A 60,948-nucleotide genomic window follows, 5' to 3' on the forward strand; every position below is an offset into this window, starting at 1 on the left:
AACAAATGTTTTTGTAGTTAGTATAGTAACAATTGTGAGATGTAAAATGAAAAAATATCTACAAAGCAATTACAATGGGCAGATAAGAGGTCCTGGGACACTATCAACAGTTGGTCAGAGGAAATAATCCCACAATTTGACGACTTTGAATGGAAACTATAGATTTCTTCTACCAGTCACATATTGAGGGTACATTTCAATATGAAGTTCTGTAAACAGTGTAAGGCCCAAGGTAAAATAAAGTGTGGACATGGAATAACTGAAGCAAGTGGCTTTTCCAGGTCTGTATCATCATCATCATCATCATCACTGAATGGCAACTATACAGCAACCATATAAGAACAAACAGAAATGAGTGATCATTGTTTTCCATATTTTTTTTTTACTGAGAACCCCAGAAGAGATAACTATAATAATGTAAAAAAAATATTTTTATAAACCGTAAACAAAACACTGTTGGAAATGGCATGTGAATTAGGGTGGCTTAGACAAGTATCAAACAGGCTCAAATACTGCAGGTCTACCTACCGGCTATCTTTACAGGCAGCAGACGTTACTGTGTAGTGATTGACACCGTTCTCAAACACTTGGTCTATGTAAAGTGACAAGGGCAAAACACTAAAAAAAGAGGAGCATTTTTTTTCCCAATGTGAATTCATTGATCATAGTCCTAAGGCTTAATATTACATCTTAGTATACTTTTGCACAGATAAAAACTATCATCTACTCTTTGATGAGTATGTCTCGCATCAGAGTATAAAAATAATAAGGCTTGACCATAAAAATTAGCTGCCACATGTCAGAAGGAACACCTTGTCAATAGATATATTTTTTCCAAGATTTGACAGAATAAACATACAAAGGTTATAATACAGGAGCATGTCAATGAAGTGTTCTTTGGTCTAAACTTAAAGAGTACTGTTCCTTTCCTCCAGCATTTACCCTCATGAAAGACCAGAGCTGAACTGTTTATATTGCAAGTTTGACAATGTGTTCAAGTAAACCAGCTGAGGACAACTGTGTCATTGTTCCCACTTTTTAGCAGGCAGTATGGTACAAGTTTTTTGTGTGACAGAAAATGAACTGTAAAACACATCATTAGACCATGTTTATCTCCCTACAGGCTGCAGTTGACATCTGAGGCATTCACTTGTAATAGCTGCAATTTAGGAGTTAAAGCTTAATCTACTGATACACCTGTGGTAAGCCACAGTAGATGAATGTGTCTGCTAAATTTCCATGAATGATGAATGCAAAACGAGGTGGCAACAAGGACAAAAAACTACTGCATTCTATTTTTGAGTGGCATACAGTATGTTTCTGACAATGCATGTGACCAAATTGGACATAAAGAAATGAAATTGCTCTGTGATCACGCATGTTGTCATCCAACTTCAACTTTTTGGAAAATAATACATTAATGCATCAAAAATAGATGAAAACATATAATGACAATTTAGTGCTTTGTCAACTGGGTGCTTTACATTTAAAGGTGTGTGGTGCTCTGAGTCTTTTCAGAAGTACTGTCTGTCTGCACACTCAATGGGGCCTCAATGGCAAGAGTATGTTGTATTGTGTCTCTGAGGCATGTTTCTCCATCTGCTGCTAGCGAGACAGCTTCCTCTGGCTCACTATCTTCTTCTACCCCATCTGCACTGCATTCTGACTCCTCACTGTCACTCCCGCAGGAGCTCGACGTCTCATCTTCAGAGTCGGAGTAAACCTCAGCCCCATGGAAGATGTAGAAATTTGGTGCTTGAAACAGGTATTGGCCTGCTGCAGAAAAAGAACAAATTAGAATGTTTAGCCACCACACTTACATGTCAGCAATGCTCTGACAATTCTTACTAGCAAATACAATACTGCAGTAAAGCACAGGCAACTTTTGCAATTTTTGTAAGTCGCTTTGGATAAAAGCGTCTGCTAAATGACTGTAATGTAATGTAACATAAATGAATCAAAGTGGGTATAAACAGAGTATGTGTGAATTAGAGTATCACAAATAAAGTACATTTCAGAAAAGGTTAAAAGGGATCTAACGCTTACTCTCAAGGCGTTTACTGATTGGACTTCTATTGATTCGACTCATCCAGCATCGCCTGCGAAATTCAAGGTTGCAGCTTTGGGTCTTTTCTTCAGCTGCCTCTTCTTTCAGCGTGCGTTCTACTGGTAAATCTGAACGCTCCACTGTCTCCTCACTGGGACACTGAGCATTTGGACAAGGCTCTGCAGGTGTCATGTTATTTTCAGCAGTTTCTGTAACATTCAAACATTGTTTCTCTTCTAAAGGCTTTGCCGCAGAGTCTGTGCTGTGCTGTTTTTGCTCCTCCTGTGCTCCATCACTGGAGGTAGAAAAGGCCTCGCAGGGTGGCTGCTCTGGTAACCGAGGGGGCTTCTCTGTGATCTCGGTAAGTCTTACAGTGTTGTAGCAGAGCTGCTCAAAGTCCCCACCCAGTCGATGACACAGCTCATTGACAATGACATCACAGTCACCTAGTAGCTCCACATCAAAGTTGAGGTGTGGCAGCTGCTCCCTATTAATCAAGACCTGAGGCACTTCATGAGGAATGGAATCTGATGGGAATAGGATAAAGGCTGTTGCTCAACAGGTGTTCATTGAAGGCAAAAAGCCCAAGCAATTATTGCATGCATATCACACAAAAAGAAATCAAACTGGAACAGTACATACTTGGGATGAGGGCAACTGGTCGGACTTTAAGTGAAGAGCCAATAACAATCAAGAGGTCCACCTCATCTTTATCCTGCTTCATGGCTCTATGGAACATTTCTGGAAGATTCTCTCCAAAGAAGACAATGTCAGGCTTCATGATTGCCAATGGAATATCAGGGCATCGTGGACAGTGTGGGACAAACTGTAAGATGAATTTATTTCATTAGCATGAGATCAAACTATTGTGTCTAGGTAGCATAACGACTACTAAATAAGTTTTTATGTGCTCTATAAAAAATAAAAATAAAAAAAATCACACTCACTTCATAGTAATTTTCACAGCTAGCAGTTTCAGAGGTCAAGTAAGAAGTTCATAGCCAAACAATCTAACCATGGACTGCGACTCAGTGCAGTCAATGGTCATATTAAATGTCTGTTTGACACGTCTGCTGTGTTTATAAGATCTGCGTTTTGATTCTGCTACATAGAAAACAGGATTCTAATAGCTCAATTAATTGAGAACTTTTGGTCAGCTGATTTTATCTGCCACTACCAGCCTCAGAGATCGATATTTTATATTTATATACTATTTCTTATTCTTATTCTTATAGACAAGAACTTATCAGTTTGTTTTACATTCATTCCCAGCAGACAGAACAGATTACATTGACAGATTACATTGAAGAAGACACTGATAAGATATTTCAGTGTATGCTGCGACATCAGTAGATCAGTAGACATCAGTAGTTATTCGAGTTAGGTACGAAGGATGGCCGTCATCAGCTTCGTGTGGCAAACTAACAGTTAATCCAATGTTGTCCAGATGTCTACATCCTTCCACTAATGTGACACAATCACACCTTTTGTGTTTATATACTTAAACATAAGGTCTGTCTATCACTTATAACAACTTTATCAAGCTAAAAGTCTGCCAATTTATCGGTAAGAATTTTTTCACCAAAACATTGTACTGGCTCCAAAAATCCAACATGCACAAACATTTGCAGGTGTCCAATTTAAAATGTTTTTATTTTACATGGCCAATAAATTTCTTAAGAATAAATACCTGGTTAAAAATGTCATCCCTTATAGCCTCACAATCCACCTTATATTTACATACAAGACAGGAAGCGGTGGCAAATGACCCTGAAATAAAAGAAATTTCATGAATAAGTTATATGAATTACAACAATGACAATGATCTTATTTTTCTTTTAAGCCATACCACTTACCATGGCACTGGATAATTCTCTGAACTCCAGCCACTTGTTCTAACGTGTCAATGTTTTGTGTGTAATTGCGCAGCAAATTCCCCTGTTTATCCAGCATCGATATGAATTTGTGACAGGGGGAAGGCTGGAACTGACCAGGGTAGATCTCCTGTAATAAAGAGGGGCAATTAGGTGGTTTGTCTCTAATCCTCCACCACAACCTCTATAACCTCTATCTGTACAGCACAATTTCAAGTAACACCAGATTGTTTTTGGAGAATCTTTCATTGGAAGGATGCTCATTGATTCGCAATGTATCATTATGAAGTATTGAATGAGAGGTACAAAATGGAAACTACTGTACACAATGAACATTATATTAACATTTTTCAGTCCAAGATCATAAACCTGCATTAAAAAGGTATGCAATTTTGGCCTTGATGTATCGGTATTTTATTTTCTCCAGAGTAACCTGTGCATGACCAAAGCCCTTCTAAACAATTCAATGTAACTTGCAGATCCAGCTGGAAGGAAGCTTTTGTATACATGTTACATGGTTCAGATTATAATCCAGCAATTAATTAGCAACTTTTTTTTGTTGGTCTTCTATGACTGTAATCTCAGAATCTAGAATTAATTAATATATGCTTTTATTATTTCACTGTGTCCTAGTCTTATGTCTTGTTTGTACATCACTTTGATGGAGGGCACTTTATAAATACATATGAATGAATAAATACATATTGTTGATATTGTTAGTATTATCTTGAATACAAAGTGATTGTCAAAATATGAAAAGTTTTAATGACCCGATGTACAATTTAGATTAAACAAACCTTAGCAAACTTGAAAAATGGCCTTGGGTCCCGTCGAAAGTACTCAATGTCAAACATAGCTTGAGGGTCTGGAAGATCAGGAAAATCCACAGCCAGTCGTGCATAAATTCCATCTCTGGAGCGGAAGTCTGGTATCCCACATGAAACAGATACCTGGAAAAAGACATAAAAAGCTTAACAGTCTGTTCAAATTAACATACTACTTATGAATCACAGCATGTGATAGAAGTCGACATTGGACAAAACACTGAAATAAATCAAATATCATATGTAAAATTTCAAGTCTTTAACATCTAAAATGTGATACATAATTGTACTGTCCACCTGTAAATATTTTGTCTGATAAAAATCTTTTTTTAAGTTACTTGTTTTGACTTCAGTAATAATAATTTCAATACCTTGACATGTTTAATATTTGGTAGAAATGCCTCGGAAGTACCAGAGAATCAATTGGACAACAATATATGAAAAGTAACAAGTTTTTAAGTAACATATCAAAAGATTAGACTCACTGTGCTGTTGAAAAGCCACTGAATTTTGTGTTCAATAGAATTAAACTACGCAATACTGTGGTGGGGACATATTTCATTTGTCATCGTTATTTATCTGACGCATGATTTTCTATGCCGAGAGAGACACTTGGTCATATATGGATATTTGAAAATCAGGTCTTCAGAGTCTGTAATCATTCCCTCCATACTGTGCAGTCCCAATGCTACAGCATTATACTTACCCCAGCACCAGTAAGCACAAGAATCCTTTTACTTTCATGAAGAAGCCTGACCACATCTTCCAAGGTGTTAATATCCTTCCGCTTCTTTCTTTTGGGTGGTTCTGAGATGTTGATGATGATCTGCCACAATGTCATGTCATCTAAATCCGGTGGCAGCACAGTCTCAGGCAGCAACTCCCTCAGAATGGTTCTTGGGTCCGTCTCTCTGATGTGTTGTTGGATGAAACTGTAGGAACCTAGGCAATAATACAACACATTAGTATGACTTTTCCCCAAGGGTTAAATAATATAAATTGTTCGAGATTAAAAATACCTATTTGGGGTTGAGGGGTCCAATCGCTGGAGCTTGCGTGAGAGGATCTATCATCCTCTTCGTTGATATGTTCCGGTGTGACAGCCAGACCATTTGAGGTGAAATCACCATGCCCAAGAAAATCTAGAGACCGGTAAATGTAGAAAGTTAACAAATTTAAATCTCAAAATATTATGGTCCAATGGCTTGCAGCCTCTATGAGACTGCATGATGAATTAAGGAAGATGAAATGACAGCTACTTAAGATGTTTATGATACTGATAAATTCTACCAATAAATACTAAAACATGCAATTTTCTCACATTAGGACTGATAAAATCTTATCTTATCATTCATATTTAACTGTCAAGGTGTTAAAACGAAATTTTGCAGAAAAAAAAATCTAAGACATTACTGTAATAGGAAAGAATGGATGAATAAATTCAATTAAAATAGAAATGATCTAATAATCTACAAAAGGATTATCTCAAATTTAGCCAAGAAATGACTTATATTTTGTAAGAAAACATACAATTAGCATCTCATCAATATGTAATGATAATTTTCAGGTGAATCACGAAAATTTGTTTGATAGGCGATAAGATGCAACGTAATTCTTTATTATAAAAATTCATATTTCAAACGTCTGTTGAAGGCTGAGAGCAACTGGCATTCGATCCATCAGTAGACTCCGTGAAGAGGGGGGGATTTATCGATTAATACGTCCTTCGTATTTGGCGTGATTTTACACACCCACACCAATCGGTTATTATGTATGATAAGGATCGATATAGGAGGACTTATGAATATCATTTCGCCTCACTGCTGCGATTCTTGACAAAACCAGTCTTCACTTTTGTACTTGTTCTGTCAAAGTTAATGTGATAAGATGGAAGTTTTAAGCTAAAATGCTATGTAGCCACAGAAGTTTCTGTACCTTGAAGGGAGACGCCAGTTCATGACTTCTCCATATTAAGAACCCGCATCTCTTTTAGCTTCACACTTTTGCGTTAAAAATTCAAGTCGTCGTTTGCTAATTCACATTTGGACTCGAAAAACTCACAAACAACACCAATTTTCTGACACGAACCGTACTCGCCGGTCAAGTTGGGATAACATGCCGTGGCCACTGCAAGGCGCGATAAGACTGATGGCATTGTTAAATTATTCTCTCTTACCAATGCCTTCCTCTAATGTCCCAAGTGCAGCGCCGTCATCCAGTCTCTCAACCGCTTTAAACGACTCCGAAACAGGCAGTCCAAGTCCATTGTTGTCTCTGCCAAGCGCTCCTGGGGCCTGCTCTACCGCCATCACCGGCTTTGGTTCCTTCTCCGCTGGCTGCGCACAATTAAACGCCGCCTCCCAACGCCCGGGGGGTCCCGGGACGAATGAAATTTGATTTGCTTCGGTAACTTGGAAATCGTAGTTGGTCTTCGGACTGATTTTGGATCTTTTCGCGGCAGGCTCGTCCATATTGGAGGTGCCAGAATAGGCCATTCCGAGACTGTTCTCTCCGTCCGCCATCTTCAGCCCGCAGAGCCTTCCTCTCGGACAGCTGGCTCATTTGCATGGACCACGTGACTCGTCCTCCACCAGTCGTCACGACTAGACCCCCCCCCCCAACTTGACGTCATGACATAGAACCATAACAAAATATTGCTGGCTTCACATACTGTCAGGCCAGTTTGAGCGCAATGCAAGCGTTGGGCCCTGACAGTAAAAATTCGCGTTCTGTATGAATTTGAACTGAAGCCTACAGCTTGTACTTACACTCAAATCTTAAAAGGGCAACGCAGTTTGCGTTTTCACACTAACTCGTAGTATTGCATGCTATTTCGCTAGGCTAACCAAATGCAGCGCTGTCACTTTCTGCGTTCAAATGTACATTCAATCCATTAAATGTCGAACTGTCCGGAAGACACTTGAATGCGGCATACGTCACACGTTGCAAATTTGCTGCCATTTACCGTGAAGCTGAGATCTTATCCATTGAAGCCTTTAGCTGTTCCACCGGCTGTGTGGATTCCCCAAAGCCAAAGTTCGACAATAACCACGGAAAATCTAAGCTAGTCACCTGAGGCGACCCTCGGCCTGGACAGCTGTTTCTTCTCTGTCCGATGGTCCAAGCCAGCAAACATTAGAAGAAACAACAATCAGTTACAAGTCTGATTTTTGTATGGAGGCCGTTTTGAACTGCAAACCAGGAGATTTGGAGGATTATTACGGGTTTTTGGGATGTGATGAATTATCATCGGTAAGTTGCGGATGTAATGCTCTGCATAATGGATAATCTTAAAACATTTATTTAGGTGGCAAGATGTACGGTATGACACTGAGCCTCCAATGTTAAGCGGACATTGTGCAATATTTGAGTTTATCCAGTGGATCATATTGAGCAGTAAGCAATTGTCTGCTAGAGAACCAAAAAAGAACTGTTAATTCCTCAATGAGGTTGACATCTACTAAAAGAAACGTACAAGGAAAGGTACAAGAAACCTTCAAAGGAAAATATCAATTCCTAATCTATTATTTTATTAATACCATAATTTCATATCTATTGGAATTACGGACAAGAAATGAACATATACGCTTCGGCATAATGAAATCCACGCCAGAGCGGTGACGCCACAAGGTCTGCAGCAATGTTGTCAATACACGCACACAAACATACGAACATAGATGTATTTTCAGTTTCATATTAAACGCATGTTTCAGAATGTTATTGATGGTTGTAGGTGCTTTTTTGATTAACAGATGTAAAACGTTTGTTGGTTAGTCTGGTATCTGTCCTGTAGATATATTTAAAACAGAAGGAAAAATACTGTTCTATCATTGGTGCATTTATTGTCGGGGTTTTTTCTTATCCTCAAGAAAGCTGATCAGCAACCAAGCTAACTGTTAAAGTATGTTACACCCTGCGTGATGGATACGCATTATAGAAAATGAAGGATTTAATGCATTTCTGTGAAAGCGTATTTAATTGGATTTCCTAATTGAGGCCCTGCTCAATAAGGATACTGAGAATAAATAGAGGTTTAATTCAGTGGATGTAAAGGTCTCAGAATGCACTCATTTGTACCTTTAATTCTAAATTAGTGAAATGTATTTCCCCTCTGTAGACTGAGCAGATTCTCAATGAATACAAGATCAGAGCTTTGGCTTGTCACCCAGACAAACATCTAGACAACCCACAAGCAGGTGAGAATGGGGGACTCCTCTGATGATGCTTGGAATTATTTTACAAAGGGCAGTTTAAAGCAAAAGCTGTTCATCAGTTCACTCACTAGAATTATTTTAACTAGATGGGTGGAAGTTTTGAGAAATCTCTTGCAGGGATCTAACTGAACAATCAAAGTTGTAACATTTTCCTTAGCAAAGGTTTAAGTTCAATTTTATTGTTCACCTTTATTGGGGATGTCATGTCATTTTTATGAAATTCACAATATATGAAATTTCCTGAATTTCTTCTCTTTTCTTGCTGTTTGTAAACCTTCAAACCTAGATTTCCAGATAATTTGGGTTCATCTTGTTTTGCTATTTGTACTTCTGGCCACTAGGAGGTTATTGAGCCCCCTGAACGCTGCAAACTGCTCTGATCAGCTCTGACCATATTGATTTTAAATATTTGACCCGAAATTACAGTCACAATTTCCTATCGTGCTTTGTAATTGTGTCTATATGTTATGACTATTCCCTTATTTTTTCCAGCAGTGGCTGAATTTCAAAAGTTGCAGAAGGCCAAAGAGGTTTTGTGCAATGAAACTAAAAGAAAAAACTATGACCTTTGGAAAAGAAGTGGAGTAGCAATTCCATTTAATGACTGGCAAGCCTTGAATGACTCTGTAAAAACGGTCAGAGCCTCTTGTTTTTCCCCATAATGTGCTCACTGTTATATCTTTTCTTGATATATATAAAAATTTTCTTGACAGATCACATGTTACATTTTTGCAGACCATGCACTGGGCTGTGCGAAATAAGAAAGAACCAATGTTGGAGGCTGCAAAACCAGGAACCCCCATCTCTTCTCAAGCAGAGGGTCTTCACTGTGAGCAGGAGGCACCAGAGATCCCATCATATGAAGCCACACCTTCCTCAAGTAAGTTTTTTTCAAACTGTTTTAGTGTACAGACACGAAACTAATGACCAAAAACAAATAAATGCACTAAAACAACCTCTTCGCTATCCTTCACAGGTGATTACTGCCATCTACATTTCCGTTGGGCTGGCGACTCACCATCGTGTCTCCTGCAGAAGTTCAGGAATTATGAAATTTAAAGATACAGCCATTGCATTTAGTTTGTCTGTTGAACATGTACATTGTCGATAAACTTAAGAGTAGTGAACGCATTGTGAATGCAGTTCAGCTGTGAATCAGTTTCTACTGTATGCCACAAACATGAGTTTTCTGTTGTCTTGTTTTCAATGCAAAGCCTAAAGATTTAAAATGGCAAGAAATTCCATCTGGTGTATGACATAATTGATTAGTCAGAAATAAATATTAATTCAAAAGGAATGAATATAGATAGTGTGTGTGTGTGTGAGAGAGAGTGAATAATGTGATTGAGGGTTTATCTACTGATAAACTATATGCTATACTGATCAAGAAAGGGAAATCCGAATTTTGGAGACATTTCAACATTGTCAGTGGTCACCATATGTGCATTGTACTAATACAGAAATATAGAATAAAAATGAGAAAGGTATTGTACTTTTCAAATGCTTCTGAGGGCTCACATTTCTCTTAACTGTTTTTAACACTTTTACAGTGTTTTTTAAGAAGTTACTTAAGAAGTTACATCACAGTGGATGTCGCTGTAACTGATTTTCACCAAGAATGTTCACTGCTGTTGCTTTAAATGCAAGGTATTTAATTTACAACTATGTCTTGGACAGACTCCTACGTGGAAAAGGTGGAGCTAGGCAATAACAGCCACTAATTACTTAATTCTTGTATGAGTGTCAATTAAGTAAAATATAATGGACTTTTTCCTACAAAAATCATGGCGACTCGTGCCATATTTAAAATGTTATTTAAAGGCTTGTGAATATAACTATAGAATTTCAACATTTGTAAGGTGATTGAAATTTCACAAAGATTTGGACGCCAATGACATCAATGCGTTGTTCACTGTGAGTGTGACAACTATGATTCCTCGCCGCTCTGAGCTGCTATACCTGCCCTTGACATTATGTGTAATAAAGGCAAAATTCCCAGTCAGGTGCTCTCCGAGGAGCTAAGGCTGCGGATTGTTTGAGCTCAGGAGTTCCGAGCTGCTGCAGACTATGTCAGTTGGGTGCCCAAGTTGAGTTCGGCACCGATATGATGTTCCCTGGACCTCCAGGTCATTTAAGAAGGGGTATTCAGGCTGGAAACGGAGCAGGTCAAAATCCCTGTGCCGCTCTTAAGTGGGATCGTGGCCAGGAATACATTATAGTACTGCCGGGGTAGCAAAGCAGGAAGCTGTCTTTTAACATACATCACCAACATTCCAGTGTCTTTGCAACTCACATATACTCACACACTTCATACTCCTTCAATTAAACTTTGAACTCTAAATAAACTGGAGCTTTTGGTTGCTCCTGCAGCCTCCTTGCCTGGAGGTGATGTGTTACTGATGATAAAACAGGAAAACAACTCCCAAATGTTAAATCACAAAGCTCACTTTATCACTAAATACAGCAAATTAATTATGAATTTCAAATGGCTATAAACATGGAGATTTAAAAAAAAATGATACAATTTGATATGTATCAATGCTGTGATGCTGGTTGTGTCCTTAAAACACTATCTAAAGAGTTATTTTTATGTTTAAAGCAGTTTCCTGTCCTTGATTAAATGTCCTTACTTGCAGCCTCACGGTGGTATAATGGCATTGTCTTTCTGAGCCAATTCTTGCCCTGATAAATGCAGAGGGTTATGTCAGGAAGACCATCCGGCATAAAACTTGTGCCAATAGCAAATATGCGAATCAATCACACATCTCTCCTGCTAGATTGGTTGTTACCTGGGTTAACAATGACCGCCATTGATGCCGATGACCTACTGGGTACCAGTGGAATTTGGACCACTGTTGGTCAAAGAACGAGCAGTGGAAGGCGTGTTAAGAAAAGGAAATGTAAGAGTCTGGGAGTGAGAGTAAGGACTTTGAATATTGGGATGATAACAGGAAAAGCTAGAGTTGGTTGACATGATAGAGAAGGAAGGTGGATATACTGTGTGTTGAGGAGGCCAGTTGGAAAAGTAGCAAGGCTAGAGGCTTAGGTGCAGGTTTTAAGTTGTACCATCATGGTATTGATAGGGAGAGTAACGGAGTAGGCATTATCGTGAAGGAAGAGTTTATTAGGAACGTTTGGCAGGTGAAAAGAAAGTCATACAGACTGATAAGTCTGGAATCTGAAGGCGTGATGCTCAATGTTAGTGGCTGTGCCCCACAGGTGGGATGTAAGTGAGAGGAGAAGGAAAAATTCTGGAGTGAATTAAACGAAGTGATGCAGAATATTCCCAGAGGGGAGAGAGGTGCGATTGATGCAGGTAAAAGAGGTAAAAGAGGTAAAAGAGGGAATGAAGTGCTGGGCAGGTTTGGTATCGGATGGGAGCACAGAGGAAGAGATAATGGTAGACTTAAGACTGTAGCCGGGCAGCATAGGATGGTGGTTTGTAGGATGAATGATGACAAGATGTGGAGGACAAGGGCAGAACAATTTTTCGTTTTTCAGGGAGGGGTTGAGGAAGGCTCTCAGTGGTCAGGGAGATCTTCCAGATTACTGGACAACTACATCTAATGTGATCAAGGAGACAGATAGGACAGTACTGGTGGTATGAGGAAGTGCAGCAGTGAAAAAAAAAGAAAAGTGTGAAAGAAGAGGTGGGACATTGAGGGTCCTGAAGAGAGCAGACAGGAGTACAGGGAGATGTAGCACAAGGCAAAGGTAGAGGTACCAAATGCCAAATAAAGGGCTTATGATGACTTTTACACTTGGTTGGATAGTAAGGAGGGAGAAAATGATTGGTGCAGGTTGTCAAAATAGAGACCTAGAGACGGGAATGTTGTACAGAGGGTTCAACTGAGTTAGGAGAGTGAGGGTAATGTAAACGAGTATCGGAAAGATGGAATGAGTGCTTTGAAAAGCTGATGAATGAGGAATGCTAATTGAGAAGTACAGAGAAGGCTAGAGGGAGCTGCATTGTGTGTTTGTAGACCTAGAAAAAGCACACGCCAGGGTGCCAAGAGAGGAACTCTGGTATTGCACGAGGAAGTCTGGAGTGGCAGAGAAGAGTGTTAGACTGTTGCAGGACATGTATGCTAGGTGTGAGACAGTGGTGCGGTGTGCTGTTGGGGTAACAGATGAGGTTAGACAGGAATCTCCATGGACCATGATGTTTGCAGATGACATTGTTATCTGTAGTGAAAGCAGAGAACAGGTTGAGGAGTATCTAGAGAGGTTGAGGTATGCTCTGGAAAGGAGAGGAATGAAGGTAAGTCACAGCAAGACAGGGTGTATGTGTGTGAATAAGAGGATCCTGGGTGGAATTGTGAGGAACAGGGAGTGGAGATCAAGAAGTTGGAGGATTTCAAGTGCTTGGGGTCAACGGTCCAAAGCAGCGGAGAGTGTGGAAAAGAGGTGAAGAGACGGGTTCAAGCAGGTTAGAATAGGGTGGAGAAAAGTGTCAGGGGTACTATGTGATAGAAGACTATTAGCCAGAATAAAGGGAAAGGTGTACAAGACAGTACTGAGACCAGCGATAATGTATGGTCTAGAAACAGTTACAATGACGAAAAGATAGGAGGCAGAGCTAGAGGTTGCAGAGATGAAGTTGCTGAGGTTCTCTTTGGGAGTGACCAAGATGGATAGGATCAAGAGTGAGTCTATCAAAAGAACAGCACATGTTATATGTTTTGGAGAGAAGGTTAGAGAAGCCAGACTGAGATTGTTCGGTCATGTACAGAGGCCAGATAGTAAAATATATTGCTAGACAGATGCTGGAATTGGAGCTGCCAGGCAGGAGGTCTCAAGGAAGACCAAAAAGAAGATTTAAGGATGTAGTGAGAGAGGATTTGAAGGTTGTTGGTGTGAGAGAGGAGGATTCAGAGAATAGGGTTAAATAAAGAAAGCGGATTTGCTGTGGTGACCCCTGTAGGGAAAAGCCGAAAGGAGAGGAAGAAGAAAAAGGAGGTAATTATTAGGGCTTCGAAATAGGCTTCAGGGAAGGCTTTGTCTCCCTCCAATGATGACATGACGATGGTGATGTCCACTGTACTAGGTTAGTGGTGAAGTCAGATTGAAAGTCAGACTGAAAGTTAAGCCAAGAAAGTCTTGGTGCATTTCAGTCATTAAAGGTAAGGTAGTAGATAAGAGATTTAACCAGTGAAGAGTTTGGGTAGATGGTTTGATGCAAGACTTAATGATAAGGGACAATTTGAGCGGTTGAGGTAGGAAATTAGTCCAGGCATTTTAAGTACAGATAGGTCAGGGCTCCTAGGGAAGTTGATGTTGTGGCATTTGCAGTTTGGGCTATTGCCTTGGTTGAAGTGGCTGTTAATAGTGAATAAGTTTCTCCTGTCAAAGGTAGAGAAGCTAGGAGCGATGCTAAGGTTATGCTAGTTATTAGGAAATAGCTCGGAGTCCCATGCTGCCTAAGCAGCGCATCCTTGTTTGGGAACGGCCTATTGGAGTTACTAGTTTGTCAGAAGAGTACAAGTGTGCGAAGGTTAGACTAGAAACGATTCACTCAGTCAAAGGAGTAAGTGGTTAGGAGCATGGCACCTATAGTTAGAACAGAGAGGAAGTGGAACTCAAAGGAGGCAGTGCATCAGGGACTGGCAGCCCTTAGTCATAGGGATCATAGGTCGGGTGCAGAATGGGCATGGAGGCTTTGGGTTGGGTGTAAGAAAAGCGGTGTAAAGCAAGGCAACAGTTGCAGAAAAGAAGAAGTTGATAGTTTAGGAGATACAAAGGCTGGCAAAGCAAGGACAGTGGGTGAATTGGGAGAATGTGGAAAGAAGAACCCTGAAGTGGAGAGAGTTGTGGAGCATGGAGGCTAATAGAATTCGGTTTATCACAGGTGCTACGTATGTGTTGTCATCTCCCCAGAACGTAAAGCAATTGTTGGGCGAGGACGCTGCCTGTCCATTGTATTCTGAGGTGGGCATGCTTAGACATATATTGACAGTGTGTTACGTTAGTCTTTCCCAGGAGCGATACACTTGGTGTCATAATCAGGTCTTAAAATGTTTGGTAGCAACAGTGGAAGAAAAGGAGTTAGAAATAAATTCTGTCGCTGGTAATAGGGAGGTTAGGCAGATTACATTTGTTTGTGAGGGAGAAAAGGCTAGATCATTTAAGACAAGGCACCACACAGGGCAGCAAAGTGTAGATGGGGCTGGGAGTAGATGACTGAGCTGAACGAGCAGCTGGTGGTACCAGCGTATATGGTTAGCACCCTGTTATGGACAGATTTCTTACTGTGGTCTTGGTTTGAGAGGATGCCGGTCCCAAGCCCGGATAAATGCAGAGGGTTGTGTCAGGAAGGGCATCCGGCGTAAAACTTTTGCCAAAACCAAACATGCGAGTCAACCAAAACTATACCATACCGGATCGGTCGCAGACCGGGTTAACAACGACCGCCATTGGTACTGATGACCTACAGGGTACTAATGGAAATTAGGCTACTGTGGGTCGAAGAACAACAAGAAGAAGAAGAGGAGGAGTGTGTGTTAAGCAGCAGAGAGAGAGGAGGAAAGGAAAGAGCCTGGGACTGAGAGTAGGGACTTTGAATATTGGGACTATGACAGGAAAAGGTAGAGAGTTGCTCGACATGATGCAGAGAAGGAAGGCGGATATACCGTGTGTCCAGGAGACCAGGTGGAAAGGCAGTAAGGCTAGAAGCTTAGGAGCAAGCTTTAAGTTGTACTATTATGGAACTGACAAGAAGAGAAATGGAGTAGGAGTTATCTTGAAGGAGGAGTTCATAAGGACATCCTGGAGGTGAAAAGAATGTCAAATAGACTTATGAGTCTGAAACTGGAAATTGAAGGTGTGACGCTCAATGTTGTTAGTGGCTATGCCCCACAGGTGGGATGTGAATCTGAAGAGAAGGAGAAGTTCTGGAATGAGTTAGATGATGTGATGCAGAATATTCCCAGAAATGAGAGAGTGATAATTGGTGCAGACTTCAATGGACATGTTGGTGAAGGCAATAGAGGGGATGAAGAAGTGATGGGCAGATTTGGTATCCAGGATAGGAATGCAGAGGGACAGATGGTGGTAGATTTTGCAAAAAGGATGGAAATGGCTGTAGTGAATACCTTTTTCCAGAAAAAACAGGAACATAGGGTAACTTATATGAGTGGAGGTAGGAGCACGCAGGTAGACTACATCTTGTTTAGATGATGTAACCTGAAAGAGATCAATGACTGCAAAGTAGTTGTAGGTGAGAGTGTAGCCAGAAAGCATAGGATGGTGGTTTGTAGGATGACTGGTGACATGGAAGATGAAGAGGAAAAAGGCAGAGCAGAGGACAAAATGGTGGAAGCTGAAAAGGGAGGAGTGTTGCATGGTTTTCAGGGAGGAGATGAGAAAGGGTCTGGGTGGTCAGGGTGAGCTTCCAGATGACTGGACAACAACAGCTAGTGTTATCAGGGAGACAGGTAGAAGAGTACTTGGCGTGTCATCTGGAAGGAAGGTAGATAAGGAGACTTGGTGGCGGAATGAGGAAGTGCAGGAGTGTATACAGAGAAAGCGGTTAGCGAAGAAGAAGTGGGATACTGAGAGGACTGAAGAGAACAGACAGGAGTTCAGGGAGATGTGGCGAAAGGTAAAGATAGAGGTAGCAAAGGCAAAACAAAGGGCGTATGATGACTTGTATGCTTGGTTGGAGAAGTAGTAGTAAGGAGGGTGAGAATGATCTATACAGGTTGGCGAAACAGAGAGATAAAGATGGAAAGGATGTACAACAGGTCCGGGTGATTAAGGACAGAGAGGGAAATGTATTGACAGATGCTAGAGGAGTGATGGGTAGATGGAAAGAGTACTTTGAAGAGCTGATGAATGTGGAAAATTAAAGAGAGGCAAGGGTAGAAGAGGTGACTATTGTAGACCACAAACTAGCACAAATTAGTAAAAGTGAAGTGAGGAAAGCATTGAAGAGGATGAAGAGTGGAAAAGCAGTTGGTCCTGATGATATACCTGTGGAGGTGTGGAAGTGTCTAGGAGAGGCAGCGGTAGATTTTCTGACTAGATTATTCAACAGAATCTTAGAGAGTGAGAAGATGCCTGAAGAATGGAGACAAAGTGTGATGGTGCCTATTTATAAGAATAAAGGGGACGTGCAGAATTGTGTCAACAATAGAGGGATAAAGTTGATGAGCCATACAATGAAGTTATGGGAAAGAGTAGTGGAAACTAGACTGAGAGCAGAAGTCAGCATCTGTGAACAGCAGTATGGCTTTATGCCTAGGAAGAGTACTACAGATACAGTATTTGCGTTGAGAATGCTAATAGAAAAGTACAGAGAAGGCCAGAGGGAGCTGCATTGTGTTTTTGTAGACCTAGAAAAGGCATATGACAGGGTGCCAAGAGAGGAGCTCTGGTATTGTATGAGGAAGTCTGGAGTAGCAGAGAAGTATGGTAGACTGGTGCAGGACATGTATGCTAGCTGTGAGACACTGGTACGGTGTGCTGTAGGGGTAACAGAGAAGTTCAAGGTGGAGGTGGGACTCCATCAGGGATCAGCTCTGAGCCCCTTCTTGTTCGCAATAGTGATGGATAGGCTGACAGATGAGGTTAGACAGGAATCCCCATGGACCATGATGTTTGCGGATGACATTGTGATCTGTAGTGAGAGCAGACAACAGGTAGAGGAAAATCTAGAGAGGTGGAGGTATGCTCTGGAAAGGAGAGGAATGAAAGTTAGTCGCAGCAAGACAGAATATATGTGTGGGAATGAGAGGAACTCATTCAGGTGGAACGGTGAGGCTACAGGGAGTGGAGATCAAGAAGCTGGAGGATTTCAGGTACTTAGGGTCAACAGTCCAGAGCAATGGAGAGTGTGGAAAAGAGGTGAAGAGACGGGTCCAAGCAGGTTGGAATGGGTGGAGAAAAGTGTCAGGGGTTCTATGTGATAGAAGACTTTCAGCCAGAATAAAAGGAAAGGTGTACAAGACAGTGGTGAGACCAGCGATGATGTATGGATTAGAAACTGTTACAATGACCAAAAGACAGCAGGCAGAACTAGAGGTTGCAGAGATGAAGATGTTGAGGTTCTCTTTGGGAGTGACCAGGATGGATAGGATCAGGAATGAGTATCAGAGGGACGGCACATGTTCGATGTTTTGGAGAGAAGGTCAGAGAAGCCAGACTGAGATGGTTCGGTCATGTACAGAGGAGGGATAGTGAATATATTGGTAGACGGATGCTGGAATTGGAGCTGCCAGGCAAGAGGTCTCGAGGAAGACCAAAGAGAAGATTTATGGACGTAGTGAGAGAGGATATGAAGGTAGTTGGTGTGAGAGAGAAAGATACAGAGAATAGGGTTAGATGGAGAAAGTTGACTCGCTGTGGCGACCCCTGACTGGAAAAGCCGAAAGAAGAAGAAGAAGAAGAGGTCTTGGTTAGAGAGGATAGTATATTTTATCGAACTTACGGTCCTCTGGGAGGGTCAAGTTGACGAACCTAGTGAGCGCAAAAAAAAATAGGTATGCTTAGATGGCAGCACAAGCAGAGCAATTAGAGTCTCTTTTTCGTCAAAGAGTCTCTTTTTCCAAAGACATACCAAAGTTATACCAAAGACAAATGAAACACATCCCATGTTATGTTTCTGAAGCTGCTCCTCTAATTGGCTTCAGACACCTGAAGCTGAAGGAGTTCTTCTCGATGGTTGCTGATGAACTCTACCCCTACACTGGGCCTTTGGAATAGTTTCCTTCATTACTGTGTCAATCTCCTTCGCTTTCAACCCCATTTGGGTGTTGAACTCCCTCATTAATTGCCTGATAGCAGATTTGTGCTTCAATTCAGCACCTTTCAACTCCAGTTTGAGCTTTTTCACACTCTTCCTCCTTCATGATATCTAGGTCCTTATTGTGTTCCTTCCTTAGTAATCTCATATCTTTCTGTGACCAGATCTTTGATCTTCTGACTGTCATTCTTCAACTGACTCAATTTGGTCTCTAATTGTATGGAGAATCATCATCCTTGTCTTGCTCTGATGACTGGATTTCCATTTCTGTTCCCATGCTTTTGGTTTGTTCAACACTGCTATATTTTAGCATCCTCAAGTTCAATCTTTGTTTGGACCAGCATTCCTTTTTTCCCCCCAAGTTCCTCTCTCATCTAATTGTTTCTTGCACACGTTTTCCATTAAGCTCCTCTGCTTCTTTCAGTTTTGATTCAGTTTCTTGTGTCCCTTCAATGTTTGTGCTCTCCTTGGTGTAGTGCATCATTCCTAAAATATAATTTCTCTTCATCTTGGTTCTTCAATTTTTCTAAATCCCTTTCTTTTACCAGCCTGTCCTCATTCAGAATATGTTCAAGCTGATTCTGCTGCTCTTCTTTGAGGTTTAATAGCAATTTTGTTTTCTCCTGTAATGTTCCCATGCATTCATTGCTAGAGGTGTCCTGCCCCCTTGGTTCCATGTGTGGCTCTTAACCTTAGTGCTCTGGGAACTACTACCTGCTACCTCTCTTCCCCTATGGCTGGCTCTCTCCAGGCCATCTGAGGCACTCTGTCCTCTACTCAGAGAGCCTCAAACTGACCTTTAGTTGCCAGGGAACACCCAGCAACCTCATCCCACTGTGGCCTCCGCCCTGACTCACCCACTGCAGCACTGGTCTCAGGTCAGCATCCTTTCCCTGCTGAGCTCTCTAGCCTGGTGCCTCCACAACCTGCATCTCTCTGCAGACAAGCCTTTCTCCGTCCTGCATGGTGCTTTGCTCTCCCACATGGAGCTCTTTCTTGCAAGCCTCCCTCTTGTTGCAGTATCAACAGGCATTGTCAGCACATGGGTGTCGGGACAAGGCATCAGCATTGACATGTCGATTTCCAGCCCTTTGCTCCACTTGGAAGACTTACAGTGCCAGTTCTTCCAGCTAGCATGCAATCTGTCCCTCTGGCTCTTTGAAGGACCACTGGAGGGTAGAGTGGTCAGTTCGGAAATTCAAGGGCAGGCCACACAGGTAGTATCTGAAGAGGCTTATTGCTCTTACAATAGCAAGGAGTTCTCTGCAGGTCACACAGTAACACCATTCCGCCTTGTTGAGAGTTCTACTGAAATAAGCCACCACTTTCTCTCCCTGTGCCCGAACCTGGCTCAACACCAACCCCATCCCATCCTCACTGGCATCTGTGTCCAGGATGAATGGCAGATTAGGGTCCGGGGGAACGAGGAAGGACTCAGTCAAGGCCTTCTTCAAAGAACCGAATGTTTCAGGCGTCCAGAAAAAATCATTGCCTTTTCACTGCAGCCAGAACAGGGTGTGTCAATGCATAAAAACCCATGCACAAACCTCCTGTAGTAGGATGCCGGCCCAGTGAAGCTCTTAAGCTCTCAGAGATTGGTGGGGACTGGCCAATCTCTCACTGCCTGTACTTTCTCCTCCAACATGCTGACGCCTTCTTCTAAAACCCTGTGCCCCCAAAATTCCTCCTCCCTTCGTAATGAATCAGCACTTGTTGGGGTGGAGCTTCGGACCAGTCGCTGATATCCTCTGTAGAACCTGCAACAGGGTCCCCAAAGCTGCATTGAAGGAGCACCCATGGACCAGTATGTCATCCAAGTAGACCAGGCATTCCTGGCGGGAGATGTCAACCAGCATCTTCTCCATTAGTCATTCAAATGATGTGGCTGGGGCGTTCCACAGGCTGAAATAGAGGCCTAAAACTGTGGAAATCCTCTGCCCGTACAGAGAGCAGTCTTCGGTCTGGCTTCAGGGCTAAAGGGCGCCTGCCAATACCCACTGCATAGGTCTATTGAGGAGAACCAGAATGAACCGGATACCAAGTCCAAAGACTCATCAATGCAGGGCAGTGGGTATGTGTCTTTCTGCTGCTTAGCCACCTGTAGTCCACACAGAACCTAATTTTATTACTCTTTTTTTGTTCATTAACACAACGCTTGATGCTCATGGGCGTTCAGACAGCTCGTTGATGCCAGCCTTCTGCACCTCCTAAATAGCACTATTAGCAGCTGCCTGGCGTGTCAGGGGAAGACAGCGGGGCATGTCTTGATGGGCTGGGCATCAATGGTGTCAATGTTGTGCTGCAGTCGGTCAGACAGGCCCAATTCGTCTTCTGTCAGGGCAAAAATTAAATTCCAGCAGCACCTGTCACAGCCCCTCCTGCTGCCTGGGGTCTAAATTTTTGCAGTTACACTGCCTTACCTCCCTTACCACTGCCAACCTGTCCACTTTACAGGCTGTCCATTGGTGGTCCAGGGCAGGCGGTTGCACATGAACTGGCATATGTGACGTGGGGGGCAGGTGGTGGAAGCCTGGAGTGAGGGGTCTGACCCATTATGTGCCACCACCGTTCACAAGGTTGGTGGGAGTGGTCTCAGGACCTGAGAAGGGTGCACCATTTCCACTGTGGGTTCCCCGGAAAGACCAGTGTGTTCCTCCCCAGGTCTAACACATAGCGAGCGGCCCGTAGGAAGGCAAGTCCTAATATACAGGGTTCTTGTACTGTTGCAACCCATATCCTAAATGTCACAGTCAGCCCCCCCCCTTCACCATTCCCCTTCCAATCAGAGGGGTAGTTCACTGGTCACTCTACGCAGCTTCACTGCCGTAGGCTACAGCTGCTACCCTGTTGGAACCACGTCAGCCCTTACCAGTGTTGAGTCCAGCCCACCACCCTTGCGGACTCAGCGGCGTCATCTGTTTCTGGGGGGAGAAGAGCCCTGCTCCCCCATCCGGCGGGGATGAGACTTGGGGGACACCATGACCCGGGTCTGCATTGTCCCTGTTACACAGACCCTGGGCCATTTTCCTGAACACCTGACCGCTTGGAGCACCGCACTCTGATATGGCTGAGCTGGCCACACACCCAACACACAGGAGGGCCCCAACAAGGGTGGGTACTGCTGCGAGGTGGTTGAAGTGATACACCACGGATCAGTTCCGCCAACTCATCCACCTGTGCTGGCTTCTCCTGTACCGGGTCCACCTGTCCCAAAGCTCTCATAACAGGACCAGTCCCTGACATGGGCCTCCCGCTAGTTGTATCTGTATGCGCAGCTCCCTGGGAGTTAAGGCCTGGTGGAACTGGTCTCAGGCCAGCTCACCCTGCACCTCAGCAGGCAGGTGGGTATGTGCTCTCCTCGTCCGGGTTTCAATGTCATAAGCCAACACACAGAGTGGTTCCCCGACCTGTCTCTGCCTATTTGATAGCTCCAGCGACACAAGCCATGCACCAACAATGTCCCCATGGTTGTCCCTTTCGGATGGACTCAGCATAAGCAAGCATGTTGACACTTCCTCAGTAAGACACAGAGCAAGTTAGAGTGCTTTACTGTCCTTCAACCAGCGTGCAGCCTGTGCCAACAGTTTAAACTGTGTGTGGAAGGCCTCCCAGTTCGTCCTACTGCAGTATTTTGGTGTCTCAACATGGTGTTGACTACAGCAGGCATCACCATCCTTGCATTCATCTGGCCCTGGGTCGCCGGTCCTGATGCCACTGCCCGCTGCACTCGGTGAGCCAAAACACGGAACTTCCTCTAACAGTACCGCAGGGTCGTTACACTATGTTACACACGCTTACTGTCAACACATATACCGACAGCACCGTTTCGTCGTCACTCTCACACGTCATGCTCCTTCAGTTATACTCCTAACAAACCATAGCTTTTGCCCCTTCTTTGGCGCCCTCACATGGAGTAGAAGAGCAACTACAATATCACGCTTAACAACCAATATACACAGCAAAGCGCCTTGTCTTCGCGCGTCTAACTTTTATACAACCAAGATTGCGTTAATAAACGGTAAATTAGTGTGAGAATTAGGTATTTTCATATAATCGCAAGCAATTTGAAGTACAACTTCTAATACTACTTCTAAGTCCAACTTCTAATTGTTTCCTCTTGCTTCTTTGCCCAGTTCTATTGGTTCAGTGCTGCGGCAGTCTCCTCCTATTGGTCCAACCACACGTCACTCAAACACTTCTCGGGGTCGTCTAAGTCCAACGTCCTCGAGCAGGGTCAGGTCCTTGTCAGTAACTTTACCTTGTTGGTGAAAATTTTATGGCGGGACGGCTTCTCCTCCGGACATACTCGGCAGCATTGCAGCTGAGAGGCCATGCGGTGACTCGTCCGTTAATCCGGTCTTTGGGTACCTCGAAAGGTAAAGGTTTTGTTTGGAGCATCAAAAACAGTCGCGGTCCCCCCCGTCTTGGCCAAGGGTCATGAAATTCACCGTTTAGTTTGGGCGATTGGCGTGTTTAATGGCTAAAACCCTTTTTTTTGCTGTTTATACAATTTTCTATTATTATTTATTATTGTTATATTTTTCTTGTAATTCTGGCACAACAATTTTCTTCGGGATAAATAAAGTTCTTATTCTTATTGTACAACAAGTTTTATTCGCAACGAATAACCTGTTACATGATTTCGTCTATGTGTCATGACAGGTGAAATAATTCCTCTGTGTCGTCCCATGTGGTTCTTTCTCAATGTGAGTTTCGAGTAAATCAAACAATAAAGGTCATTTGGGTTATAATTCGTGGAGAGGCCTATTGACTGACGTGTGTTGCGCCGGTGCCAGTTTCCCGGTAGAGGACAGGGGCAGCTGCGTGAGGGTGGCGTCCAAGTTGGCAGCCTATTTGTAATCCGCAAGGACCCGCAGGGTTGCATCTAGTGCTTTTTGTCGTTAGTAATTCAATCTTAATGAACGTCTTGAATTTATAATATTTCTAGGGATACCGACAGATGAGGAGCAGGCCACTGGGCTGGAGCGACGCGCCTTGCAAGCGCTCAGGCTTGGAAAGGTAGGCTGTTTTCAGGTTAAGTTGATGGGTGCAAGATTGTATATTTGTGTACTCAGACTCCACAAACACACATTCATAGGATCCTTACAGTATGCTGAAGCCTAAGGAATATGCGGGTTCCAAAGAAGACCCTCACATTGTGCCTTCCATCGGGACGAAGAGGCTGGTGGGCTGTGTCTGTAGGTGAAGACTCTCCTTGTCATTAATGTCTATGCTGACAGAACAGTGACAATACTATTATCTTCAGGTGAGGAAGACAATACTGCAATTGTGTGGTTCTGGCTTCATGAGGGGGAAGCCCAACGCTGTCCCTCCTGCGGCTCCTACTATCAACTGGTCTACCATGAGCTGCCACATTGAAAGTATATTGTACAACTATTAAAAAGAATCTGTAAATGGTATGGCATAAATGTACCAATTTGCCTTCCCAATGGCCTAATTGAAAGAACATATATCATTTAACAAGTGGTTTATCATTAAAATGCAAATGTTATGTTTAATAAACACTGTTGTCTAGTTGTTATTTAAAAAAGAAAACTGTTAACCAATATTTAAGACTGAGATGAAGGCCAAATAAAATTATTAGACACAGAACACTAGAAAAGCATTGAATTTGATTCTGGTTGCATTCCAGAACTTAGCCTTACATATAAAATGAGTCAAAACAGCCAAGTATTTCATTCTGAAAATGAAAAAAGTGTCTGTATTTGGATTTTATTTGTGGATTGCTTGTATGGCTCAGCCAACAAACGCCACCCATCATATAAAGCAAACACTAGACACTGCTTTTTATCAAATTTTGCAACAGAATTTCATGTTGTGGTCTAAATTAAACAAATGCACAAAGCAAGAACGCAACATGAATTCCTACAAAATGCAGTGTGTGTGGCTGGAGTGACCAACTAACACTGGAGTATATTTTATTGAGACTGAATCAAATATTTTCCTTCAAAAAATATTTTGAGGCTACATTTTGTGTAACTCATAAGGTGGTGCTTTGCATTCAAATTTTGCAGGTGTTTATCTTGTATAAATGCCCTGGTGTAGTGTTTATACTCATATGTTGCTTCATCATACTTGTTATATCCAAACATGAAAAAGCATATCTACAAGAGCAATATCAAATGTGCATCATATTGTAACAGGGCAGCAACTGTACTGTGATGGTATGGCGGAAAAGCTTAAAAAATGTCAATTCATTTGAAGGTTTAATCATCTGTAATTGCTTCTAGTGTCTGCGGCCTCCACCCTTTCACCAGTATTCAGCTCTTAAAGCAGAATTCAGACACAAAAAAACAACCAAAATTGTCACTGATAGTCTCGGCCTTCCAGCCATTTCACTGCCTTTTTACGCGAGATTAAAACCTTGATTGTGATCTATAGCTTGTAGCAGTTTCTCCCGGAGTACTTCCAGACTTGTGTACTTGGGCAGGTCCAGCAAGTTGAAGCAGGTGTGGGCAGCAGGTAAGTAGTTCTCTCCTCCGGCAGTTGGCTGGATCACCAGCTTCAGGCTTTTCATGCCCAAGATGGGTATGCGGTCACTTCCTGTGAGAAATACTAGAAACACCAAACAAGTTCCATTTAATATTACATTATGTATTTTCACTTAACAGAAATTCCATATATACTCCACAGTGGAAACTTACAGAGAAAGTCTTTCTTCTTTTCTAGTGTAAGGCTGTGAAATACTTCCCAGAAGAGTCTGATGGTGGGATGATCAGCCCAGTACTCCCCTTTGTATTCAGTGCTCTGAAAAAATGAACACCCTTTTATTTAATCACTGCCTGTACAACTAAAGACACGAGGATTGGAAAAAACAAATTAAAATATTTTTTATGGACAAAATAAAAAAACAAACAAGGAAGGTAATGTAAGTATTTTTTGCCAAGACCTTTTCAAGTTCTGTCCAGTCATAGTTGGTGTTCCCAATGACCATGGCCTGCAGTTCATTAGGCTGGAATAGCTCGAGTACCTTCCCACCACACACCTTGTGGAAGCCCGCATAGAAGCACTCGAACAACGGAGCCACTGACGAGTTGAAAACATAGTCTACGTATGCGTCGAGAAAGTCTTCCCTATGGCAATAAAAACATGCTGAGGATTCTTAAAAGTAAGTTCTTTTCACAGTCCTGATACAAAAGTGTTCCCTTAACAATTCATGCTGACAGTTCAATTCATGAGACAGGATGCAAAGTGACATTATGCTAACAGGTGTGGAGGTGGAATCAACATCTAACACACTAAAGCCCAGATATTATACAGATGTCACTATTATTGTGGTGGGTTACACACATACAAGCTTATTATAATTAAATACAGATAAAATGTTTATATGTTAATGTCTAACTGAGGTTTTCAGACCATTTTAGCATGTAAACAAGTTGTCTTTTCTGCTTAGTAAAGATAAAAATAAACAAAGTGTACAGAGCACTGAGAACAGAAGAATACATGCTATTGCTTTCCAAAGAGTAATTAAATCTTCATCCTCCATTATAATTTGAGGCTTTTCTTCCTTTTCAATATGAATATGTCTGCTTAGATTAGATACACTGATGTTTGATCCAAATAGGGTTGCCAAACATTGTCTTTTTTATATGTATGTACCGCCAATCTTTGCCTCATCTGAGAAAAACACTTGAATAGGGTCCTTTTCACCATGTCGTGAAAAGGATCTTAAATAAGCTTCTAGACATTCCAGGAAGGGCAATGAAACCACATATATGCAGTTAGAGAACTGATGACCCACTGGTACTCCAAGGCCCTCTTTTAACAAAAATGAACACTTTCCATTTAAATCATAAAGCCCACTTAGAGAGTTTTTGATATTTTCAAGAAAATCTCAGATCAATACATTTTCATCATTTACAGGGATCATTAGAGTTGTAAAGAAAAATCCTATCCAAAGATTTCTTCAAACTGATTCATTTAATATTTTTAGCTATGGCAGCCAAGAGAGGTTTCGTTACCTATTTGACTTGTTGACGTTTATATTTTCCCCATTAGGTACTAACTCCAAGACTTCAGTGGCACCGTAGTTTTCTTCTGTAATCTAGAAAACAGAACAAATGCGGTTCAATGTTTTACTGATTCTGTACCTCTTTCTAAATTTGACAACTCAACCATCTTACAGTAAAGTTCAAGCAGAAGGTTTCCTCCAGGTCATCCTCTGTGTAATCAAGTAACTGCTGCAGACTCCTAGTACACAGAATCAGATGTTACAGTATATTTGCCGAGACACAGTTTTAACTAAGTTAATAAACAGCGTGAAATAACATACAAATGCAATAATGATGTGAAGTGACTTTCATAAGCATGTTAAATGGAAACCTCTGATGACTGTTCCGTGATCTGACCTTCCCACATCTGGCATAAGCTCTTTAAGGTCATCTAGCGTTGGCTTCCTCTTCAGAAGCTTCTTGTAAAGGGCCAGGGGAAAATTGAGCTCCACTATGGTGAGATTGTAGATTGCGAGACCACAAATGATGCCGATTAAGTTGAACAATTCAATGTCTTCAAAGGTCTAGAGAGAAAATTCATTGAATGTCAGTCAATAGTTCAATAGATGTTTGACTAAGTGTTGACTTTCGATGATTTCAACAGTTTTCAGCGTGACATTAATACTAAAAGACAAAATACCATTGTGCCTTATGTTCTTGCAAGGATTACATGTATGAGATTTTAACAAAAATAAAACAAAACTACATGCTGGAAGTCATTCAGGTGTGGTTTTGAACAAGTTGTGGTAAGAATTCTTGTGTTGTTTCCCATGAATCTATTCCCTTCTTCAAAAAACATCTGAAAATCAGATCTGAACACCTGTCTACAATATTTCAGTGGCATCAGCCCATGTTTGGAATCTTACACCAATTACCTTGTTTGAAAACCAGATAAGCCTGGACTCCTCGTAGTAACGGAACATCCCATATTTGGGATCCAAAAGTTCTTTCATGATCAAGAGGAAGAATTCCTTTCTCACACCTCCAGCATCGACTGCCTCTTCTCCGACAAAAACCACCTGCCATTGATTGTCATTATGTATTCATGAAACAAAATAATCAAAATAAGATCATCTTTACACACAAATCACTCTTACAGCAAAAGAAATCTGATTCAATGAACCTTGAGTGGTTTTTTGTAGTCAACATTCTTTGACTTCCTGAGGACTTCCATGGTGTCTCCTACAATATTTTCCCTCCGGACAATTAGAATAAGGCAGGGGTTTACAGACTCCACTGCAGGTAGAAACATTGAGCTGAAGTTTTGCATCTGTGCCTGATCCACTGCCATCTGTAAAAACAAAGAAAAAACTAAATAGCACTCTACAGGATTCAGTGGGTGAAATATTAAAAGTAATGGAAATCGTGAAAGTGAGTAGTTTGCTGCGTGTCACCTGCATTTGTATGATGGCATCAGTTTGAAGTAGTGTGGTCTTTGCTTGGGCATCGAATACAAATGGGTATCTGCACAGTGTTACCATACCGTCCTGACCCTGAGGACACAGGACAAATATTCATTCATATTTGGCTGAACAGACAACTAGAGAATTGAAAAGCAGATGCAAAATCGTCGGCTTGACTCACCATGGGGTACAATTGCCTCTGAAACCATGTGACATAGTCATTCCTGATGTCTATCAGGTTATCCAGCTCATGGATATAAAATTTATCGTACTGTATGATGTGACCTGCTCTCTCACTCACCTGCAGAAACAACGACATGGGCGTTGTTAACATTTTTTAAAAATTGTGCATGTGACAACAAATTCTCTTTACTCACCATGTGCAGAATCTCTAAGAGACGGAGCGATGTGTCCAGGAAGCAGGTGAAAATTCTCTGTTCTCCTGAAGGAATGCCAACCTTGTGCATTTGTAGTAGATAAACCACCACCTCCTTGTACAACTCCACCAGCCGCTGGAAGACTGGTGGCTCATATTTGGACCACCACTTTCCTAAAGCAAACCAAAAGAAAATACATTCGATATCTGCCATTTTTTGGAGAGATTGTTTGGGTTGAATGGATGCAGAACTCTCACCAAGAACCTTCAGTGGAGCCTCTTTCAGGCTGATGAGAGATTTTGCAAATGGGATGGTGATGGACACATAATTCTTCCTGTCACTAAAGAGAGGGCATTCTGGAAGAGTGAGGTAGAGTCTTAGTGCTTCAATGTCTGGAGGAGAGTTGCTTAGTCTGGGAATTAAGTTCTTTTCCAGGTTTGCGGCAATCTAAGGGGGCAAAGACAATATAGAGACAAGTTAGATTAATTATCTCTGATTGGACATTTAACTCTTGTTCTGGTCTAGACACATAAAGCCGACGCCAAAGATCCATCATCAATGAAGGTGGGCTGTTAGGTTGTCTCTCTTTACCTGTGTCTGGGAGATGAAAGAAAAAAGATGACAGAAAAGATGTTTGTGCTTTGTTCCAGGGTGTGAGGAACCAACTGTCCAATGCAGCAGAATTGACAAACATTTCTCCTCTCATCCAAGAGGCTTCTTAAATTCTACCTGAATGGAGTTATAGTAGGCCTTAGGAAGGAGAGTGAGGCAGGTGATTCGAATGCTGAGCTTACACCCTAAGACAAAGTCTATCAACTTACACCAGCTCATCGTAAGATTAGTTTTTAGAGTCTTAAATCTTAACATAGTCTGAGGAGACCAAAGACTGTGGTCATATCTAAAGACTGCAAAGATTTTGACAAGACTTGTGGAAAACTACAACTACATTCTTCAGCAGTTTTTTTATCCACTAAGGCGTGTTTTCACCTGGTATTTACAGAGCCTCTGCTATTTCACTCCAATAATCAGAATCTGAGAAATTGTATTTGTCCCTGAGGGTTAATTGGACAGCACAAGGAGTAGCATAGCAACCTAGATGACCATCTATAAATGAATAAATCAAAAAGGTCAAATAAAATTAGATATAATAAAAAGAAGCAACTCCAACATCAAAAAAGCGCCTGACATGGTGTGTTGTTATTATTCCCCTCGATGAGCCGCCACCTTATCGTGATGGAGGGGTTTGCATGTCACTGAGTTAGAAGCTATGTAGCTAGAGGCTTTAGGCCCCTTGTAGCGTCACCCAAAGCAAACAGATCCTGGGTGAGGGACCAGACAAAACGTGGCTGAGAAAGACCCCCGATGAAGAAAAGGATAAATGGATCTGGTTTTCTCTCTCCCAGACGTTATCAGAACCCCTCCCCAGAGCCATGCTCAGGGACGGGGCTCGATGGCAAATGCCTGGTGGCCAGGCCTGCATTCATGGGATTTAGCTGGGTTTAGCCCGAAAGGGGAACGTGGGTCCCCCTTCCCTTGGACTCACCACACATAGGAGGGGCCTGGTGCAATGTGAGCTGGGTGGTTGCTAGAGTGGGGGACCTTGGTGGCACGATCTGCAGCTGCAGAAGCTTCGATTCACAGCTGAATGTGAAGCCGTCAGGATGAGGGTCAGCATCTCCACATCCGAGACTTATGTTTTCATCTGGAAACGAGTGAGAGCCAACTCTGGGTCAGGGAGGAGGTCCTACCCCAAGTGGAGAAGTATCTCTGGGTCTTTTTTATGAGTGAGGGAAGGATGGAACAGGAGATCAACTGGCAGATCGGTGTGGCGTTGGCGGTGATGCAGACCTGACACCAATCAGTCTTTGCAGAGAAGGAGCTGAGCCAAAAGGCATGGCTCTCAATTTACCAGTCAATCTATGTTCCTACCCTCACATATTGTCACGAGCTGTGGGTCGTGACCCAAAGAACAAGTTTTCAGATCCAAGCAGCTGAAATTAGTTTTCTCTGCAGGGTGTCCATGTTCTCCCTTAGGCATTAGTGAGGAGTTAGGCCATCTGGGAGGGGCTCAGAGGAGAGTCACTGCTAATCCATGTGGATAGGAGTCACATGAGGCTGCTCAGGCTTCTGGTTAGGATGCCACCTGGATACCTCTCTGGTGAGGTGTTATGGGCATGTCCAACCGGTAAGAGAGCCCGGGGAAGACCCAGGACACATTGGCAAGGCTATGTCTCTAGGCTTGCTGGGAATTCCTCTACATCCCCCTGGAAGAGCTGGATCGAGTGGCCGGTGGAGAGAGAAGTCTGGGCCTCTCCGCTTCAGCTGTTTCCCCAACAACCGAATCCCGGATAAGTAGTAGAAGATAGATGGATGGGTGGATGGATTATTAGTGTTATTGCTCTTTCTTTCAGTCATGATACTGTAAGTGGGATATTTGACATCGTACAAGGTGTATCCGTTCTAAAACAGCTCCACCATCTCCTCCTCTTTTCTGGACAGTCCACACGTCCTTCGCCATTCCCCTTCATCCATACAGCAAATACTGTCCTCTGCTGCCAATACCGCTCTGGCAATTGTTTGTATACCAGGTTTCCTTTTTCCAGTTGGAGCTCCTCTGTTGGTTGTTGATTCAGTCTTTATGGTGATGAAATGCTAAGACTTGCAGTCGTAAGCCCTAAGACTAGGAAAATACTGAGCTGCAACTGCCCCAAGACTTAAAACTACCACCTCATACTTAATGACTTAGATGACAGGAGCGTGCTATGACTCTGCTAAGACTGCCCTAAAATGCTTCAGATTTCCTAACAACTGCCAGTTTAATGTCTGCGACTAGGGTATTGTAAGGTGTAAGCCCAGCATAAATCGAGTCAGTTATCTTGATGAAAGGGGTTGTTGACACCTTCAGAAGCTGTTGGGGTGTGAGTGGGGCTGGGTGAGGTCAGGTGTGGGTAATAAACCAAACTAATCCCCAAGTACATCATTGAGGAGGTTGCCATTGAATTCCCTCCTTCATTATTATGTTGCCTTTTCCAAATAAGAAGACAACTGCAATTGCAAGATGCATTCATAAAGGTTGTCAAACCTTTCTAGTGGTATTTCAAGACTATATCGACTCCAGGTATATATTATTATGGTTACGCATAATGGTCACTGGTTGCACTGAGATAATTTCAGTATCAAGGCAATGTGTTGTATAGGATTGGTTTAATGGCCACTGACCTGCTGAACAAGTTCAAGGTGGTCGTGCTGAATCAATCTGTGAAGCAGGAGGCGCGCTGTGTTCATGTCCATCCCTGAACATTTAATGCTGGTACTGAAGTGATCTGGGTGACTGCGGATGAGAGGCAAAACTATCACTGTATGAATATTGTTTCTAAAGATCAAAGAAACCTGGTTACAAGCAATAAAGGAACTGGTTTGTTAAACAGAGAGCAGTACCGGATAGATGTCTGTACAGTATCAATACTATGTAGAATGCTATAATATATCATCCTCTCATGAGAATCTTTTGGCACACTAATGTCAATTATGATTTACTGACAGTGGAGGTCAGGAAAAAATAAATAAGTAGATGAGACTATAATTATTGTGTGCCACTGCTTAAAATGCAATATATTTTGATATAAGAAAATGTAACATCAATGTTATAATGAGATAATTAGAGAACGGGTTCTGCTTTTTTCACAAACCTGTTGTCAATCTTTTAAACCATACATTTTCTTGCTATTTAAAAATCTTCTTAGTTTTCTTTCAACTGCTACCTTCAGGGGCTGCCACGGCAAATCAACCTCCTCCACCTAACCCTAATCACTATAACCTCTTCTCTCACAGACACTAACTTCATGTCCTCTTTCACTCCATCCATGAATCTTCTCTTTGGTCTTCCTCTAGGCCTTCTGGCTGGCAGTTCCAGCATCAGCATCCTTCTACCAATATATTCACTCACCCTTCTTTCACTTTACTTCACTTCTTTTGGGCCTTATATCCAAAACTAACATGTGCTGCTTAAAATTAAAGGCTTCAATTGTTTTCTAAGACTTTTCTAAAGCTTTTCTATGACATTTTGCTTTTTCAATAATTTCCATTGGAAGAAAATTCTTTCATTGGCCCATACCTTGCACAGTGATCCCAAGCAGAAACTGAATTTCAAACTGTCCAAATCCTTAGTCTATCTTAATCAACAATCCATTTTTCCGCCACCAGAACGGCCACATTAAAACAAAGCTGAAGGTATTAGAACCATTTTCCAACTACCTTCATTTATAACCGCAAAGTTATTTTGCTGTTTACAGTTTTGGGTCTACCCTTACACTCAAATTAAGGGATTTTTCTGATTTTTTTATTGCGATTAAACGTAATGCATCCCAAGTTCACTAAGTACTGTTGCCTGATAGACAGACACAAAATGGCTTTGACCCTGAAATGTCTTGGGCCACAGTGAAGCTGTAAGATGATATTAACATAAAGTATATTTACGGTGATTTTTCAAAGGCAAAAGCACACAATATTTCATGGCACACTGAGGCAGTGCCCTGAAGGCAGAACTCCAGCAGAAGTCAAACTAACAGGTCAATATGCCATATGCTAGGTAATGGATTGCACCAAGTTGACCTGACATACACAAAGTGGCCAAATTCATTGAAGACTACATTACCTCATAGAAAGGAATGACCCATTGAGGCAGCTTGCTGAGGAGAAGACCAGGTCAATCTCACTGAGGGAATCACAACAGGCAAATATTTAATGTGACTATACATTCAACACCTAAAGCTGTTAAAATTTTCAAACATGACAACTTATCCTTTCATAAATGTATCAAACCAATAACCTGAATCAGTGTGCAGTTTTTGAGTGCCTATTTTTAGTGAGTGCTCTGTATAACGTAATTAATTCTATTCTGAATGTAGCGCTGGGAAAGGAAGCTAAAACAATTTACTATTGTAATATTTGATTTTATGTTTTAACAAAAATGTTTTTAACAAAAATTCACTCATTGTCTACACTGTTTAATGCACTTGATGGTTCTTCTGTTTTGTAAAAGTTGAATAAATGTTATAAATAGTGAGATTTCAGTTAATGAATTTTGATTTTCTCTGAGCTGCTACGTCAAGTAAACAAAAACTAAATGTGTGGTCAGCATCTGGCTCTGAAAAGGGAGATAGAACCGTCTGTGTCTTTCACAAATTACAAATTACAACTATTCCTATTTTTGAAAATACATTCAGTGAGATTGCAGTGAGATTTTATAAAAAAGTAATGTATTTTCTTGTCATATGTATGTTATCTATTTTAAGATCACCTTGAGTTTATTACCGTAAGCTAGAGTAGATGTAAAACCTATATTGTTTGGCTGACATGTGCAGAGATGGTTGCCCAACCTCAAAGCTATGAGGAAAGGACTTTACTTTGAAATTTCAAGGGGAAGTCTTCCTGGTGACTGGTTCAGCCACTTCTGTATGGTGTCTTCCGTCAATGTGCAAATCCCTCTTTGGGGGTTGTGTATCCTCACATCATCTATGTTCTAAGGGCACAACAACACGCATGTTGAGAAACCTTTTAGAGGTTTGAATATGCATGAACATGAATAAAAAAAATAAAAATAAAATAAATCTACCTCATAAATAGCATGGAGGGAAAACTTACGTTGGCAGTGCTGTAGTAAGCAAAACTCTGGTCTCCTCCTGCATAAATCCTCTTAACAAACAAGTTCTCTTGTGTGCCTGGCAAATAAAAGAATTAGGTTCAGAAAAAGGTTTGGGGGCAAAACACAAAAGTCAAAAAACAAATAGTAGAAAATTCACTCACTCACTCACTCACTCACTCACTCACTCACTCACTCACTCACTCACTCACTCACTCACTCACTCACTCACTCACTCACTCACTCACTCACTCACTCACTCACTCACTCACTCACTCACTCACTCACTCACTCTCAGAAAGGAATGACCCATTGAGGCAGCTTAGGAATTGGAAATTGTTGCCAATTGTCAACTAATTGTTCTAGATTCACAGCATGTCCTCATGTCCTGACAATATACACAGGTAGGCAGCAGCTTTCAAGCTGATTTGCAATGAACCTGGAGGCACAGACCCAAACAAATTAGAGAGTTATGGAAAAGTTCAACCAAATGGAAGATACCTACATGTTTATAGGATGACAAAGGTACGGTATCAATTATTTGCCGCTGTGTTTTACATCTTTATTCCCCACAGCTTGGAATAAGTGAACCAGTCTATGGTTGTTTGATAAACTTCACTGGAGAAACACCACGTACCCCAGAAGGTGAAAGACCTCATCCTGGACTATTACAGCAAGTTCAGCTTGAGAGTCTCATCTGGTCAACTAACATCTGACTGGCACCAGCTGGAGTTGTGTATAATCACTGGTTGTACCATATCAGTGACCCTCTTCCCACTGGCAATAAACATGCTGGCCAAGGGAACTGAAACAGAATGCAGAGGGCCACTCAGCAAATCTGAAGTAAAGCAGCCTCCCATCAGAGCCTTCATGGACGAACTCACAGTGACAACATCAGCGGAACCAAGAGCCAGATGGATTCTCCAGGGGTTGGAGAAGATCATGGCATGGGTACCCATAAGCTTTAAGCCTGTAAAGTCCAGGTACTTGGTTTCAAGAAGGGGAAGGTCCCAAATTCCACTTCAGGCTAGGAGGACATCTGATCCAATCAGTCATCAGAAGCCAGTGAAGAGCCTTGAGAAGGTCTTCAACTGCAGCTTGAATGACAGGGATTCCATCAAGGCAACCAGTGCTGACTTAGAGGGAAGTCTGAAAACAGTGGACAAGTCCGTGCTTCCCGGAAGATTCAAGGTCTGATATACCAACATGGAGTCTTCCCAAGATTCCTCTAGCCTCTGCTCATCTAAAAGGTACCATGACTGTGGTCGAAGCTTTTGAGCAAAGAGTGAGCAGCTGTCTTTGCAGACGGCTGGGTTTATCACCCAGCTTTGGCAACATTGGGCTTTCTGGGAACACCAACAAGCTCAGGCTCCCTTTCAGCTTGGTCAGGGATGAGTTTATTGTGACAGGGGCACGGGAACAGCTACAATACTCAGGATCCAGAGACAGCAAAGTGTCCGAAGCAGGAATTGTGGTGAGGAAAGAGGAAGTGGAGGGCAGCGGATGCAGTCCAGCAAGCAGAAACTCGGCCGAGGCACAAGGCCATCCTCGGCACCGTGGCCCAGGGCAGACCTGGTCTTGGGTGCCAAACAGCGACCCGGTACGAGTCTGCCAGCAGGAGGGAGAGGTAGACACATGTGCAGGAGGAGGTGAGATCCTCAGTCAAGGAAGAGCGAACCCGCAGCGCAGTGGTCATCCAGGCAGCAAGGTGCCTGGATGAAGTGGGAGCAGGCAATGGAGCGGTGCATCACCTGAAAGGACATCTGGCAGTGAACCCCCAGGGGATCAAATTCTTGATCCAAAGGGTTTATGATGTCTTCCGAGGCCCATCTAATCTGTGCATCTGTGGCAAAGTAATGACACCTGCATGCCCCCAGTGTTCCAAGGTAGGTACACTGGAACACATCTCAGGTAGCTGACCCAAGGCGTTGAGTGAGGGCCGTTATTGATGGAGAACACGGTCAAGTCCTTAAGTCCATCACCGAGGCAATTGGTGGGTGGATAAAGGGCAGTCGATACACCCAAGCTTCAGCCAAGGGCATCCAGTTCATCAAGGAAGGACAGAGGCCAGCGAGAACATCAATAAGCTGCACCGCTGGTTTGCTCTCCACAGTGCGAGACTTGGTGATGACAGTTGGCTTGGAGAGGCAACTGAAAATCCCAGCACACATCACCCAGTCCAAGTTGAGACCAGACATTATCTTGGGTCTCTGAGGCACCAGGGCAACTGGTCTTGCTGGAGCTGACAGTTCCCTGGGAGGATAGGATGGAAGAGGCACATTAGAGAAAAAGGGAGAGTACCAGGAGGTGGTGGAGGACTGTCAGAGGAATGGGTGGAGGGCCAGGTGCATGCCAGTGGAGGTTGGCAGTCGGGGATTTGCCAGCCACTCCCGGGGCAAGGCCTATGGCACACTGAGCCTTGCACATAAGAAGCGACAGAGAGAGATAAAGAACAACATAGAGGCTGCAGAGAACGCATCTAGATGACTCTGGCCTAAGAGGGGAAAACGCCTCTTAGACACAGGCTGGGTTTTAATCAGCCTCAGTCAGGTCGCCTGGATGAGGGTATCTGTTGAGAGACTCGAAACACCCTGTGACTCCAGTAAACAACACTGATGGTGTGTCCAAGAATGTGCATCAGAGGATGCTTGAAGAACACTCTTTGACTCAAATATGGGAAAAAGGTGGGGGGGGGGGAGACTAAACAAAACCAAAAACTTTGGACAGCATATTTTGAAGAAAGAGTATAGATAACATAAGATACTCATTTATGAACAACATATCTAACAGTATGCAATTTATCTCACCCTTTATTCTAAAATCATGGCAATAACCTGTGTAATACTTGTTTATATCCTGTGCAATATATTTTTTATATTCTTATTCATGTCTACAAAGTTAATTTGCACTGTTTGAACAGTTTTCTCTATAGAATGATGTTGCACAGTCTTCTATGTAGTCAATTTGTCTTGTCTAGAATCTAATTTACACTGTCTGATAGGATTTCATATTGTATATATTAGTATAGATCACTGTTGGCAGTGAGAGAAGAAGCTGTCTAATCTCAGTGTACATTTAGTATATGACAATAAAGGATATTCTATTCTATTCTTAGTCCCAAAGTGGAGAAAAAAAAATCTGTTAACAGCAGCAAGGAAAGTAAGGCTAGAACAAAAGCTACATATGGTGGCAAATATTAACTGACTAGATCATGGATGAAGACGAAGAGGCCATTTCCTAATGGCAGTTGCTTCTATCAACAGTAGAAAAAAAAAAAACAGTCTCAAACCAACCCACTGGGGTATTTTTCGAATGAGCATAATTAGTTAGTTAGTTACACTTGGCATTAATGTTTTGTTTCTGCCTATAAAGTTGGTCTTACCTGTATTCGTCTGTGTGTTGGAGGCAACCCAGGGGCCCTTAACGAGAGCAGGACTTTTCCTATTGCAGGTAGACCGTGTACCCAGTTGCCCATTACCACCGAGCCCAAATGAGTCAATCTTTCCAGAGGATGGTGTGAAGGCCAATGTGTGTTGCCTAAAATTGCCCCATTTATTTGAGAAGAGAATATCATTTTAGAGTATCCGATTAAACTAAACATAAATAAAAAATTGTATTAATGGAATGTTGTCGGTGAGCACTGACAACTATGAAATAACACCTTTAATACGCACACACAAAACTTACCTTCCACATTTAATCTGTGTGACTTCATTTCCCATTAGCTCAAATACTTTCCTGGGGTTGATTTCATGGTTTGTGGTGCCATGACCAAGCTGTCCATATCCGCCTGCTCCAAATGTAAACACACCTCCTTCCTGTAACAATCAGTAACACCAGGTGTACTGCAAGTACTCTGTACTGTGATGTGCAGTTCATTCCATATATTTTCAGATCAGTGACATAATGCTAGCAGGTACTACATTGATCTATGGATCCATCCCTTTGCTTAAGCTGAAACTATGTTGTGAAAATCTGACCAAAAAATTGTAAAATTCTGTATGGGGCTTTTCTTTTTGAATATTAACATCAGTGATGAAGCCTTTCCACAAAGATCAACTGCAGCTCGATGAGATCCACAGGGAGGATGTCAGAATTATCTTCAAAGATCTTCAGCGTTTTTAATCTATCGCGATAATGACATTAAGAAATATATATTGACCTTGTGGCTTACATCACTTAGGGGACCAGGGTTTCTCAGCAATGCTTAAAATGATTATATTTATCTGTTGTCCTTGTGACTGTGTACACCATTACTGATTCTTTACCAAAAGAAGACACACACACACACACGCACACACAAGCACACACACGCACGCACACGCACGCACACACACACACACACGCACACACACACACACACACAAAACATAACTTGGTCAGTGCTGCCGTGTGATCTTCTCCACAGGAGATGTATATCACTCTCTGTGATCTGAGTGACTTCAGTAAGGTGGGGAAATACCGGTCTGAAAAACAAATTCTAAACATAAGTCTTCGGTTAAGTGACTGATTCTCAAGAATAGTGGATCCAATAGGACACATTCCTCACCTTTGCTGTCACTGAGACCCAACTGACCAAACTTGTTACTTCCCCAGCCGAACACTGCTCCAGAGATGGTGAGGGCAAAGCTGTGTGCACCACCTGCTGATATCTGAGCAAATGGAATGCCCTGCAGAGACTGAATGACCTGGGGTGCAGAGATGCCCTGTCCGTTCATTCCCAGCCCGAGCTGACCATATCGATTCTGTCCCCAAGAGAAGACATGACCCCCTGTGGAAAAAGGTAAATGAAACAATCGCCATATTGCCACACAATGGCTGTCACGGTTGACAATTTTTCTTCAAAGAAGTATGGACCAACAGAGGGATTTGCATTTAGAGAAATGTTCTGATTGGTTATCTTCTATAACAATTTAAGGTGATCTGACTGGAACTTCGGAAATATTTTATTTTGTGCTCATGACTAAAGATTTTGTTGGTGGTAAGCCACTGACACCAAAGTGCAAATTTTGTTTATATTTATTCTATTCATCTTTCCACTAAATTATTAATCTGCCTCAGAACAAAGAAGCTCTAAATGAGCTTCTTTTAGGGGAGGCTGCTAAAAGAGCGAATGAAAGACTTCTCTTGGTGCCAAAAGTAAGGCAGGTTGTACCATGTATTTCTCCTAAGACCAACAAAATGTGTGTATAAAAAAATATCCTCACCTCTTGAAAGTGCATGGGAGTGCCAGTACCCACAGGCTACCTGAGCTATTTGAACATCTGACAAAGTCTTGATGTTTCTGGCATTAAAAAAAACAAACAAGAACAGAAAAACGTGAATTTGTTGTTTGTATAGATGACAGCATGTTAACATCCATTTCAGTCTCACCTAGGCACACGAACACATTCCTCAAAGTTATGAAGGCCCAGCTGCCCATCTGAGCCCAGGCCCCAGGAGAAGACCTGACCGTTTTCATTAAGGGCGAGGGTATGAGACTCTCCACATGACACTGCAATAATAATCTGAGCATCCAGGGCTACAACCTGCTCTAATGGATGACAAGGATTGATGAGCAGAATGAGTTAACCGAGAGAAATTATGATGAATGTTTTCTTTGTTTGAAATGGCCAACCTGGTTTCATTCTTGACTTCTCGTGGCCTAGTTGGCCTAGGTCATTACAGCCACAGGTGTACACTGTCCCATCCTGCAGTAGGAAGGCTGTGTGTCTACGGCCACACCCTACATCACACACTTGCTTTCCGTGGAAGAAATCACACTTTCGTGGCTCAACGACTATCTCCTCATCGATCCCGCCCAAGCCGAGCTGTCCGTAGGAAGCATTGCCCCAACACAGCATTGTAGATCGTCCTTGTCGCCTCGGCCAACACAACCTTGCAGATCAAATTCAGAATCCAGTTACATAGTTTTGGTAGCAGACACTTAAGTTGCTGCCTCTAGCAAGGTAGCAAAAGACATCTCATAGATCTAAAAGCCTGGCAATGCATACATTGCATGTTTAACAGTATTGGTATAAGATAGAAAAATGAAATACTCGACAGGTACAATGTAAACATAAGCCACGATAGAGCCTTAGCAAAATTTGCAAGTGGATTTGTAAAGCAACAATTTAGCTAGTAATACCTATTCCGTTTTTTGCGCCTCGCCTTCCAAATAAAACTGCAGGCTTAAGTCCGAAAATATCGCTACACGTTTATTCCCAATGTTTGAATCTAACCTTAGATTCAGCCGAGCTAACGCTACCTCAAATATACGGTATTCATAGTTACGATTCATATCCAAAATGGGTTTTTCCGTTTGTTTTCTGGGATCAATTCTCGAGCTATCTAGACCGGAAATACAAAAATTTTAGCAGTAAAACATAACAGTTATGAACCGTTAGTGGGCCCAAAGACGAGCCTTAGCTACAGTGATAACGAGCGGGATCTGCCCCGCTCGATGCAATCTGACCTCACTATTGGATATTTACTTATAGTTATTGACATACCGTTAGTACTGCACTTAAATTATACAAGAACATAAACATTTAAATGATTCGACACGTGAATACGTTGATGGGGCTTAGCTTTTCTTCAGCACTTAAGCTAATTAGCAGGCTAACGAAGTGAAACAGAATGCAGCGCACCGTTAGCTTGGAGCTCCTGCAGTGTAGCGATATCACAGCAAAAGATCGCACATTTTAAACGTTTTCACATAAGAGCCCGTCGAAATTTCGCGGACAAGCTGGTGTGGTGTTACTCACAAGTTGCGTCTAACATAATGTTGAGTTACAATATCAATGCAACTTGGGGAAGTAAAAAAGACAATCTTACCAAGTTCGTCTGATCACGTTAAGTTACTGCTTTTCTGTGTACATTTTCATCCCCTGGTGATAGGCCTGGCAATACATTCCAAGAAACCAGTACCTCTATTCCTGCACGCGTTATCAGGCGACAACTGATGTTTGAGCCCCCTAAAGGAACACCCGTCAAGTTCGTTGACGTTATAATCTCTGGTTGTTATTCCAGTTGACACTACCAAATGTCTTTTTCGGGGGGTGAAAGTTATTACTGCGAGGACGAGCATGAATAACAGTTTCACTAGATATACCTAATGTGTTCGAGTTTGTGTCCAAAATATTCATTTCAATGTGTTTCGATTGAATGTACACGTTCGGTATTACTGTTTCGTCTTTTATTTTGAAGTCGAACTCAATAAACGGAAGTGGTAGTAAATGTCAATTATTTGCATGTGGACATATAGAAACGTCGCGAAGTATCCTGATGGGTCGCGAGCATGCGCGTTTCGCCTTTTGCCGTGCGTAAGCATGATACTTGCCGAGGATTTAAACAAGGAGAACGTGAGACGTTGATTGACGACAAAATTAACCTTGGAAAGCCAGTGTTTTCGTGACTACAACCCTAATTTGTAAATGGATACTTGCTAAACTTATATAAACGAGCCAACTGGAACTTAAGTCAAAAATGACACCCAAATTCTAATCAAAATCTTCTCGTAGCAACTGGACTTGAATTCTCCCCTTGAAGACGTTTCACTTTTCATCAGAGAAGCTTCTCCAGTTCCAATGGATTGTGGGGAGTTTCCTTTACATTCCAGGGTTGGGGGCCAGTCCAGTAACGATGGAAATGTATTCAAATTCTAGATTCTCCAAAACTATGGTGGAATATGACGAGCAGAAAGCTATGTTTTGTTGTTTGTTTAAGCTCTGTTATCACAATAACAACATTTGTCTGACTTAAAATATTGTGCAGTGGTAGGTTTACTGGAAGGAACAGAAAAGACACTTCTTGGCCTTGTTTTCCCCTTCAAAACCATTTTTAAAAAATGTATTATTCATTCATGTATCATTTGTTTAACATTTTGATATCTTGCATCATGCTGTAGTTTGTACTGAAACTCACCCAGATTGTGTCTAGGCATTGCATAAACAATATAGTAAGAGATGTGTATTGTGTATTGTGTAACACAGAGTTCTACTTAACATCAGGACTTTATGCCACTTAGTGGTGGCGAATATTTTTTTTAAAAATATAAAAATGACCAAATAGATTCGTTTTTTTTTTAAATTAGTTTCTTTCAGAAAAGATCTACAAATATTTCTTTCTTTGACTCCCTAGCACAGCCATGAGCTTTAGTTTGATAAAAGCTAATAAATGCAGATTGAAATGCATGTCAAGCCAAATGTGAAGCAGACGTGTTACTTAACCTCCTGAAAAATTCAAAATTATACATACCTCATGAATACAATAAAAGAAAAAAAAACTTATGCTATAGAACTCTTGAAAATAGTGCACTCTTGAGGCTAAAATGAAAATCACAATATCAAATTCATAAATATGCCAGCCTGAGAACCTGATTTTCTGATGAGTGGTTACATCCAGTCTGGGCCCCTTTGAAATAACAACATATAATGATCAAAAAATAAAATGGTGTCAAGTATTACCCCACAATAAAATACTTTTGAAATGTACAGATTTTAGCATGTTTTTAACCTATATTTGTGTGACATCTGAAGAATTAAAATATTGCTCTTTGCCAGCCAAACCTGTTTCAAGTGCTGTGCAATATTTTCACCAGTACGGTTAAGTTGTTAGGATTTAGTAATTATTATAGTTATCATACTCAAAATGACCTTAAATTTGTGAACTTAATGTTTGATAGACATTGAAAAGAGACATATTGTCAAAGAAAGTGAAATAATCTGATTTAACAATGAGACTGACCCTGATGGAAACTGGGATATAAAAATACTTCCTTATTCCTTAATATAGCTTCTTATGATGTGAAATGGTAGTACAGAGGAGTGTTAATGTTGTTATACTAGTTACCAATGACAAGAGAAAAAAATAATCTTTGGTGGTAACTTTCGTAAGCCATAGATGATTCTCAACAGGCTTTTTGTGCAAGTATTGCGTTTCGACACATTAGCTTGCCATGCAGGTGTGAGAAACGGCGCCATTCCAAAATGCTGTTTATCCTGTATTGCGGGTTTCACACGGGCGTCTACCCTTTTACATTTACATTGAAAAGTCTTCCATCACAGAGCAGAATGGAACTGCTTCAGTCGCATTAAGTTGCAGGGGAGAGCAGAGAGGCCAGCCAAAACCAAAAGGAAATGCTGCAATTACTGAGTGTAAGTAGAACTATTTCCATAGACTTCTTATTTCTTTTAGTGGTCTATTATCAGAATAATCAACTTATTCTAATTTAGTCAATATATCAATTGTCCATCTAAATAATTAGAAAATATTGGCCAGCAGCGATGTGTTCCAATTTATTATGTGATTCCAGGGTAAATATAGCAAATATATGAACGGTGTATGTGCAATGAAGAACATGAGATGTGTCATTGACTACTGCTTTATTTCTATACTTTGATAGATTGTCTTAATTTTTCTCTTCATCATCATGTGGTTCACGAAAGGCCTGAAAGAGGTGAGACTTTTCAGCCTTCCTGCTTGTGTTGAGCTGTTGCGGTATCACAATTTTTATAATCAAAAATGTAATTCAGTTATCAAATCAATAAATCAGTTATTTGAAGGAAGAACTCTGAGGGCTTTTTCACAACTTCAGGCAAAATACGACATTGACTCTAAGGATTTATTTAGATATTTTCAAATTCAACATTATTTGATGACACACAAAGAATGGGACAATATTAAAGAAGCTTCAACTAATTTTAAACAATATTGGATCGAGATAGTTGAGAACAAAATGAACATTAAAAATACAATATCAGATATGTATGGCAGGATACGTATGGACACTTTAGTAGACACACTGGGTGTGAAAACTAAGTGGGAACTGGAATCTAATGCCGTGATTGCTTATGGAGAATGGGAGAGTTCTTGGTTGCCCTGGCAAAAATGTTTAAGCAGCCCAACATGGAGGGAGTTCAGCTGGAAATTAAGAATAAGGTATTTTAAAACTCCCTTGATAATAGCTTCTTATGGTAATAACTGTTCTCCCCTGTGTTGGAGGGGCTGTGGCATAACGGGGGACTTCTCCCACATCTTTTGGGACTGCCCTAAACTGATGAAATTCTGGGAAGAGGTAAAAACAAATAAGTGAGATTTTAAAATTAAACAGACCAATTGATCCACAGCAATTTATTCTGGGTACAGCATCAACAAGCGACTTAAGGAAAAACCAGGTGTTTTCGCTCAGAGTTCTTCCATTAATGGCACACAAAATGATCACAGTAAACTGGCTCAAACCCCACCCACCTACCCTAGACCAGTGGCGTCAGAGACTTAAGGATGTAAACTGCATGGAACGCGAAACAGCAAACTTACGACTTCAGACAGACCTATATCTTGACAAATGGGCACCCATTAAAAAATATCCCGAGAGTTGAAGATTATCTCTATTTGACTGAGTTAGATGTTTTTTTTTTTTGTGTTTTTTTTTAATTTTTTAAATTTTTTTTTTAGTTTTATTTTATTTTTCGCTTGCTATTGAGGAAATAAATGACCTGTAAAGAATATTGTATAATGTGTATCTTGTTATGAGGTTTTGTAAGAATGTGTATGACTCTGTTAAGGAACCTGTTCTAATAAATGTTCAAAAAAAAAATGTATGTCAGTAAAGCACTAAACAAAAAGGTGTAACATGGGAGGTGGATATACAAGAAAGGCTGTGTACTGTGGTTTTAAGTGAGCCAGTAAGTTTGAGGAGGAAGGAGATCATATTTACATATTCTGAATTTCCGGTTTGGTTTTGGCAGGGAAGAAGGCCTCAAAAATCACAGCCACTGGAATCCTCTGCCAACAAGAAGGTGAGATATCATCTAGACGTGAATGCTATACATCCTTATGCATCCTTAAAACAAATAGATTCAGTATGTGGGATTGCTTCTTTCAGCAGAAGGACCTGAGTGAAGAGGATGTGTATTTGCTGGCTAGGATCCTATCAGTTGGGCTGGTTGATGCAGATCCAAACTATCTACAACATTTGAAAGGCTTCAGGGACTTGCGAGGCGGATGAGAAGTCTCATGCGCAGTGACACAGTGGTTCATGCTACCGCTTCACAGCAAGTAGGACCCTACATCGATCCCCTGAAGGGGTATTTTTTTTAGTTTGCATGATCTCCCCATGGGTTTCCTGTAGGTCTTCAGGTTACCTCCCACAGTCCAAACACATGCAAAACAGGAAAATTTGGAAAATTGTCCCGGGGAGTTAGTGATTGTTTGTCTCTATATGTAGCCCTGAGGCCGGTCCAGGATGAAGCCCACCTGTCTTCCAATGACTGCTGGGATAGGCTCTAGCATCGCTGCAAATGAATGTATATTCTGCTACTAATGGATGCAAACGTACAGCTTGTCCAGGAGATACCAGTGGAGTGGTGAGAACTGCAGGCCAAGCATGTCTTGGATTATCATAAATAAGGACAAGACCAGAATAACCTAAAATCTTCCACACCAATTGGTGTCCTCTGGAAACACTTTCTCTGCAGAATAAAAATAAAATGGCAATATTGACATTATGTTTTCAAATGTTTTGGATGTTTTCTGATTAACCTGAATTTGTGATTCTAATAATGGAGAAGCATTTGTAATCTAATGAAAAAAAGAGACTGTCATAACTTAACCAAAAATGAAAAGAACAGAAACATCTGTGTTGTCAGTGGAATTCACTTTATTGCACTCGCTTGGACCTTACATCATTCAAGCATTTTCAATACTAAATGTGACAGTGTTAACCATCCAGTACATCAAAACCTGAGATTAAAGTCAATGGTATAGTTTCGATGAGGAGTCATTAAGTGAGACAACGCAGTTTTAGTTAGTAGCAGATACTGTGAAGGAAATGTTCCAGCAGGCCCTTTCAAATGCAACATTAAGACAATCTGCGGTTAAGAACTTGATGGAATGTGTTTGGTACAAAGTCATGACTGAAACTTGTTCCTGTCTGCAGAAATAATAGTGTCTTCCCCCTCCATGCATTTGACTATATGCAGGTTTTGAAGGAAATGTAGGGGTTTGGGGCAAAAATTCTAGGGGTATACAAATGCAAGGAATTTCTTTGTGTAACTCAATAAAAAATTCAGAGTGAATGATATTGGGGTTACAAAGGAGGGCTTTAAGTCCTTCAAAAGTAAGAATTTAGTGATGCTTTTTGGGATTTACAAGTCATTTTTGCTTTAGCCAGCTTTCCTCCGTCCTTACAAAACAACAAGGAAGATGAGGAACAAAGGTCCACACACAGAGAATTAGAGACGAGTTGACTTTTCATCATTTACTTGTTGCTTCAGTCTCCTGCTCCAGAAATGACTGTTTAGTTTTTCTCCAAGGAGATAGAGCAGCGTCACCACAGACATATTGAAAATGAAGAAGCCCACAAGGCCCATAGTGCTGAAGTGTCCGAGCAGGGGATACACCCAGATCCCTGTTGATAAATAGACCCAAATAATCCTGCAAACATTTTCAGACAGAGAAAAAAGGGGCAAGTTCAGATTGTCTTTTATGGTCTTGTTTAAAAGCTAGGTATGTAAACAATCTCTATGTAAGTATGTCAGTATGTAAACAACCTAATGACCCAAAAAAATGTTATTTCATAACAGCAGGGCCACATGTAAAATTCTTGAGCCCTGAACAAACCGATTTGTTTGCTGATTTGTTCAAGAAACTCTTTTCTTTGTGAAAGTAAATATAAGAATTGTGACAGGCAGTAGATTTCAGCTCGACTTGAGACATTGGTATTTACCCCTTTTCTCTAAAAGACAATAACAGACATTGTACAATGGGCAAGGGGAAAATAGTGAAACCAATCTCATTACAGTAATTACATCCTATGGTAATTTAACGAAAGATCCAAGAAAATAGAAAATATAACAAATATACAGAATAATAAATCACTAAATACAGAAAATAAAAAAGGATCAAAGGGAGTGGGGTTCAGATAAAGCAGTAATTTTCTACTTAGTAATTTGAAATGCCCTTTATTGACTTAGAGGAGACTCTCGAATAATTTCTTATAGCTAAGTAATAAAATACTATTACATTAATGACATTTGACCACATAAAGTCTGCATCTTTGCTTTGCATGAAAACCATCCTGATGTAGTCAGTAAAGTTACAGGGGTGAATATATTTGAGATTTCCATCAATGTTTTTTGTGATTTAGAAGTCATGAAGGTTGATGAACATTATGATAATGTGCATTGTTATGAAAATAAATAATGTGATGTTTTCACTCTGTATTTTTGAATTTTTTATGTCTTTTCTATATTACATTTGCCTGTAATCACTTAGAGTTCCTGTATGTATGAAAAGTGCTGTATGATAAATCTTTGTGAGTATGACTTTTAAAGCTAAAAAGATGACAGTCCTTACATAAATGCCATAGTACTACTCTATATGCTGCTTCATTACTTACCAAAGTAAATAAGCAATGCCCACAACTCCCAGAGTGACCAGCGCAGGTTTGGTCTGAGGGTAGAAATGTGGCTGCATCACAACTTCCCCAAGTAAGACAGGAAATACAAATGTGTGCTAAGGGACAAAGTTCAGACATCAGCCATTCTGCTGAGAATTAAGATTTAGATTACAGTCTGTGCACAAGATTGTTCAATATGGAAACGTCCTGACCATAGCATGGTTCATCCAAGGAGAGAAGAAGGCGTCAATGGTAGCTGGGTATACTAGTTCTCTGTCATAGGCAAAGATTGTCCAGAACAGCAGAACAACAAACTAATGAGAGGGGGGGGGGGGGGTTAAAATAACAAAAGGCAGATTTTTGGAGTAAAGATATCTTAAACGTTACTTCTCACCGTGCCAACAGGAAATGCAAAGACAGAGAAGAGGAGGTCTTTCCATCTGGTCAGATTGCTGTCTGGATTTTTACCGTGCTGAAGATCAGTCACAGCAGCCAGTCCGAAAAATATCATTTGCAATATCTGAAACAAAACCATTGATGTGATATTCATTTTCTATTAAGAGGCCAGCTGTTTTTTTTTCCAGAATTAACTTATGCACGCACTAGATTCAAGAAAGTGAGGTACTTCCAGGGTCCTCCATAAGGAAATATTCCTGCCGGTAGCTCTTCTCCATCTTTGGCAGCAAGGGTCTTGATGACAAAGGCGTACCAGCTGAATGCAACTATGTGGAACACTCTCCCCAAGGATGAATTCATTACGGATTTATTACTGATTCCAGCAAACTAAAAACCAAGTGAAAGTACAAGTTCGTCCCTCAAGTACTTGAGGAAAGCAGCAAGGTTCTCGAAAGAATTAGTGCAATCCAGCAGGAGCTTATGGAGGCATTTATGGGCAGCGGTGGCAAAATGACAAGAGGCCCACTGTTCTTCCTAAAGCCCTGGGGTTTCTTTCATAATAACTGGTTTGTAACATGTGACTGGATTGTTATTTCATGCATGGAGCATCATCAAGTTTGGTGTTTTGCAATACATTTCTCGTCACATTAAACAACCAAATCAGCTGAATGAGTGACTAAGCATTTGAAAGTCTTTATATTTAGCATCGATCCTGGATTTGCTTAATGGCGGCAGATTTCCTGAAATTCTCAAGTCACCTTTGGCAAAACACTGGCTCCTTCCTCAGTGAGGTTTCACTTTCGAATTGTATAAGGGAGTACTTTCTCAACTTTAATTGCACAAATTTATTTTTTCATGTTCAGCTGTCTCATTAAAAAATATGCAATTAATCTAAGAAGTTGTTTTTCTCACACCCCCAGTTTGTCCAACTTTTTGTTTGCGGCCTCCATGTTTGCTGCATGTTGAAATAAAACCAATCTACTGTAGTTCAAGGAGTCAGCAATGGGCAGGACATAAAAAGGTAAATTTTTGGGCCAAGATAATATCCTCGCTGATGACAGGGATTCTGTCAACAGGTCTGAACACATCATTGAAAAATGCTCCTAATTTTACCCTCCCTGTTGATAGACACCTTCATACCAGATTTTTGCCTGAACTTCTTCTCTTTGCTGTGATTTTCCTTTTTACCCTTCAGATTGTGTTGATAGTAATGACCATCAAGATATTCAACAGGATTCAGTTGTTATTACATCAAAAAAATGTATGTAAATTTGAAGAGAGAAGATTAAACTGCCATCAGATTAGACATGGGGGAAAAATGTAAGATTCAGCCAGAGGGTGGCACCACAGATATTTGTCACAACACTGGAGGAAAGTTCGTACACAACTGAATGACATTTTTGAGTATGACAAAAAAAAGAAACCAAAAAAAAAAAAACAAAAAAAAAACCTTTTCTTAAATACAGTCAATTTGTAGCACCAAGCAGTGACAAACATGTATAATATAAAGCCTAACAACTGAAGACTTTAAAGATACTTTATTTACAAAACATGTTGTAAAAGGACCAGATAATGGCAATAATACTACTAAGTAAATTACAGTTATTGTTAAAATATACAGTTTATTCATAGAGGTACATGTATGAAGTAGATTACAGTGTAACGTGAGTTTTTCAAAGGCACTTGGTGTCTCCAACATTTAAACACCCACATGTTCTCATTTTAATCTGGTGGCATCACATACTGTATAGGATATTTAATAATTACATTCAGCGGACTGCCAGAAAATACCATTTTATTGACTTTCACTGGTTTGTTGTGACAGTATCTGTGACTGACAGAGCCAAAGTCGTGTTTGTAAAATAGAGGTTATAAATCATCACTACTGTAATGTAATAATGTCATAGAGTTTCCACTTACAAAAACAATAAAAATTAGCAAGATGTTTTTTGTGTCATATACTGTGATAAGAGGTTACATTATAGCTATAAGATATTTCAAATACAATTTTGTTTGTATCTCGGTTTTGTTTATCTTTTAAACACATGCTTTGATTAAAATTAAGACATTTAAGATGATATATACATCAGAACAGATGTGCATGGATATTAATTAAAATATCCGCCTGTTTAACGGCTATTATAGAATGTGTTATGATCTATAAAAGATGTATTATAATACATTTTACAAACTGGGTTTAGTAGATCAAATCCTATTATGATTTTCAACTACCTGTTTTTTTATATTAAGAATATAAATTGATAAAAATACAAGTAGAGGCCATATCAAAGAAAGCACTGCGAAAATTGCACTTTACCCATGCGGTCAGTAAAAATGTATTTTATATCACATTTACAGTGTCAGTCTGAGTACTGTTCACACTGACAGCAACTTCAACAACAGGGGGCCTTTAAGGCTGAGAGAATCCCTTTACTCTGTGACACGTCACACACTCAAGTTCATGTGTTTACTGAGAAATTGTCTTGTTAAACACTTCAGGTTTCCTTGTAATTTAAGAATTTTTTGTACATACTTTGTGATCCATTCCTTCTCTCAGAATTGTCTAGATCCCTTTTAAGGTGCCATCTGTGAAATAAGAGATAAATTAATTTAGTACACCAAACAGTTTCAAAGCTTTCTAAACACCAGCTTGTCAGTTAGTAATCACTGTGATAAAATAACTGATAAGAGAAGTATAATCCTTCAAAATGTTGAAATTACGGTAATATCAGTAATATTTTTCATTACAATAATTCGTGCTTTTTATCAGTTTAATCTATGCTGGTTTTACAAGCAAACCACAAGTCAAATATTGCCTGCACTGTGAAGGAATAGGAAATACTACACTTGGAAATACAGAATTAATAATTATTTGGAAAACAATTTCCTGTTTGTGTAATAATTTGTGCTGAAAATAGTTGATGGCAAGAGCAACCAGTGTGAAGGAGGACTATCAGTCTCCTCTATAAGATTTTTGATGATATGATACAAAATGATTAAATTATTAAAATGGTTACAATAATAAATTGTAACATGGTATTATCCATACTGGTTTATCATTATGTCCAGTTTAAGTATTAAAATTATTTACAATATTAAATATTGTATGGATGTATTCCTACCTCAAAGCGACTGTAAACTTTTCTTCCCTTCCTCATGCTCTCGAGCCTTTCGAGTAGCACAGCACGTTCCTCATCTGACCTTGGCTGTCCTCTGCTCTGTGACCGTATTCCTTTTTCTTTTTCCCTTTGGGCATTTTTGTCAGCTTTGTCTTCTTTCTCATCATCAGTGACAGGGGACTCCTTGGGGCTTTCAATCCTGGTTTGGCTATTGGCAGAAATTTGCTCCAGCAGCAGCTTGGTATCATCTCTGAGGTTACTGCTTGAGAGAACTTTTGCTGTGGATGAGTGACAGCGAGCCTGACTTGACTTTGGCTGCTTGGACTGAGGGGCGACTTCATCTGCATTGATCTCACCTGGTTTGGAGCAGTTAACCTGCCCCGCTAGGTCATTTGCTTTATCACTGCTGACGGACCCCTGAACAACAGCTTTGCCAGCCCTCACACTGCCTTCACTGTCCTCATTTTTATTCTCACAAGCTTCTCTCACAATTGTCTCTGTATTTTCTTCAGCATGTTTGCCTGCATTGTTATCTGTAGGTGTAGGGGACTTTGAAATGTGGCTTTCAGAAGTTTCAGACTGTGGTGTTATATAAGGCAGACCAGCTGAAGTTGGCTCAGTGGGACTAGAGGGGGATTCTGCTGATGTTTGTGTTAGAGCTTCATTTGAATCTAATGGAGGTCCACTGGGTGAAGAACTGCTGTCTAGTGTGGTCTGCGGCATGGTGAGAGTGGCTTCTGTATTTTCAGCCTTGGAAGACATAATAGATTCAACTGAAGGAGAACATGATCCTGTTTCAGAAGGAAGTGGAGCACCAGATCCTGTAAGGATATGGTCAGAGGGGTTTCTTTGTGCTGGTGCATCTTGAGATGCAATCGTGTCAGAAGGGGTATATGAAGGCACGTCTGGAATGTCAAGAGAGCAAGGTTTTGAATCCTTAGGAAGAGAATCTGCTGGGGTGGGTCCGGTAGTGGCAGGCTCTTCTTTTTCTAGTTCTAAACTACTTTGTTTTTTATTAGGTAAACATGTATGCAGGGGTAAAAAGCTTGGCCTTAGGGGTGTGCTATCAGCAATGGCACTCTGAGGTGATGCACAAACCGGGGAAGCCATGTGAGATTCCTCTGCTATGGGGCTATGAACAGAGTTGATGTCTGATCCACAGTTTTGTGGATCAGAAAGGGAGAATTCCTTGGATTGCAATGGGGATTTAATTAGTTTTGTACCAGGGGAGTCTTGATCAGAGTTAACTGCTGCAGACATCTCTGGTAATGTTGATGACTCCAAGTGAGTTTGACTTGAGTCTGACAGCATGACCGAGGAAGTAGTCTGTTTATTAGATGTTTCTTCAGTTGTTGGAGAGGAACTGACAGATTCCTGTGGTTCTAGTTTGTCAAATGCTTGGGGAAAGATACCAGAGTCAGGGGTTGGGCTTGGGTCTTCTGAAATTAAGCTGGAAGACACTTGCCTTAAAATGGAGCTAGAATCTGGAGGACTCTGGTTGGTGTGTAACTCAGCATCATTTGTTGGGGCGTTTAAATCTGATGGTGGTAGAGAAGACAAAATGCTGAGTTGTGTTGTATTGTGTGTTTTGGATGACTCTTCCTTTTGGTGGGTAGAATTCAATGGAGCAGATGGAGATGATGGTGTTAAGGTCAGTGAACTGGAAGTAAAGGATCTATAGTCCACTGAGGTACATTCAAGAGTTGAACCTTTTTCAGTACCATGAGACAGGTCTTTACCTGGTGTCTCTTCTTTCGATGCTGAAGGTTGTCTGGGGTGTAACTCTGTTATGGCAGGTTTTGGCAAATTAAGCTCTTCAGGCAAGTCAACTGGAAGTGCTTCTGTCATAGAGGAAACAGGAAGTGAAGCCACTGATTGGCTATCTCTCAGCTCTATCTTTTCTGTATCGGTTGATATAGAGGTTTTTTCATTTCCGTAGCTCAAGGATGTACCCGGGTTATTTTTGACCTGATTTTCCTTGTTATTCTTTTCACTGCCATCAACGCACATATCAGTTGATTGTGTTTCTTCCAAATCACCTGGAGCACCATTTTGTCCAACTAAACTTTCATATGATCCATGTGGATTTTTGACTGAAGTGTCAGCTTTATTTTCTGAATTCTCATTTGGTGCAGATTCACCCCTTCTCATTGCATCATTCTCTGTGCTCTTTTCATTTTTAGCTACCTGAGCGGCTTTCCGTTTTGCTGCCAGTTCTTTGAAAAACATGAGTCTATTATCAGCATTACTCATATCTACACTTAATGGACTGGCAAGCAAGGAATTTTGTGGTTGGACAGGTGGTTTGGATTGGGTAAATGATGGTGAAACATTATCTTCAGTCATTGAATCTTTCTGCTGTGCTTTACTGGGTCCAACATCTGGTTTGGTACTTTCCAGTGCCGAGTCATCAACAGTGGCTGACTTTTTGTAACGGCTCCATTCAAAAGGTTCTCTTGCAGTGGCTCTTCTTTGTCCTAACACCTGAGCAACAAAAGGTAGTTTTGTCTGTTCATTCTCATTTTGGTCAGTTTCCTCATCTTTTTGGCCCACAGCGGGTTTGGTATCTTGGTCCATGGAGCTGAAAATCAGAGAAGACCTTAACCTTGACCCCCTCTGTATCGGTACATTGTATTTCCTACGGAACGAATCATCCCTTCGAAGACCACTTGGTTCCTTTTGTTCTTCCTCCTCGGGTTTGTCACACTCTGTTGTGGATGATGATTCTGAGGGAGACGGAGTTACTTTGGTTACTGCTAAAACTCCTATCCTTTCCTCAAGTGATTTCTTGGGCTGCTCTTGTGTAGCGGTTTTGGAATAACTGGGCATCATACTCACTCTGGGTATTGCAGGAACTTTAAACTCTCTGACATTGGGAATTTTAGAAATTGGGAAATCAATGCCTGGAGCTGGTTGCAGTGTGGATTTAGAAGGCTCTTCAAAAGGTTCGAATACCTGTGGTGGTGTTTGGGACAGAACTTCATCTCCTGGCAATTCGAACCCACTGAGGTATGAGTTAATCCTCCAGTTTCTGAGGCCTCGTTTTACAGTCGGATCTCTACGGTCAGGGAGAGGTTCCTGCAGGAGTGATTTCTCTTCAGCTGGATTTGGGGGCGTGATAGTAGTTTGACATGTGTATGCCTGACCTGCACTGAATCTTCTGAATGGTAAATTCGCTGGAGGTTGTAGCTGCCCTGAACCTTGATCAAAGTCCACATTCCTTGTGGATGACAAATAGTTAAGCACAGGGTCAAATTCGGGTGGCTCCATCTCTTGTGGCAAGCCAGGTTCAGAATGCTGATCTGCTGACTGATAGTCTTGGCTCCAATGCTTGTCAAGGCCACTGTACTCTACCTCTGGTCCTGGCCCTAGGTTTGGCTGCTGGCCCCTATGAGGCTGCCTTCCGCGGGTTTCAAACTCTCGCAGCCCCTGCTGCTGAAGAAATGGGTAAGAATATCTGCCAGGAACACCATCGGCATAACTATGTCGCTTAGAGACTGTGTTATCCATCAAGGGCAACCTGTAGAGACCCTGATCAAAGTGTGGGTCCATCTGTGATTGCTGGGATGGAATCCTGCTATATATATCTCCTGGGCCATGGAAACTCTCCTGCTTTTTCAGCGGCATCATTCTCCAATCTGCATCAACGTGCTCATCATGGGAATGTCTAGCCCACTCCTCTGAATGAGCTGAATCTCTTGGTAAAAATTTCCTTGGCTCTCTGAGCAACGAAGTTCTTTTACTTGGGTATTGCCTCTTCTGTGAAAGGCCAAACTCTTCGGTTGGAAGGAGCACATTTTCAGGTATCAGTGGGAGCGACTGGGCGTACAAAATCCGAAATTCCTCATCAAATGTTGAAACAAGCTGTCCAAAGAACAGGTGTGCCATACAGCGGTGGAGTTTCTCAAAAGACCACATGAAGCTGAACAAACACATGACATGAAGAGTGAATAATTAAATGCTCTTAGTTCACATATTTTGTTTAGCCAGACCAACAATATATACTAATTCTGATTTCTTAAAATGTAAATTCTTAGGGATAAAATAGAATAGAATGTTACAAACCAATTAATTGTACTTGTCACTTTTGTGAATGTTTCTATTGCAAACAAGCCATTACCTGTAGTTTCCACTCAGCACAGCCCTGCAATCCGTCAGCAAGAAGCGATCGATCATCTGACCTTTGAAGGATTTCCCTGATCGGCAGTGATAGGTGATGCCAGACACTGTCCTCACACGTACATACTGCAAGAGCATCATGTCCCCAACAGTTAGTATTAAGCCCGGAGCATATTAGTCCTTAACTGAAAGCCAAGATAGTTTGAACTGGGCAGAGACAGAGAACTGCTGTATTTCAAATTACTCTATCTATTTAATTAAGTTAATGTAAACAAACAGAACACACTTTTAGGGAAGCAGTCAGTCATGTTAAGTGCAAATTTATCAATATACAAAGTATAATTTAGATTCTGTTTGAATCCAATTGAAGCACTTTTCCTTTAATCACTGTGCAACTGAATTGAGCGAGAGGTAGAAATTATCTAAAGCTTGGTATCATTCCCGAAAGAAGGATGAAAAGAAAGCTGATTTTAAGTCAGTAAATTACAATTCCACTTGCCTGGAACAATTTTGTCAAAAGTAGATGCTTACATTTCGGGATATTTGCCTATAAAGCTAGTTATGGATGGAAGCCAATATTACTTAAAGCCAACATCTGACAGAATTAATCAAACACATATTACATACACTCCAAAACACTGTTACATCCAGTAACAGATATATTTACAGCATAATGAAATAATCATGTAAAAATGTAATTCCCCTCCCAAAAGTATGCAAGATAAATGTTTGGCAACAACAGACTTGAGAATTTTCTTTATATATGTAACGGACAGCTTTTATTTTACAAATATATTCTATAAAGATGGAGCTAAATAAGAAAAGGACTTGTTGTACACTACATTTTTAAGGAAATGACTCACACAAGGCTATAGTGCTCATGGTTTCCTGAGCATGTGACCAGTGCAACAGATGTTCAAAAATAGTTCAGGCTTCAACATGAGCATTCTTTCAAATTTATATCAAAACCAACTTACCTGTTGTATATCATGCGTCATCACATTTGAACTATGGGATAAAATACTTCTCTCTTGTTTATCGAAATAATTATTATAACATTATAATATTGCTTTGTTTTAGTGATGGTACAAACATTTTTAAGAAGGGACTCACTGGAATATTCTGCAGATTTACTCTGCAATTGGACACCATGTTGATGAAATGATGTGCATTCTGCTCATCTAGAAGAATATAGACAGCAACGTTCCTCTTGGCAGCACTGAGAATATCCGCAAACATGTCAACATCAGTAAACATGTCCATCACTATGGCAATCACCTGATGAGATAAAAAACAGCCAATTATCATATGAAACTGTCGGGAGTAAAGCCTCCAACCTAAGACAAGGGCCTACCTGCTGAGCATTCTTGATAAGTCGTCGGGCCTGCTCCTTGATGCTGGGCATGTCCGGCTCAGGAGGGTTTACAAGGGTGGTTACCTCTGTTGGTCCACCAAAGTTAAACAACTGAGGCCAACCCAGGTCCAAACCCGGGGCTTCTAGATCCGAATGGATGGGCCAGTATGTGTCCGAGGAGCCATCTCCCCCGGGCTCTTGAAAAGGGCGATCAGGGTAACCGCTCTGCTGGGGTACCTGAAGTGAGCTCTGAATGTACTCGACCTCGGTTGTTGAAAGGAAATCCACCACATCGGCTCTTTGGAGGAACTCATAATATCCCTCCAAGTCCTCCTCAACCAATGCATCAATAGCCAAGCGGTACTCCTCCCGGTAGTGAGGAGATAGATAGTTGGGGTCCAGGGGGTTATCCCCAGCAGATGAACACTGAGAGCGCCGTGCCATGATGGTGGCTGAAGAGATGAGAAGTGCAATTAGAGACAATTCCTTTACTTTGGGGAGTAGTTTCTTTATTTTACATTATAACACCCCCAAATACCATCAACAAATATTCTGATAATTTAGAGCTCAGTTTATTAGCGAAGAGAGCTTGCTCATTGAGGAAAAAAAAATCAACAAAAACTGTGTCATAATATTCAGAGGCCCCTCTGTTTGCTTGTATTTGCAAGTGTTATTTGCAGTCCTTATGTCCTCTATTGTAGGTCGCTTTGGATAAAAGTGTCTGCCAAATGTAATGTAATGTAAATGTAATGTAATGTAATGCTTAAGTACCACAATTTGAGTCAGAAATTATCACTAGTAGAATCCATCAACCAAATCTGACAGTTGTGGTTTTGAGAGCCATAAAACAGATTCATCAAGAAAATCATGTTAAAAATGCCGCCTAAGGCTTTGGGCTATTTTGCACTATATTATACTAACGCAAACCAAATGAGGAACTGATAGAATACAAAATAAATTAAAAATTAATCGCAACCTGGAATTGTCTTTGAGCAACATTCTTTACTTTCAGGTAAACTTTTGATTTAGAAGTTTTGTCAACTTTTCAGGGTAAAAGTTTCAATTCTGTTCAGACTTGAAATTCACTGCCAAGCTAATTTCCCATAACACTAGTCCTAAACCAGTCAAAGCAAAAAAAAAATATGGGCAACGGAAGTTTTTCATTTGTGATTGTACTGACAGTTACTTTGTGATCATGACATATGCAGCCTATTTATTCACATAGCCTTGTCCCATATTATTTGAGATGCCTGTCCTGTCAGCGGGCTTGAAGCTATTCTCTTTTCAGGCAGTCTTTGAATCCACGGGCTGTTTGTTTTATTTTCCTGGGGCTTACTCGGTTATAACTTGTGTGGAAGTTCTTGGAAGGGTAATGAATGAGGGTCTCGAGCAACAGGACGCAGCTCTGGGCGCGGCTCCTCCCTCCAGCTAAAAAACCTGAGCTCTGCATTTGTTCACGTAGATAAATAGACCCTAAAGTTAGTTGCCTTACGAAAATGTCACGGTCCAAACGGAGCAATGACGGACGGAACTTTAAAATAAGTGTGTGTTTGTGTGTGTGTATACAGAATAAAAATCATGAACGTTGATTTGTTGTCAGTTTTAGTGATCATTCCGTTTTCAAAGTTACCCCGCCGGGACGGCGTCATGGGTGGAATGAACACAGCAGGAGTGAAGTGGGGCCAGATGTTGGTGGCGATTAGCCGCCGTGCGAACGCTTAGGTCGACTTACCCCGCTCGCAGGCGTCAAGCTCTCGAGTCGGACATCTTTGCCCTCCTGCCCGTGTTTTGCCCTCGGTGTTTCCTTCCCCGGCTCCAAGTGAGACTCGTCGAAAAAATGTGTTTGGCGTGCCGCTTCTCCCTCGTCACCCAGCTAAACCAGTTTGCTGTCACGCTTGAGGCACGTCGGCGATGATGTTTGAGACAGAGAATCAAGAGTCGAGCTGCCGTCTCCAAGTTCTCGCCCCGCCTCGACGGGACGGGAAGCTAGAGAGACTGCTGCTCCTCTGCTTGCTCGGTCGTCCTCCCCTTGGACTCTGCTCCTGCCTTATCTGGCTTCTACTTCTTCGGCCCACCCGCTGCTGGTCGTGCAAAGATCCGTCACAAACAGCCAAACCGTCCACATGATCCCACCGTGGTTTCTGACTAAACCAGTTGCTTTAATTAGACCCCTTAAGCCTTAAGGGGACGTCAGTGAGGGAAAAGTTAGTTAAAGTCCAGATGTGCATATAATACCAGGATTCAGGGCAACATATTGTACTTTATTTAAAGATACCATGTCTTTTAAGAAAACTGAACATTTCGTTATAATTTGTAAACCCCAAGACAATTCTGCCACTACTGTGTTTTAATCAGTTGTATCAAACAACACTCACAAATTGTTAACTATATAGTTTGCATGTATCCTGTTTTATAGGGTATTATGAGTATATCTGAAGACTTAGGAACATGGGAAATGTATTCAGGGGCTCCTGTCATCAACAGTGTTGAAATCAAATAACCTGACTAAATAAATTTGCTTATTTACTGTAACAGACTACTGATTCAATGTTGTTATTAGTTGAGGGGCAGTGAAGGGATATGAGCTACTGCTGCTAGCCAAGCTACATGCTGATCCTGAACTGAAGGAATCCCTGTTTATGGCCTCATCTTTAAATAGAATAGAATAGAATGTGCCTGTAATTGTCCCATAGCGGTGACATTTCAAATATGCCTAGAAGAAAAGCTAGACTACTCAAAAAGGCAGTGTTTTTTAGAGAACTCACTCTTTTAACGGGAGTGACACTCGGTCAGAGGTCAGAGTGGATTTCAAAGTGGACAATGTTTAACCATTTGACAAGAGCTTCTGAGGTATATTGACACATCTGGAGGGGCAGTGTGGCACAGGGGATTATTCCTGGTTTCTCCTACCCTGTCAAAGCCTGTTGAAGTATTATTAAACAAGACATGAACCCCAAACTGCTCAGTGGCTGCCTTCTGCTTCTGGTTTATCCATGATGGGTGAAATGCAGTGGTCAGAGTTTGCTGATGTTGTGCTCTATGTGTAACTGAATGTGATGACAAAAGTAATTCATTTTTATTTTATAGGGAATCGAGGTTTTTTACAGTTACAGTTACAGTATGTTTAATGATACTGTATTCGGGGCTTCCACTAAAGGACTATCAAATTGAATAACAGTAAATTATTATTATTATTATAGCATACTACTATGTACACAAAATGTAAAAGAGGTCGTTAGAAGCACACAGCTTATGTCAGCCAATAGATTTCTATAAAACTTTTAAAACCTTGTAATACAAGTATAGAAGGCCAAAATATTGAAAGACATATTACTGTTACTGTTCTCAAGATAATTTTTTCCTGTACCAAGAGTAAAGTCATGATTGAAGAAAAATGTCCGTTATTGTAACCGAGAAATTGTCAGCCCTTTTCCTTTGAGTGGCTTGCTTCCAGAAATGAAAACATTCCTTAGAGATTCTCTTTCCATGATAGTATTTTCAGCATTTTCTCGATCCTGGATAATATTCCTTTTTCATTAATTCATTATCATGCATTCATCTCATTCAGTATCCCACAGCTTATCGTAGACCAGGTCACTCTGGCAGCAGACAAACCAGGTGTTCCTGTCCCCTGTGATGCATTCAAGCACTTACTGGAGGAACTGAAGACCTTCCCAAACCACGTGGCATATAACCTGAATTCAGAATGTTCTATGTTGACCATGGGGCCCTCGGGTTGACATGCTTGAAACATCTGTAACAGAAGGAAGCCTAGAAGTGTCCTAATCAGATGTCCACAACACTAGCTGAATTCAGTTGATGAGAAAGCACTGCAGCTTTCCTCTGGGCAGCACCTCGATGTCTGTCCTCACCAGGGCTAAGCCCTGATACCTTGCAAAGGAAACTCATTTTAGCATCTGAGACCTTGTTCTTTCCATCACTATCCAAAGTTTACATAGCCTACATAGGCAAAAGCTGGAATAAAAACTAACAAAATACTGTTCAACTGACAGCTTTGTCCTCCATCTCAGCTTTATCACCCCAATCTACCAATGTAGTGACAGTATCACTCCTGATATCCCAATGTCATTGTACTGTCACTTATAAACAAGACCTCAGGATATTTAAACTCTTTCACTCGAGGCACTCGAATCATTTCTTATGGTGGAGTAGATTGTTTTTCCATATGATTTCAATAATGTGTGTTGCCCGGGTATCAGTCGCTGATAGGGTTTTCGAAGGCAAAGTGGTTCTTGGTGATGGCCCTGACTAAGTGTGATTCAGAGGCAGAGGCAGCAAGGCCCCTCACCTGGATTAGGAAGGCTAAGGTCACCTCCTGGAGCCAAGTTCTGGGAGGGAAGCTGCCTAGCAGGACCCTGATGGTCAGGCCTTTGGCCCCATGCTCAGTGGGGCACAGTTCGAATGAAGCCATTGCTCTATAG

General features: G+C 41.3%; 6 protein-coding genes, 1 long non-coding RNA gene and 1 pseudogene across 11 annotated transcripts; 4 read left to right on the forward strand and 4 right to left on the reverse strand.

The window, feature by feature from the left end:
* Positions 1-368: 368 nt before the first annotated feature.
* Positions 369-7,295, reverse strand: sirt1 (sirtuin 1). Its single transcript, XM_086165808.1, has 9 exons — positions 6,922-7,295; positions 5,765-5,887; positions 5,452-5,687; positions 4,719-4,871; positions 3,904-4,051; positions 3,738-3,817; positions 2,690-2,873; positions 2,047-2,574; positions 369-1,776 (listed from the first exon to the last, which is right to left on the reverse strand). The coding sequence occupies exons 1-9, from the start codon at positions 7,265-7,267 to the stop codon at positions 1,487-1,489; spliced, it is 2,088 nt and encodes a 695-aa protein (XP_086021934.1). The 5' UTR covers positions 7,268-7,295; the 3' UTR covers positions 369-1,486.
* A 107-nt stretch (positions 7,296-7,402) lies between these two features.
* On the forward strand, positions 7,403-10,459 carry dnajc12 (DnaJ (Hsp40) homolog, subfamily C, member 12). 2 transcript variants are annotated; one of them, XM_086161293.1, is made up of 5 exons: positions 7,403-7,997; positions 8,863-8,941; positions 9,452-9,594; positions 9,695-9,839; positions 9,936-10,459. In XM_086161293.1, the coding sequence occupies exons 1-5, from the start codon at positions 7,920-7,922 to the stop codon at positions 10,016-10,018; spliced, it is 528 nt and encodes a 175-aa protein (XP_086017419.1). In that variant the 5' UTR covers positions 7,403-7,919; the 3' UTR covers positions 10,019-10,459. The 2 variants fall into 2 exon arrangements, with proteins under 2 accessions (XP_086017419.1, XP_086017428.1); XM_086161302.1 differs by having other exon boundaries at positions 9,455-9,594.
* Positions 10,460-10,964: 505 nt separating this feature from the next.
* Positions 10,965-11,213, forward strand: LOC147236259 (signal recognition particle RNA; annotated as a pseudogene).
* Positions 11,214-22,894: 11,681 nt separating this feature from the next.
* On the forward strand, positions 22,895-24,224 carry cox5b2 (cytochrome c oxidase subunit 5B2). Its single transcript, XM_086165843.1, has 4 exons — positions 22,895-23,077; positions 23,650-23,720; positions 23,800-23,899; positions 23,968-24,224. The coding sequence occupies exons 1-4, from the start codon at positions 22,978-22,980 to the stop codon at positions 24,078-24,080; spliced, it is 384 nt and encodes a 127-aa protein (XP_086021969.1). The 5' UTR covers positions 22,895-22,977; the 3' UTR covers positions 24,081-24,224.
* A 171-nt stretch (positions 24,225-24,395) lies between these two features.
* herc4 (HECT and RLD domain containing E3 ubiquitin protein ligase 4) lies at positions 24,396-41,106 on the reverse strand. 3 transcript variants are annotated; one of them, XM_086165821.1, is made up of 24 exons: positions 40,954-41,106; positions 39,755-40,014; positions 39,511-39,670; positions 39,345-39,421; positions 38,687-38,908; positions 38,512-38,603; positions 37,825-37,955; positions 37,520-37,674; positions 34,140-34,216; positions 33,902-34,017; positions 33,151-33,210; positions 31,716-31,827; positions 28,754-28,943; positions 28,497-28,669; positions 28,301-28,420; positions 28,111-28,209; positions 27,840-28,007; positions 27,592-27,735; positions 27,074-27,240; positions 26,849-26,915; positions 26,687-26,769; positions 25,612-25,795; positions 25,367-25,469; positions 24,396-25,277 (listed from the first exon to the last, which is right to left on the reverse strand). In XM_086165821.1, exons 2-24 carry the CDS (start codon positions 39,978-39,980, stop codon positions 25,069-25,071), a joined length of 3,135 nt encoding a protein of 1,044 aa, XP_086021947.1. In that variant the 5' UTR covers positions 39,981-40,014; positions 40,954-41,106; the 3' UTR covers positions 24,396-25,068. The 3 variants fall into 3 exon arrangements, 1 of the variants encoding a protein (XP_086021947.1); XR_015107571.1 differs by lacking the exon at positions 24,396-25,277 and having other exon boundaries at positions 25,377-25,469; positions 27,048-27,240; XR_015107574.1 differs by lacking the exons at positions 24,396-25,277; positions 25,367-25,469; positions 25,612-25,795 and having other exon boundaries at positions 26,695-26,769; positions 26,998-27,240.
* Positions 41,107-42,864: 1,758 nt separating this feature from the next.
* LOC147236262 (uncharacterized) lies at positions 42,865-45,623 on the forward strand. 2 transcript variants are annotated; one of them, XR_015107581.1, is made up of 5 exons: positions 42,865-43,274; positions 43,523-43,576; positions 44,868-44,918; positions 45,005-45,177; positions 45,347-45,623. It is a non-coding gene; the product is annotated as an uncharacterized LOC147236262 (long non-coding RNA). The 2 variants fall into 2 exon arrangements; XR_015107580.1 differs by having other exon boundaries at positions 45,005-45,623.
* A 149-nt stretch (positions 45,624-45,772) lies between these two features.
* Positions 45,773-49,347, reverse strand: LOC147236263 (androgen-dependent TFPI-regulating protein). Its single transcript, XM_086165866.1, has 5 exons — positions 48,122-49,347; positions 47,913-48,038; positions 47,731-47,832; positions 47,519-47,634; positions 45,773-46,554 (listed from the first exon to the last, which is right to left on the reverse strand). The coding sequence occupies exons 1-5, from the start codon at positions 48,272-48,274 to the stop codon at positions 46,353-46,355; spliced, it is 699 nt and encodes a 232-aa protein (XP_086021992.1). The 5' UTR covers positions 48,275-49,347; the 3' UTR covers positions 45,773-46,352.
* A 90-nt stretch (positions 49,348-49,437) lies between these two features.
* On the reverse strand, positions 49,438-58,519 carry sack1ha (scaffolding CK1 anchoring protein Ha). Its single transcript, XM_086165855.1, has 6 exons — positions 58,239-58,519; positions 56,507-56,958; positions 56,266-56,430; positions 55,154-55,278; positions 51,037-54,955; positions 49,438-50,500 (listed from the first exon to the last, which is right to left on the reverse strand). Exons 2-6 carry the CDS (start codon positions 56,948-56,950, stop codon positions 50,489-50,491), a joined length of 4,665 nt encoding a protein of 1,554 aa, XP_086021981.1. The 5' UTR covers positions 56,951-56,958; positions 58,239-58,519; the 3' UTR covers positions 49,438-50,488.
* Positions 58,520-60,948: the final 2,429 nt, after the last annotated feature.

The sequence above is a fragment of the Fistularia commersonii genome, chromosome 2, assembly GCF_037954325.1.
Source record: "Fistularia commersonii isolate RoL2024-O1a breed Wild chromosome 2, RoL_Fcom_v1.0, whole genome shotgun sequence".
Classification (NCBI taxonomy): Eukaryota; Metazoa; Chordata; class Actinopteri; order Syngnathiformes; family Fistulariidae; genus Fistularia; species Fistularia commersonii.

What these genes read in the sequence shown, in the direction of transcription:
- sirt1 (XM_086165808.1), bottom strand. Translation starts at nt 7,267, where the DNA reads ATGGCGGACGGAGAGAACAGTCTCGGAATGGCCTATTCTGGCACCTCC. An exon ending in GACCCCTCAACCCCAAATAG is followed by an intron (nt 5,688 to 5,764) that starts GTATTTTTAATC and finishes ATTATTGCCTAG; the next exon opens with GTTCCTACAGTTTCATCCAA. An exon ending in AATCAGTAAACGCCTTGAGA is followed by an intron (nt 1,777 to 2,046) that starts GTAAGCGTTAGA and finishes CTTTTTCTGCAG; the next exon opens with CAGGCCAATACCTGTTTCAA.
- dnajc12 (XM_086161293.1), top strand. Translation starts at nt 7,920, where the DNA reads ATGGAGGCCGTTTTGAACTGCAAACCAGGAGATTTGGAGGATTATTAC. An exon ending in GATGTGATGAATTATCATCG is followed by an intron (nt 7,998 to 8,862) that starts GTAAGTTGCGGA and finishes TCCCCTCTGTAG; the next exon opens with ACTGAGCAGATTCTCAATGA. An exon ending in TGAAGCCACACCTTCCTCAA is followed by an intron (nt 9,840 to 9,935) that starts GTAAGTTTTTTT and finishes TATCCTTCACAG; the next exon opens with GTGATTACTGCCATCTACAT.
- cox5b2 (XM_086165843.1), top strand. Translation starts at nt 22,978, where the DNA reads ATGGCGGGACGGCTTCTCCTCCGGACATACTCGGCAGCATTGCAGCTG. An exon ending in AAGCGCTCAGGCTTGGAAAG is followed by an intron (nt 23,721 to 23,799) that starts GTAGGCTGTTTT and finishes ACACATTCATAG; the next exon opens with GATCCTTACAGTATGCTGAA. An exon ending in GAGGCTGGTGGGCTGTGTCT is followed by an intron (nt 23,900 to 23,967) that starts GTAGGTGAAGAC and finishes TATTATCTTCAG; the next exon opens with GTGAGGAAGACAATACTGCA.
- herc4 (XM_086165821.1), bottom strand. Translation starts at nt 39,980, where the DNA reads ATGCTGTGTTGGGGCAATGCTTCCTACGGACAGCTCGGCTTGGGCGGG. An exon ending in GAAGTCAAGAATGAAACCAG is followed by an intron (nt 39,671 to 39,754) that starts GTTGGCCATTTC and finishes GTCATCCATTAG; the next exon opens with AGCAGGTTGTAGCCCTGGAT. An exon ending in TTATCTGGTTTTCAAACAAG is followed by an intron (nt 27,241 to 27,591) that starts GTAATTGGTGTA and finishes TTTTCTCTCTAG; the next exon opens with ACCTTTGAAGACATTGAATT.
- LOC147236263 (XM_086165866.1), bottom strand. Translation starts at nt 48,274, where the DNA reads ATGAATTCATCCTTGGGGAGAGTGTTCCACATAGTTGCATTCAGCTGG. An exon ending in ACCTCACTTTCTTGAATCTA is followed by an intron (nt 48,039 to 48,121) that starts GTGCGTGCATAA and finishes GTTTTGTTTCAG; the next exon opens with ATATTGCAAATGATATTTTT. An exon ending in GGCATTGCTTATTTACTTTG is followed by an intron (nt 46,555 to 47,518) that starts GTAAGTAATGAA and finishes AAATGTTTGCAG; the next exon opens with GATTATTTGGGTCTATTTAT.
- sack1ha (XM_086165855.1), bottom strand. Translation starts at nt 56,950, where the DNA reads ATGGCACGGCGCTCTCAGTGTTCATCTGCTGGGGATAACCCCCTGGAC. An exon ending in TAAATCTGCAGAATATTCCA is followed by an intron (nt 55,279 to 56,265) that starts GTGAGTCCCTTC and finishes ATGCTCTTGCAG; the next exon opens with TATGTACGTGTGAGGACAGT. An exon ending in GTGCTGAGTGGAAACTACAG is followed by an intron (nt 54,956 to 55,153) that starts GTAATGGCTTGT and finishes GTGTTTGTTCAG; the next exon opens with CTTCATGTGGTCTTTTGAGA.